The following is a 72,089-nucleotide window of genomic DNA, read 5'->3' as shown; positions in this document are numbered from 1 at the left end:
GTGTACGCAATACACATCATATATACAATACAGATTATACATGCATATGCGTATAGATATATGTGCATAAACATTTATAGATATACATATTTACTCATACATACAAATCTGGATGAAAATATTGTGTGCATCTATATACACATTGATATAATTCTGGTCTTTATTGGCAATGGTGGCAATAGTGAAGAAACTACCCACTCAAGTCTGTAACTGGCTTATAATTTACAGCCTTAGAGAGTTTCAGAAATAAGTATATTACCCACATACATAATATTACCCGTGGACACACATGTTTTTTGCCTCTAGCTTTTCGTGTCAGAGTCATATCTTATGTATTTTTTAATTGGGTAATAACGTTTTGTCAGTAATTGACTACAAGATCCATACCTATTGAATTAAATAAAGCTTGAAAAAGCTGGGCTTTCTCAGCTGGAGCTCAGGGCAAGGACACAAAGATTCTCTCAGACGGGCAAACAGCCATCATTTAAATAAAATAGATTTTTGTCTTCAGTTCTCTGCTTACTCTGGAAGCTCGTTTGAGAAAATAAGGTGCCACTAAGAGCAAGATGTCAGGCTTGGAATAGCAGTATCGCCGTGGAGAGCAGGCAATACAATACGTGTACCAAGGCCAGCCTCAGCCCCCGCCCGGGCACTACGGACTTGGCAGATATCCGGAAAGGTTCGAGTGTAAGAAAGATGAAGGACCTTACTGAGACTACCGCCTTCCCTACCAGCAATCTCTTTCTTCCTTCTACTGGTCCCAGCTCCCCGGCAACTCCCGCGACGGGCGGCCCAGAGAAAGGGCTCTCGGAGCCAAGCCACCTGGAGTCCAGAAGGGGTATCACGGGGAGGATTAGAACAGAATGAATAGGAGACTGTTTAGCTCAACTAACTAATCTTTGAAAATGGCATTGAGGCTTCCCGAAAGGGAATGCCATCAGACATAGGGATGAGAATCTGGAGGGCACAGAGATTCTCCCAGGACTAGAGTCTATCCAGAAGCAAGCTGCTAAGAGGGAATTAGCGAGGGTGGGTGACAAGTATACCGATCGGGGAATTAGCTGAATTTGGAATTAGAACTCATTAGAATCCTACCCCCACTATTGACTGCCTTGGTGACCTTAAACAAGTCACGACTCCTAGAGCCTCGATTTTCCCAACTGTAAGCTAAAGGAGCCGGACTAGAAATGTCGAAAGTCCCTTTCCTACCCCTCTGTGATTTATTCCACTTGGGAGCTCCTAGGTGGCCTCTGAGTGTAGATGAGAAATATATTTAAAAGTCAATCACCCCTTTGCTCCCCTATAATAGCAGTGAGCTTTAGGATGAGAATTGATTGAGATAAGAAATAGGATGAGAAATTTTTAGAGATGCTAACCCTTCTGTCCCTGAAGACTTTTTCTGACAGGCCCCTGCTAGCACTTTCTCCTACTGGAATTTGCTGACCAGAACAGCAATAGTCTTTCTTAGGGGCCCATACTTGGCCCTAGTCCTTTCATATTTTCTTGGGGGAATATATTTGAGGAAGGGAGAAAAATAGGAAAGAAATCATTTTAGGTTCCTAGAGACTTCAAATTCTGATCCTCTCATTGATCCATTCTATGATCCTAGATTAATCAGTTCCCCACTTTGGATCTCAGGCTCTTTATAAGTAAAATGAGATTAGATGATCTTTAAGGTCCAATTCTAATATCTTATGTCATTTTATTCTGTGACTCGATATGTTTTTTGTTACTATGGACCTGTGAGAGAATTCTGGTTGGGGAAATTACCTCCCAGGTTGGAAACAACAGGTAAGTACCTTCATTGCATTCACACAATAGGTAAGAGGTGTGACTTACACCAAGTCTTCAAAAGTCCCAAAGCTCTTTAACCACACAAGCTGTATTTCAATTTATTGTGGCATTGTTGAGTCATGTCTGACTTTTCATGGCCCCATCTGGGATTTTCTTGGCAGATGTTGGAGTGTTTTCTCATTTCCTTCTCTAGCTCATTTTATAGATGAAGAAACTAAGGCAAACAGGGTTAAAGTGACTTGCCCAGGGTCACACTGCTAGTGTTTGAGGTCACATTTGAACTCAAGTCTTCCAGAATCCAGGTCCAGTACTCTATCCACTACACCACCTAGCTGCCTTTTTCAATTTGTTACTTTTTTAAAAGTGATTTTAAGATTTTAGGCAGAGATGGTTTATTCCATTTACTTTATTTTCAATTCTTCTCTAGGTCCTAGGATCTTCAATAGGCCCTGGTACCCAGCAAATGATTCTCCCAGTCAGATTAGTCACATGAAGTCTGGTTGGCAGCCCCAGAGGGAGAAAGAGCCCCTGAACTCAAAGTTTGGCCTTCCCTGAAGCAAATCCCTGTTGAATTGTGGTCTGGCTGTAGTTTGAGAATCAAGAGAAATTTCATCCCACAAGAAACTGACTGCCAAGAATGTTAATTTAAAATTTTTTTCTCAGTCATTTAAAACCCCCTTTTCTTGAAAGGTTTCAGAAACTAAACTTTAAGAAGACAAAAGAACAAAAGAATAAAACATTTCAGATATTATAATAGATTTGAGAAAAGGTGAAAAGAAAAGATGAGGGGTAACTACAGCCTCAGTTTCTTTATCTATAAAGCAAAGAAACAACTTCCAACTCTGAATCCTGTGATCCTATGAAAGTGAAATCCAGCACTAATTAGGAGTTAGTACAGCTAGGTTCTGAGAAATTAGAAACACTAGAGAATGCAGCCAATCCCTATTAACCTAAGATTTTGGTCATGCTTCCAGCCATTTGGAGAAAATATGCCTCCAAGTCTCTATCCCTCAGGCCCATCTTTCTTTGTATTTCCAGACTATATTATAATTCATGCTTAGATAGCATGTTAAGGCTTGCAAAACACATTCTTTTACAATCTTTGGGTCAGGTGATGTCCATATTAACACCATCTTACAAATTTGGAAACCAAAACTCAAGAAAAAAAAGTAATTGGTCAAGAGCACAAAGCTCATAAGCATCAGCAACATTTTATCTTACATAGAAATAAATGCTAGCCTAGAGAGCTCCAAACTTTTCCAGCAGGACTCCTTTAAAAACTTGGCTTCCTTTTCACATCAGTTTTATTTTTGAATGTATTCAGTAAGCTATCATTTGTTTTTTGTTCTTTTGCTTTTTGAAAAAGGATGCGAATGAGAGAAGGGAGAGAGGTAGCAAAACTACCAGACATATCTACTGAGATTAACATTATATTCAATATGTAATACCTGCATTGCCTCACCCAGCCTCTGCAAAGGGGAAAATTCTATTTTAACTTCAACTCATTTCTTCCCACTTTATAGTAGTTGTAATTTTAGTTTGTTTTATGAGAAAATACAGGACAACAAAAGGGAAGTAACATTTAATAAAGCTTCTGAGCAAATGTGCATTTTATTCATCACAACAGCATCTGCATAATTTGAAAAATGTCTTGCACACATATATATATATATATAAGCATTAATTCAATTTACAGAAAGAATGTTTACTACACCAAATCATAATCCGTATGTTTTTGACATGAAATATGGATCAGATGACAATTTCTAATGTGTATATATTCAATAATCCTGCAGCCGACAGGGGTCTGTAATGCCAGATAATGATCCAGGTCCTAATTATTATTATTAGATACATAATGTAATAATTATTATAATAAATAATAAATCTAAGATGACACAAAGCTCAGAGGGATAGCTAACACACTATGTAGCATAACCAAGATGCCAAATATATTTAAATAGATAGGTAGACATACTTTATATATGTATATATATATACAGATTAGAATATTTGAGGTAATTAATAAAATGAAATTTAATATGAATAAATGTAAAGTCTTACATTCGATTTTTTTTTTAAATCTGCTTCACAGGCACACAATAGAAAGGACCCAACTAGATATCAGTTTATATGAAAAAATCTATGGCTTTCAGTAACTTTCATCCTAGAAGTTAAATAAAAGTCAATTGTGATTTGATTGCCTAAAAAGTGAATGAAATTTCAAGGCTTTATTAAGAGAGTCATAATGCCCAATCATTTCCCAGCCCCAATCTGGTCAAACCACATATGGACTATTGTGTTTGATTCTTTATGCTTATTTTTGGAGAGAGTATTAATAAGTTGGAGAGCATTCTGAGAAAAATTTGAAATCATACAATATGTAGAAGATATCAAGGAACTGGGCTTGTTGAATTCAAAGAAAAGACTTAGATGTGGGGAAGTAGAGAGGTGGGAGAGTGAGGAAACATAATATCTATCGGAAGAGAGATTAGACTTGTTTCACTTGTCCCTAGAGGGAAGAACTAAGTGTAATTGGTGGGAGCTGCAAAGAGGCAAGTTTAAGATTCATATAATGTGAGTAAATTTTGTTGGAACTGGACTCAGAAACATCTGAGTTCAAATTTTACCACAAATATTGGCTAGTGGTATGACTGGACAAGTTATTTAACCCTTCTCAATCTAAGTTTCTTTACCTGTAAAATCTAATAATAGTATCTACCTCGAAAGGTTGCTGTGAGAATCAGTTGATTTATCCTTGAAGTGCTATGTAAGTGCTGGCATAATGATAATAAAAAATAATAATGATTATGATCTAAAATGTCACGGCTTGCACCAGGAGGTAGTCATTTCCCCTCACTTAAGAACTTGAGCAAAGGCTTAATGCATACAGTATGCATTGTAAAAGAGATCCCTTTCTCAGCTATAGACCAGACTAGTTGGTCATTGAGATACCTTCTAATCTTGAAACTCTGTGATTTGGGGATCCAATAGTTTCTTTTTTATATTTCTTTTTTGTTTGATTGACATGACAGTCTGTGCCAAGGGGTGTTTGTATCATATTATAAATTTTTCTCTCTTCCCTCGTCCTCCTCCCCTAGACAGCAATTAATCCAGTATATGTTAAACACGTAAAATTCTTCTAAACATATTTCCACATTTATCATGCTACACAAGAAAAATCAGATCAAAAGGGAAAAAAGAAAAAAAATTTTAAAAGAAAAAAGCAAGCAAGCCAACAACAAAGGTGAAAATACTATCTACATTCAGTCCTCATAGTCCTCTTTCTGCATGCAGATAGTTCTCTCCATCACAAATTTATTGAAATTGCCTTGAATCACCACATTGTTGAAAAGAGCCAAGTCCATCACAGTTGATCATTATATAATCTTGTGGTTGCTCTGTACAATATTCTCGTGGTTCTAGTCCCTTCATTTAGCATCAGGTCATGTCCCAGGCCTTTCTGAAATCATCCTGCTGATAATTTCTTATAGAACAATAATATTCCATTACATTCATAAACTATCACTTATTTAGCCATTCCCCATCTGATGGTCTGGATAATGATTTTTACCCCCCTGCATAGGGGTGAGGGGAGGGAGGAGTGGAAAAGAGAGTGGAGACAGTTCCATAAGGTTATAAATAACAATTCCATAAGTTTATAAATAAGGCACTTTTTCAAATGGGTTTTACTAAAACCCCTCAAAACCTCTTAACCTATGTGAGAATCAGGGACACACCTGAGCCCCTGCCAATGATGATCATTGCATTTCAGGGATAAATCTCTATATACTATTGCAGTGAACACTCTTTATTTTTAACTATGAACACACACTTTTGGTACTATTTCAAGGCAAGTTGAGTTTTGGTTGTGCCCATTAATGTGTCCAGCACTTTACTCTATCCTTTGATCTGTTAATGAAAAGTCCCTTAGATACTTGCCTGTCTTCATTACCCTACATGCTAATTGCCAGCCTTGCCTGGAACAGGCGGTGCTCCAAGGTTAGAGCTGGAGATGATGGATGGCTTTTGGCAGACAGGAACCAGATTACACAGTCAGAGTTCATTGGAAATTCAGCACAGCCAGTGTAGCTCCACCCAGCCCCCAGCCTAACTGAGAAGTAGCATTACTTTGTGAACAAAACTCACCTAGAGTGTAGAATCTAGGACAATATTTTCATCTGGTTTCTATAGTCTCCCCTTTGGTTTTTTTCATGGTATCTTTTTTATATGCACAATAAAGAGGTATTGTGTAGATTCAAAAACTAAAGATTCCATACTTTCTACGAATAACAGCACAGTCTCTAAAAGACCTTAGAGACCATTGTAGAAACATAGATTTAGAATTAGAAAGGACCTTTGAGAGCCTCTTATCAGATCCCCCCCCCCCCATTTCATAGATAAAGATATCCAAGCACTAAAAAGGTCAAGTCAAGTCAATTGCCCAAGATCATGGAACAAATAAGGGCCAATACCTGAATTTAAACTCAGATCTCCCAGGTCCAAACCCAGAACTCTTTCCAAGACACTAGGTCACACATGATTTGAACCTGGGTCTTCTGACTACAGTTAAGGGATCTTTCCTCTGTACCATGTTTTTTGTGACAGTGGTGATATATAGATGGGAAACAGGGAGGATGACTACTGATTTAGTCAGTATAAATCATCCCTGGTATGATTACCTTCACCAATGTAGATATTTGCAGATTTAGAGAAGTTCTTCAGGTGCTGATAGAAAAATATTTATTTCTAAGCTCCCTTCTTGCTCTGAAGTCAATGATCCTATGTGTGGTTGGTTTTTACCCTGCAGAGGAAGAAGTGGAAAGGAAAGTGAAGACAAATCCATAAGGATATAAACAAGGCACATTTTCCTGATGATTTTGTCCACTAAAGCCCCTTAGTGGTGAGTTCTTCATACTCTGTACTTCATCACCATACCATATCACCATGCCCCTATGTGGATCCTTTTCAGTTCCCTTTCCTTTATTGTCTTTTCCCATTAGAATGTAAGCTCCTTGAAGACAGTGTCTTCTTTACTTGTATTTCTATTCCCAAATGCTACACTTGTATTTTTATCTGCCAAAAGTTAGCACAGTGCTTGGTCCATAGAAAGTGCTTAATAAATGGTATCTCTGTCTCTTTGCCTTGGTCTCTACCTCTTGGTCTCTGTCTCTATCCCTCTCTGGGGGTCTGTCTTTCTGTCTTTGTGGTGTTCTCTCTCTCTCTCTCTCTCTCTCTCTCTCTCTCTCTTCTTACCTGCTCCTTCCCTTCTCTCTCCACCAAGAAGTACAATTGCTTTCTCTGCCTTCAATACCAATCCACCTGTCCTACACTCAAATACTAGTTACCTCCATGATTACTACAACTTTCTAAATGGTTCCTCCCCTTCCACACCCCACTCATTCCAAAACAGTATACTACAGCAAAAGTCAATTTTAAGGTCATTACTTCTGTCATGTGACCTTAATGTGATCTACTATGATCCACTAGTCAAACAATGTAAACTTCTGATCTACTGCTTACAACATTCTCTACCAATTGGCTCCACCTTAATTTGAATCATATCTCAGACCAAACGTTCCATTCCAGTAAAGTAGCCTTTCTTTTGGACCTACTTCTCCATTGCCACCACATACAAAGAGAATCCTTTTTCTTATCTGTTATACAGCATTCCTCCCTTCATTTAAATTCACTGAATACAAAATCTGACTATTTCAAGAATCTGCCCATGAAATACACATTTAAAAAAAAATCTTCTGGTCCACTCATTTAATCCCTTCTCTTCAAGTCTATTATATTGATTGGATTCTAACTACTATAATAATAATTCATATATGTATATGTATATATATTATATATAAATATATTTATATTTATGCCATCCAAAGGAAGGCATGAGGGTATTGTGAGAGGCAATATGGCAACATTAATGAACTTTTAGCTGCCCTCAAAATCAAGAAGAAATGAGTTCAAGTCCTGCCTCTGAGAAGATACTGTGTGAACCTGGGAAGTCACTTAACTTCTCAGTGCCCTTAGGAAATTCCGAGACTATAAATTTCCTGTGTCAATCTTTGAATATGACTGGGTTTCTGGTCAGCATAACCTAGGTCCCTAATTAAGGGTCTCTAAGCAGCAGATAGAAGTGGTCCATTTTCCCAGCTACACAGGACTAGGTTCAAAGAATGTAATAAAATTTTCTCCAACTTGGAAAAATTCCCTAATCTTTCCCCCAATTAGGAATCAGATTACCTAATTTTTAATAATTAGCTTTATTTTATTGTACAAAAATCTGTCTCCCCCGTTTTCAAGGTCTAGTGTCAAAGCTGAGGAAGGCTACTAGTCCTGATTTTGGGGACAATTGTCATGCATTTTTAAATAAATTAATATGTTCAGAAGTTTGGGGGGGGGGGAGTACAAATTCCAGAGAAGGTGTCCACTTGCATTGGTAAGGTTGGTTTCCTTTTTTGGAAATACCCATAGCAATGAACTCTCAGATCATTTCTCTACACCTTTCAGGGATCCTCAAACTGTTAAAATAGGGGGCCAGTTCACTAGTGTTAGAGGGCCAGACTATAGTAAAAACAAAAATTTTGTTTTGTGGGCCTTTAAATAAAGAAACTTCATAGCTCTGGGTGAGGAAGATAAACTTCCTCAATTGTTGCATCTGGCCCGCGGGCCGTAGTTTGAGGACCCTTGCTAGGTTTACAAATCATTTTCCTCACAACTACCTACTTCAGGTAGGCAGTTCAAGTATTATTATTCCCATTTTACAGATGAGAAACTGAAGTTCAAAGAGGAAAAATAACTTGGATGCAATAATACAGCTAATAATTCAGAGAACTAGGACTCAGGTCATATTGAAATGAAAGTTCAGTGTTCTTTCCCTATATGTCAGTGTATATGTAGATAGATTCCTCATTACGTACATGTGATTAGCCTAAATAAACCAATGTTACTTAAATTTCCTAAAGATTTCTTGAATCTATTAACAGACTGCAACTTAAGCACCTGTCATCTATGGTGTTCAAATAAATACATGTGGAATAATAGAGAATTTTTCTTACCTGTTCATTCATTCAAAAAGTGAGTTCTCATCATGAACCTGTTATATGTATAGCAGAGTATTCTAAGCTAATGGAGATATTATTCACTTTAATGTATTTTTAGTGAACAAACCTTTATTTTCTATTCCTTTTAATCCTCCCCCAATTTAAAAGGAGAACTAAAGTTTAAATAAGCCACAATTTCTATTCTTATGGAGTTTACAGCCCAGTACAAAGTACGACTCTATAGTAAAGCCTTAATAAATATTTTATCTATCTATTTATCTATCCATCCATCCATCCATTTATCTACCTATTTATCTAGGCAACTAGGTGGCCTAGGCTAAGGTGGTGGCAAGTTAATCCATTATCTCAAAAACTATAGTAGCTGCATCAACTAAAACCTGAAATGCCTGATGTACTTCTCTATTCATCTTTATGACTTCTGACTCTTTTTTTCTTCTAGTTCTTATGTTAATTACAATCCTTCTCCCCTCATCTCTCTTCTATCCCTATTACTCCATTTATTTTTGTTCCACTGCTTTTCTGAAATCTGTTTTCCATGAGAGAGAAGAAAACTGCACCAGGAATCAGGAAACTTATTCCAGTAGATCAGTCACTGTCATTGTATAAACAAGTCACTTCTCTTTGGGCCTCTGGAAAAATGAGGTCTCTTTCGACTTTGACATTTTTTTATTTCATGAACACAAAATCAGAGATACATTGATACACCAGAGATTCCTATCTCAACCAACCTTATTCATATTGCTAAAAAAAAAAAAAAAAAAAAGTAAAATTTTTGACATCTGTTTAACTTGACATTTTCCTCCTTTTATAAAGCACCGACAGAAGATCAACAACCTGTTAAAAACAAAACCAGGTCCCTCTTTAATAATGTTTATAAAAAAGGCTAGAGATGGTAGCCCTTTCCCTCAACTGATGGCTTTTAAAACCTGAAAGTGTTTCCCCTCAAGGAAATTAACTCTTTGGTCTTACAGGAATTATCTTCAAAGCTGAAGAACCTGATTTAAGGATGGCAATTTCTTTTTTCAAAAGCTAATCATTTTCCCCAGACCCAGATGGTCGGTCTTTCACTTGCTGAGCAATCCAGCTTATTCCATGCAGCTGTTCCAATATGTGGCTGAAATCAAGATGTTGGAATTCATGCCGTATTCGGTCCTTTCATGCAAAAGCCAGAGGGGTTTGTAGCCCAGGCAAAAAACCGACAGGAGTCAAGCAGAGGTTGGACCACAGGTGCTTTGACTGGTAGGTCTGAGCAAGCAATTAGCTCCCACTTATTCCATTGTGGCCCTTTTAATGTTCCCAGGCTTTAAAACAGAAGTGTTCCAGATTGCATCCTCTGTCTTTTGAAGGACATCATCCTCTTAAGAGTGCATTAAGAAGTCAGGTATTTTCAACTCTGAGATCTCCTCTGAGACCATTTCCCCCTCTCTCCACTCCTAGTATTGTATTAACAAAGTCCCAACAACCATCTGGTTACTCAAGAAAACTGAATATATTTACAATGTATATTCATACTGATAGCTTGGATTGAATAGCATCTCTAACACCGGAATCAAGGAAAACTTTGCAGATATGTGGGAAACAGCAAGAGGCTTTACAGTAGAATTCTTCCAAAAAGCTCAAAGTCCTAACATCAAAGTTTTATAGCTGGAAAGAACCTCAAAGGTCATCTAATCAAAGTCACTCATTTTACAAAAAAACAAACAAACTAGGGTGCAGGAAAATTAAATAAAAGCACAGCTCCTAGTACACTGTAGGTATTTCATAAATACTTGTCAACTGACTTGCCTTATAGGTGCCTGAATAGACCTTATAGGTCACCTGAATAGGAAATAACAGAACAAAATTTGATATCCATTTCAAACCTAGATTAATAGAGAGTACAGTCCCAAGGGAGAACACATGAAATAACTTCCAAAGTTAGAAAAGGAGCCTCTTAAGCTAAGCAACCACTCTAAGCAAAACTCTCTGCAGAGTGAAGGCACTCTTATCCGGTTTGTCATTTTCAATTAACACTCAAATAAGAACCCAAGAGCAAATGCTTTCCCCAGCAAGGCACCAGGTTAAACTTAGTCATACCAATTAACTTTTTATCTCTTTGGCTTCTGACCTTGAATTAGGCAATGACGGCCAGTCTCTCTGTCTCTTCCTCTCTGTTTCTCCCTTCTTCTCTGTCTCTCTCTCTATCTCTCTGTTTCCCTCTCTGTCTCACTGTCGTTCTCTCCCTCTTTGTCTCTGTCTCTGTTTCTGTCTCTCCTCCTTCCTCTCTCCCTCTCCCCCTCTGTCTGTTTCTCTCCCTTCCTCCCTCCCCCATCCATCTGTCTCACTGTCTCTCTCTGTCTTTGTGAGTCTCTGTCTCTCTTCTTCCTCCATCTCATTATCTCTATCTTTCTCTTCCTCTTTGTCTTTCTGTTTCTCTCTCCCTTACTCTCTGTCCCTGACTCTGTCTGTCTGTGTCTATTTCTCTGTATCTCTGTGTCTGTCTGTCTCTATCTCTCTCTGTATCTCTGTGTTTGTCTCTGTCTCTGTAATTCTGTCTGTCTCTATCTCTGTATGTCTGTCTCTGTCTCTCTTCCTCTCCCTCCCTCTCTCTCTTTGTCTCGTTCTCTCTCTCTCTCCCCCCTAACTTTATGGCTGGTGCTCTAACTCACCACTTAGCTGCTCCCTGAGAGGGTTGTTTTAAGGATCAAAAGAGATTGTATTTGTAAAGTGCTTAGCACAGTACCTAGCACATGGTAGGTATTTAATAAATGTCTGATCGCTTTCTCCCTTCTCCCTTTAAATCCAGTCCTTTGGACGTGGAATCATTTTTTTGATATTGGCAGGCATGTCCTTACTGGGCTGTGGCTATAAAGTTTCTCTATGCTTTCTGTTTTCATTTCCACTGTAGTTCTTCCTCTAGTTCTAGTTAGAAGAGAGAACTCTGCTTTACTCTTGTAATTCAAAGTCAAAGGCTTTTTAGAAATGGTAACTCAGGGCAGCTAGATAGCAGATGTGGAATTAGGAAGACCTGAGTTCAAATGCAGCCTCAGACACTTGACCACTTATTAGCTGTGTGACCTTGGACAAGTCCCTTGATCCTTATTGTCTTGTCATAAAAGGGGGGCAGCTAGATGGTTCGATGAATAGAGCACCAGCCCCGGAGACAGAAGGACCTGAGCTCAAATCTGGTCTCAGACATTTAACACAGTACTAGCTGTGTGATCCTCAGCAAGTCACTTAACCCCAACTGCCTCTCAAAAACAAAACAAAACTCCTCATTTCCTACTTGGTTGTGCTCCCTTTGGATTTTTTTTTTTTTTTTTTTTTTTTTTTTTTTTTTTTTTTTTTTGGCCAGACCAGCCAAAGCCATTGCAGGAAGAGAATGGGAGGCTCTAATCATACATTCTTTAAAACCCAGAGAAGAGACCATTTTTAGTTCTGTAACTATTGTCCTCAGGTTGACTTGTCCTTTTGAACTAAATTTCTTCTTCAATGAGCTTAAGTCTTTATGGGCAACTTCAATCTAGTTTATGGTGAGACTTCCATGTACTTCTCCCATTTTAATCTCTTGAACCTATAACTGATCTAATTATCATTCATATAAAATCTACTAGCCAACAAAACAAGTGTTAAAACCCCGGTTTTTCAGGTCCAATATATTTTGACTCTCCCTTGTAGGTGAGTAATTAGGGAAAGACTGAAAGACAAAACTAAATCCATAGAACAAATCCATTGTCTTGCCTGTTCACCTGGAAACACATGTGACCTTTTCTAGGTAGATAAATCTAAGCTTTAACTCATAAGAAGTGTGGGTTTTAAAAGTAATCACTTTTAAAATTTGGAGTCCAGAGGTCCAAGTATCTTCTCTTTTAGCAAGACAGGACCCATCCAATTTCAGACTAAGAAAAAAGTCTTAATTGCTTTTCTTCCACAAGGGAGAATTCATTATTTCCCAGAGCCTGGGCTGTCAGTTGACCAGATTTCATTAAATCTCTACTATATGAAATGTGAGAAATACTCAAAAGATCAATAGAAGAAATTATAGAGAAAGAAGACTGGAAATGTAGGAAAATACCAGGTTGTGAAAGGCTAAACATAGGATATATTTGATTCTGAAAGCAATAAGGGATCATTAGAGTTTATTAAGTTAGGGAATGGTGGTGACATGGTCAGGCTTACTATATGGGAAAATCACTTTGGCACCTGGGAGAAATATGAGGTAGGGAAACCTTCCAAAAGTCTATTACAATAGTTCGGGCCTGAGGGGATGAAGGCCTGCACTAGAGTGGTAACAGTATCCAAAGAGAGAAGGAGGACATATAGGAGAGATGTTGAAACAATAATAGAAGTAATAGGATTTAACAATAGATGGAATATAGGGTGAGTAGAGAATATAAGTGGAATAGAGAACAACACCTGACTTAGAAGATGATGATGCATTGAAAGTAACAGGGAAGAAACACAGAAAATAAATTCATATGTTGGACTCTTTCTTCCAAATTCTGCACTTTTTTCCCTCCCCTGAATTAACCCTCCACAAAGTTTAAGCACAAATCCCATTGAGTTCAGACCACAATTGTATACTGATAACTTTAACTTTAAAAGGTATCCCTAGTCTTTCCATTATCAATCCTGCCTCAGTCCCTTGCTAATTTTCTGTGTGAAATGAAACTTATGGAGGTAGAGATATGCCTAGGGAAAGGTCAGGTTAAAAAGCATCCCTTTATGTTATATTTTCACATCACTTTGTTGAAAGCTTTCATGTTAGTCTATATATACTGTCCTATCTATAGGACTGGGTGTGGGCTGATATTGGCAAAGCTCCTTCTCTTAGTCTGTCCACTGAAAGCTTATCACGAGGAGACAAGAACACAGGAGACTTTATCACTAGGTGATGCTCACAATAGCCAAGTGCTAGTCTCTTTTGGGGCTGAAGCTGGCGACAAATACAAATGAAGAAATTCAGAAACAGACCTGCTAGACAGCATGACTGACCAGCTTTGGCCCAAAGGCAAAGATTATGACACTAGTTTGAGCCTCACCTCCCAAAGTTCAGTCCTTTGTACTTTATGTCACATGTTAAGAGGAGAAATCAAAATAGATCATTTCTAAAATATATAGAGAATTGACTCAAGTTTATAAGAATACAAGCCATTCTCCAATTAATAAATGGTCAAAGGATATGAACAGACAATTTTCAGGTGAAGAAATTAAAACCATTTCTAGTCACATGAAAAAAGTTCTAAATCACTATTGATCACAGAAATGCAAGTTAAGACAATTCTGAGGTACTACTACACACCTTTCAGATTGGCTAAAATGACAGGAAAAGATAATAATGAATGTTAGAGGAGATGTGGGAAAACTGGGATATATTGTTGATGGAGCTGTGAACTGATCCAACCATTTTGAAGAGCCATTTGGAGCTATGCCCGAAGAGCTATCAAACTTTGCATAGCTTTTGATCCAGCAGTGTCTCTGTCTACTGGATCTATATGTTCAAAGAGATCATAAAAAAAGGGAAAAGGACCCACATGTGCAAAAATGTTTATAGCAGCCTTTTGTATTAGCAAGGAACTGGAAATTGAATTAATGCCCATCAGTTGGAGAATAACTGAATAAATTATGGTATATGAATGTTATGAAATATTATTGTTCTATAAGAAATGATCAGCAGGATGGTTTCAGAAAGGCCTAGAGAGACTTATATGAAATGATGCTAAGTAAAGTAAACTAGAACCAAAAGAACACTTTAAAAATAAAATCAGAAATGAAACTTAAATTTGTGATATCAGTCTCAACAGGACCAATATAAAAAAAATCACAATTTCTACTTAGACCAATAGCAAACATTTAATACATATGCTGACTCTGATTTATAAAAACTAAAATGTTTTCTAAGATAGAGTTCTAAATATCTGGTCTGAGACACTTAGCTATGTGACCCTGGGCAAGTCACATTACTCTGTCAATAATAACTTTAATTTTTATAGCATTTAAACATTTTCAAAAAGCATTTCTTGCAACTAGTATAGTAGGAAGTATTATGAGTATTATTATTACCATTTATGGATTCAATTCAATTTTTTATGTATCAAGCATTGTAACCTAAAAAATCTCTGATTTCAAGAATCTTGCATTCTACATAGAGAAGTAAATACAAATATGCAGAAAATAAATGCAAAATCATAGGGATAGGGGGAAAGGATTGGGAGTATTTAAAAAAAAAAAAGGCCTGGAGTAAAATTTGGCTGAGCCATAAAAGGAATTAGAGATTATAAAAAGCAGAGGCAAGGAAGAAAAGCCTACTTGGCAAAGGAAAATAGGCTGGGCAAAAGCAGAGAGGTGACAGATGGAATTTTATGTGCCAAACAGCAAATCGTCCATTTTAGAAGGACCATAGAGTCAATGATGCAATGTAAAATTAATCTTAAAAGGTAATGTGGAGTCAGATTGTGAATGGTTTAAATGATCCTAGTGAAAATGAATAAGCTGAAGTCCTGATAAACTTATCCAATATACCCCAGAATGGAATGGAATGGAAAATGAGAAAACTCTACTGTATAGGAATTGTCTTGATTTTCCAGTGAGATAGACAAATGGATTTTCTTTGCCCACAAGAAGCAATAATAGAATCACTTAATATCAGAGATATATGTGACATTAACAATCATTTCATCTAACCCCCTCATAGAACCCCCTTCCTGCCAATTAACTCAATGAGATCACATAGAAGTTTGTTAGAAGAAGCACCTCCCAGGAAACAGACATGCAGTTTAGTCCTTCGCTGGGGACCTCTGACTGGTTCCCTGGGAATGAGGTTGTCTTTTTGTAAAAATAAAAAGTTTTATTCAGGGACTTTTTTTTGCATCAACTGAATTTGTTACAGGATTCCTTCTCATTCCTCACCCCCAGATAGCTATTCCATTTAACAAATAAACATTTTTTAATGAAGAAATTTAAAATGAAGAAAAAGAAGGGAAAATCTGCTAAGCTGACCAATATATTAAAAAAAAAAAAAGTTGAAAATAAATGCAATATATCAATCTGTGGACCTCTCATTTCCTTTTTTTTTTTTCTTGAGGCACTTGGGGTTGAATGGTGCAAGGATAGAGTACCAATCCTCTTCCTAGCAAGTCACTTAACTTTTTTTTTTTAGGCAAGTCACTTAACCTCAATTGCCTCAGGAAAAAAATGAGTTCATTCTTCTTCCCTTTTATTTTATCCTTTTTGTTTCCTCACACTTTTTCCTCCCTGAATTTAGAGATCGCAGTGAAGCCAGGTGAGAAGATGGAGAAAGAAATTTCTTTCTCCTCATTCTAGTCTATCTTCCACCTCCCTTTCCCCAGGATCAATAGGATCTAAAATGGGGACTTGAAGAAACTTATAATGAGGGGTTTTGTTTGCTGAACAGAGCTTGAGAGAGGAGTTCTCAGGGTTCCCATCCTGGCTACTTTATTCTGCCCTTTGTAATTTTTTCTGAGCACAGATCAGAAACTAGCAAACATAAAAATGGACTCCCTGAGAGTTGACTTGGGAATAATATTGAGTTTAAGAGATCCTCAGTTTTGGCAAGAGTTCCTGGGCAACCCTCATGACATTTTAATGTCAATTTTATTAACATAAAGATATGCTATGAAGGAAGTTGGAATGCCCATATGAACAAGGTTACATGTTGATTTTATTAGTAGAATACTTTCTTCCCTTACAACACTCTCTTACTGGATGCCATCAAACAAAAAGTCAGCCAAAGAGATGATCAAGAGAAGAAAGGCCTAAATCAATTAAGTTTCCCCAGCTTTGGTTTTACAACTTTAGCTTATCAGAAGCCATTATTCTCCAAGTAGTAAGTCCCCAAATAGAGGGCAGCTAGGTAATGAAACAATTAGAATTTGGGCCCTGGAATGAGGAAAACTTGTCTTCCTGAATTAAAATCTGGCCTCAGATACTTGTTAGGTATGTGTCCCTGGACAAGTCACTTAACCCCGTTTGCCTCAGTTTCATCACCTGTAAAGTAAGCTGAAGAAGGAAATTGTCAACCATTCCAGTACCTTTGCCAAGAAAACCCAAATGGAATCACAAAGAGTAAAACATGACTAAAAAACTGAACAACAGAAAAAGAGACTAGAGCCTATCATAGAACATTTATATATACTCCACAATCTTTCCAAAGCATTTCCATTGAACATCATCATGAATCTCCCAGAAAAGAATCTCTCTCTTTCATCTGGAGAATTGTACCACTGGCACTCAGTGCATGTCAGGCTCACTGGTTACCTGTTGTATTTGCTACTTCGATGGTTTATAAAATTTTAATAGTTTCATAAATTATCAAAATGTCTAAGCTTAGGGATTCATTTGGATTGCAGATAGGTAGTACATGGATAGCACACCATGCTTGGAGTCAGGAAACCCTGGCTTCAAATCTAACAATAATATGCTTACCTTCTATGTGACCCTGGGAAAATCATTTAATCTCTGCCTCAGTTTCTTCAAATGCCAAATGGAGATCATTACATTAGCACCTACTTCACCAGCTTGTTGTGAGGATTAAAAAAGATAAAGTACCTGCCATATTATAGGCTCTTAATAAATACTTCTTCTAATTGGGAAATAGCCAAGTAGTGCCATATGATGATAATGAAATACTATTATGCTATTTAAAATAATTAGCAGAATGCTTTAAGAAAAAATGGAAAGACATATGAACAGGTTCAAAGTGAAATAAGAATCAGGAGAACATTATACATAATAACTAATATTGTACAATGACTGTGCTATATTGTACAATTGTACAATGAATGACTTAGCTATTCTCAGTAGTACAATGATCTAAGACAATTCCAGAGAACTTATGATGAAAAATGCTATCCATCTCTTGAGAAAGAATTGATGGCATCTGAATACATAGCAAGGCACAGTTTTTCCACTTTCTTTCTCTTTGTTTCTTTTTTTTGGTTCAAGTTTTTTTCCACAAAATGACTAATATGGAATTGTTTTACATGAAATACATATGGAAATATATAATACCTATATTAAATTACTTATCATCTCAGAGAAGGAAGAATGGAAAGGAGAAAAGAAGAGAACTGAGAATTCAAAACAGAAATAAAAAGAATGTCAAACTTTTTTTACATGTAAATGGGGGGGAGGGGATAAAATATTATGTAAAAAACCCAAATACTTCTCTCCCCTCTCTTCTTTTCAAATGGGTACTTGGTCCCTAACATGCTTCTTCTTCTGTCATCAATTTGCTGCCCCAACATTTCTGGGGTTCCTAGAAGGGCATCTTCTGCCTCCTGCTATTTATCTCTCTAGTTAAAGTTGCCCCCCTCAGCTTTCCTTCAAGACCCAGCTCAAATGTCAGTCACTGAACAAAGCAATTCCTCTGGGCCAATACTTTGTACACAGTAGGCATTTAATAAAATGAGGGGCCATATGATGTTCTGAAAAGAACACTGGATCTGGAGGCAGAGGAACTAGATTCCACCCCTTACTTTGCTATTTACCAGGAGATCTTGGACAAATCACTTCTATTCCCTTTAGGCCTCAGTTTCCACACCCATAAAATGAGGGGATTTGGACTTGATGATCTGTCAAGTTCCTCCCAACTCTAAATCCTCTGAGCCTAAATGTCTGGCGGATGGAGTGAATGGATGGACAAAGCCAGAGGTTCAGTTTTGAAGAATATTAGCTGTTTCCTTTGTCCCAGGCTAATTACTCCACTCTAAGCCTCTCTTGTTCCTGATATTTCTTCTATTAGAAAGCTTAACAAATGCCCCAGCTGTAGCTTCAAAGCAGGAAGGATTGTGTGCCCTTAAGTATAGAACTTGGATGCTTATTGTGATTAAGTGCCATTCATGCCCAAATGAATAATTCTTAACTTGTGTGTAGGAACAGCTGTAGTTTGTCTTTTCAGTTTAAAGAGCTGTCTTTGGAAGCCAAGAAGGGAGTTCTGCTGTGGTTTCTTGAGACAGGAAACTCATACTGTGGACAATATTCTTAGTTAGGAACAAAGATTCCATGTCAATACCTAAAGGAAAACACAGATACTGTCCATTCCCCCTACTCCCTCCCTCAAAGACTCTACTCTCTCCCCCTTGGGCCCACTGCCAATGAATGAGCAATAAAAAGGCAAAGAAAAATCTGAAATCAGAAGCCAACTGTCTTCTTGCAAGGAAATGGGATCCTGAACAAATTGGATCCCACATATACATCTGAGAAAGCCAAGCCAAGTATCTTCTCATTTCAGATGCAGATTCCCAGTGAAGGAATTTTTCTGTCACCTATTGATTATTTAAAAGGAAGCCAGCTTCAGCCTGAATTCTCCCATTTCCATAGGATTTCCCTTTTATCTTATTGAATTCAATTCTGGTTACTAAATTTTAAGCACATAAACCAGCTGGGGAGTATTTATAAGTAACCAAGTTACTTACATGGTAAAAGGTATCCAAGACAAGGCATACAAGAATGGTTGCAGGAACCAGGGATGCTTAACCTTGAGGTGAAAAGACTTATAGGGATGGGTAAATATATGATTTTCATCTTTACTGATTTCAAGTTATCATGAGCATTTTATTTAGTCCCAAAGAACAGAAATGGAAATAATGGATAGAAGTGACAGAAAGGACACTCTAAACTTCATGGACAGAACATTTTCTAACTGCTGACAATTAATTAGAGTACTAAGATAGGTGTAGTGTTGTTTATCAACTCACTTTCCAAAAAGGTAGGAGACATTTTTTTAGTTTAAACTGCATTATTAACATTTTCTCTAAGGACAATCAACAAAACAAAAAATCAAGCCCTAATTTATAGCATCTGCTATTTCTGAATTGTAAATGCTCCCACTGAGAATATAATAATTCCATTTTAGCTGGTTGTCTGCTAGCCGGCAACAAATCTACTGGGGCTCAGGGGTTCAGCCAAACTCTTTCTGTAGAGGACCATCAAAATTATGGAGTTTGGCTACTAAATAATGGGACATGAGGGGTGTTGGACCTCAAAAGTATATTGAGGTTATGAGCCAGTGTCATAGGTTGTTTACCATCTCCAAATCAAGAGGCAAAGATTTTATTATGATAGATAATAGTGGCCTAAATCTAGATGGGTTTTTTAGCAATTAACAAGGGGAAAGACAAGAGCTAAGTTCCCTAGCAGAACTCATAATTAACCAGAGGGGTTAATTAATTATTAAGCAGAAAGATGCCATTGAAGGATAGCAAGTTCCTAAAAAACCCTAGACTCCATGAGGCTAAATTACTTTAAAAAAAAAAAAAAAAAAAAAAAAGGCGTTTAGCAAGAAGATTACATCATTGACTGGCAAGCTAAATTCTTAAAGAAGTTTAGCCAGGGATTTATAATAGAAGTAGGTCTTTTATAGGGGAAATATAACTTCAGGAGTTGACAACATCAAACTTGGTTTTCTGATTGGATACAGTAACCATGGAGTTATGATGGTTTTCCTCAATGCTAGGTATTACAAGGAACAAAAGGCCTACTTAAGGAAAAAAAAAAAAAAAAAAAGATCCACTTATAGAGATAATTCTATTGCACAATAAGCATCAGATTGCTTACTGTCTTGGGGAGAGAACAGGGAGTAGGCAAGGGAGAAAAATTTGAAACAGAAGGTATTGAAAAGGTGAATGTTGAGAACTATCTTTGCATGTATTTGGAAAAAATAAAATACTATTTAAGAGAGAAAGAGAAGGAGGGAGGGAGAGAGAGGAGGAAGGGAGGGACAGGGAGGGAAAACGGAGGGAGGGAGAGAGAAAGGGAGAGAGAGAAAGAATTCTATCAGTGCTTCTGCCTACTTGCCTCAGGGAGTAATTTGGACAGTAAAATTCAGGATCTCTCGTGGCAATTAAATAGAGGTAATTGCAAAAAGAATTTTTGTCTGGTAGACATTAGACTAGAGGGCCTTCCAACTCTCCACTTTTGTGTAGGTGACAAAGTAAACAGGCTCCAGGACTTAGAGTCAGGAAGACAAGTTCAAATCCATCTATAGACACTTACTAGTGTTATGCTGAGCAAGATACTTAACCTCTGTCTGTCTTAGTTTCCTCACCTATAAAACGGGGGTCACAAAAGTACCTATCTCCCAGGGTTGTTGTGAGGATCAAGTATAATAATATTTGTAAAGTGCTTTGTAAACTTTGAAGTTCTATATAAATGCGAGTTACTTATTACATTAGCTAAAATGAGTAGGGAGATAAGAGGACTACTGGAAGGGCAACTGGGGCTTTGTGGGGCTGAATCCAGGACAATTTGTTTTGCAGAGGTTACAGTCTATGAAGCAAACAATGAGATTTATCATTAAAGAAATATGCTCAAAAGTTCTTTTCTTGTGTATTTCATTTTTCTTTCCCAAGTTTTAATGTAGAAAAGCTCTTTAATGATTTGGTTTCACTTGCTAGTCTTAACCCACATTCTTTGTAGTACCTGGGATTATATAAACACATTTATTCCAAGGTTAATTTACTGTAACTGCTACATTTCTGAACAAATGTATTTGAAGGTAGTGTTACCCTTTGTAACATGAGCAGCATAGCTGAAAGAAAAAATGTAAATATAAGACTAAAAGTCTACCTTCCTATAAAAGATTATCTCCCACCCGATTGAAGGTGTCTTCAATCTCTTCTTGTTCCCTCCCCTTCATGTGGGGCCCGCATGCATTTCAGATGTGAATGAAGGCAAACTAACATTCAGAAAAGGCAATAATAATAATTAGTTTACTTTCACATAGTGCTTACTCTGTGCCAGGCACTGTACTATACACTTTGTAATTGTTAGATCATTTGGTCCTCACAATAACCATGAAAGGCTATTATTATCTTCATTTTACAGATGAGGAAATTGAGGCAAACAGAGCTTAAATGTCTTGCTCAGGTTCACACAGAAAGTAGCTGAGGCTATATCTGAACTCAAATCTTCTTGACTTCAGGCCCAATACTCTATGCATTGTCCCACCCTGAAATTTTCATTAGTCATTGAAAAGCGATACTAAGTAAAATCATCCACCCCAGACTTGAATAATTAGCCAGAAGTCTAAAGATAACAGGAAAGGGTTGCTTTTAAAAAAAGTTGTTGCCTTAAAAAACAAAATGAGTGCCATTGTGACCAGAGATCAACACATGGCCTTTATGACTTTGGATCTGACCACAGCAAGAATGAAGGGATGCCTGGAAAAAGCCTCAGCATAGTCAGAAAGTCCAGGAATGAAGCTTTGGAAGCCCTAAGGAGAAGCCATGGAGCTCCAGTTACTAGGGAGATATTTCAGTGCTCAGACTAAGATATCTTAGGCTCAGCTAAGAGATCTTCAACATTCTGGGATGTCAGAGAGGGCCTTGAAGATCTAATCCCCAAACCACAAATATAGGGAGGAAAGATAAAGGGGTTAAACTTCAGGATATGGAAGTCAGCACAAAAACCCCAGACAAACCCAAGCAAGGCAGGTCATTCCAAACAAAGAGCCAGAATGCCAGAATAGAGAAAGGGGTATATATGAGGGATGTTGCAAAGGTAATATCAACAGGACTTGATAACAGATTGAATATGGTGGATAAAAAAAATTAGGAATCAAAGATGATACTTAGGTTGTGAACCTGGGTGTTAGTGAGGATAATGGTAGCCCTCAAAGGTAATTGGAAAGAGGGGAAGTTTGGAGGACAAGGAAATGATCAATTTTGTTTTGGATTTGCTGAGTTTAGAATGCCTTTGGGATGTCCAATTTATCCAATAGACTGTTGGAGATACAAAATTGTAGGTCAGCAGAGATGTTAGGGCTAGATATAGATCTGAGAATCATCAGCATTGAGATGCTAATGGAATCCATGAGAGATGATAAGATCACCAAGTGACAGAGCATAAAGGGAGAAGGGAAGTGAGTCAAGGACAGTCTTGTCAGATACTCAAAATTGGAGGGTATGGCCTGGTTGAAGATTTAGCAAAAGAGTCTGAGAAGGTAGAAGAATTAGGAAAGAATAATGTCACAAAAATTTTGAGAAAAGAAAGCATCAAGACAAAAGGGGTGACTTAAATGAACTAATGCTGAGCGAAACAAACAGAACCAAGACAACATTGTACATATCAACAATGAGCTTGTGTAATGATCAACTATGACAGATTTGGTTCTTCTCAGTGATTCAGTGATCCAAGGCAGTCCCAATAAACTTTGGATGGAAAATGCCATCTGCATCCAGAGAGAGAACTATGGAGACTGAATGTAAATCAACATATGCTATGTTCACTTTTTTTTTTCTTCTGTTTTTTTCCCCCACATAGTTTTTTCCTTTTATTCCAATTTTTCTCTCCCAACATAATTCATAAGGAAATACAGTTTTTAAAAATGTACATGTATAACCAAAAAATGTTTTTTACATGTAAGTAGGGAAAATAACAATTAAAAAAAAAGAAAAAAGAAAGAAAAAGAAGGTGATCAACAATGTTGAAGGTTACAAGGAGGGCAAGAAGGATAAAGACTTGAAAAAAGGTCATTAGGCTCAAGCCTAATTAATTAATTAAGAGATCCTTAGTAACTTTGAAGAAAGCCTGATTGTAGGGAGATAAGCAGAGTGTGAAGAAAGAACTTGAAGGCATCTCTTATAGATGGCCTTCTCAAGAAGTTTAGCTCCAAAAGGAAGAATATGAGACAATAGTTAGTAAGGAATGAGTGGATGGATGGATCAGTCAAGTGAGGGTCTTTTGAGCATGAGGGAGACATGGGCATGTTTGTGAGCAGTAAGAAAGCAATCAAAAGACAAGGAGAGATTAGAGATTAAAGGGGGAAATGGGAGAAGAAGAAGCTTTCCTCAAATGATCTCAATACTTTCAGTAAAATATAAAGCAAGGTTCTCAGCTGAGGGAATAGGGGTTATGGAGGAGCCAGGAAAAGCTTCAGTGGGGATGAAAAGGTTTGAAAGAATCACTTCAGAGAATGAGATGATGAGGTAGTTTAGGAGGTGGCAAAAAGGTTGCTTTGCAGCAGTGAAGATCCAGTTAAAGGAGGATAATACTAGGGAAGAAATAGATAAAATCTAAACAAACTTGATCCTGAGAGTTTTGAAAATAAGAGGAGGAGGTTAAAGAAAAGAAATAGAACCTAAAGGGGCTGCCTTATTTTGCCTCAGACAATTGAAGAATGACTGAACAAAATGTGGTCTCTGACTATAATGGATTATCATTATACAGTAAGAAATGACAAAAGATTTACTAATTGATAAATGGTCAAAGGATATGAACAGGTTGTTTTCAAAGGCAGAAATTCAAGATACCAACAATAATATGAAAAAAATACTCTAAATTGCTAATAATTAGAGAAATGCAAATTAAAGCAATTTTTAGATTCTATATTGTGCCTATAAGAGTGGTAAGGATAATAAAAATAATGACAAATGTTGAAGGATCTGTGGGAAAATAAGCATTCTTAAAAAAAGCAACTTTGGTGTATGATCAAAAAGTTACTAGAATGGGCATAACCTTTTTGGTAGCTATTGATTTATTTCTTCCACATGTACAAAATAATTTAGAAAATGTGCAATATTAAAGCTTTTTATTTTCAAAACATATGCATTGATAATTTTTCAACATTAAAACTCTTAGAAAACCTTGTGTTCCAATTTTCCCCCCTTCCCCCTACCCTCTCCCTTGGATGGCAAGTAATCCAATATATGTTAAACATGATAAAGATATATGTTAAATACAATATATGCATACATACTTATACAATTAATTTGCAGCACAAAAAAAATCAAATCAAAAAGAAAAAATGAGAAAGAAAATAAAATGCAAGCAAACAACAACAAAAAGAGTGAAAATGCTATGTTGTGATCTACACTCAGTTCCTACAGTCCTCTCTCTGGGTGTAGATGGTTTTCTTCATCACAAGATCATTGGAACAGATCTGAATCATCTCAATGTTGAGAAGAGCCATGTCCATCAGAATTGATCATCATATAATCTTGCCATTGCTGTATACAATGAAATCCTGGTTCTGCTTATTTCACTTAGCATCAGCTCATGTAAGTCTCTCTAGGCCTCTCTGAAGTCATCATGCTGATTGTCTCTTATAGAACAATAATATTCTATAACATTTATATATTACAACTTATTCAACCATTCTCTAATTGATGGGCATCCACTCAGTTTCCAGTTTCTTTTTTCAATCTGTCGCCCATGAAAAAAGTTATTTCTTCTTTCTTTGAAAGCATTCAACAAGTTATATAATAAGAAAAAAGTAAATTTACAAATAAACTCACTCCATTATATATTTGAAAGGAATAACACGTTATACATAATAGATTTGCAGCTTCACATGCAATGTTTTCAAAAATTATACTAAATAATGGCATGCTTGTTCTATATTCCATAAATTTAAAATAATATATATATTTTTTTTTTAAAAAAAAGAGAATTCGTTATCAGGTCTTTTTACAAAATCACAGAATAAGAGTAGAAACAAACCTCAGTGGTCATTACAATCTACATGTCAAGTAGCCATTCAGCTCTGCTTGAAGACCTACAAGAACCTCTCAATATAGCCCATTCCACTTTGGACAATTTTAATTATTAGGAAGTAGTTCTTTTATTTATTTTTAAAATAATTTATTTATTTATGTATTTATTACAAAATATATGCTTGGTAATTTTTTCAACATTGACCCTTGAAAAACCTTTTGTTCCAAAATTTTCCCACCTTCCTCCCAGCCCCTGCCCTAGCTGGAAGATAGTGCAATATATGTTAAATATGTTGAAATACATGTTAAATCCAATATATGTATACAAATTTATACAATTATCTTGCTGCCCAAGAAAAATCAGATCAAGAAGGACGGAAAAGAAAAACTGAGAAAGAAAACAAAATACAAGCAAATAACAACAGAAAGAGTGAGAATGCTATGTTGTGTTCCACACTCTGTTCCCACAGTTCTCTCTCTGGGTGTAGATGGCTCTCTTCATTACTAAACAAGAAGAACTGGTTTGAATAGTTTTCAGTTTCTTCATGGGGATAATCTTTTGACAAAGCTATATAACTAGTAGACCTATATCCCTTAAAGAAATCAAAGAAAAAGATTTCTGCATGCAAAAATATTTATAGCAATTCCTTTCATGGCAACAAAAAAATGAAAATTAAGAGGATATCCTTCTATTGGGAAACATTGATTTAAAAAAAATGTATCATAAGGAATTATGAAATAGTTTTCAAAGAAGCTGAGAAGAATTTTATGAACTGTTGCAGATTGAGGTAAGCAAAATTAGAAAGACAATTTATACAATGATGATATTGTATTAAAAACACTTTGAGAGACTTTAGAATTTTGATAAATGTATGATAAATCATGAATCTAAAAGAATTAAGATAAAACATGCCCCTGACTTCCTGAAAAGTGATGAACTAAAATGAAGAGTCACATTTTTCAAAAAGGCTAATATTGAACTATGCAAGTTCATCAACTGTACAAGAAGTTGTGCTTTTTTTCCTTTAACTTGCTCAGTGGGGCTGTGGAGGGGCTGTTTGAAAGGACAGATTGAAAAAAAAAAAGGATATTTATACTATGATAAGACCTTGCTTATTTCAATATGATTTACTGCTGTTTATTTGGTATTGCTCCAAATTAAACTCTAGCTCTAAAAATGATGAAAAGAGTAATCTCAGAGAATTCTGTATTGTGTGAGTTGGCACAGAATGGAATGACTACAAACAGGAATACAATTCAAAATGAAATTTTGAAAAACTTAAGAACTGTGATTAATGCCATGACGAAGCATACTACTCACCTCCTAATGGGGAAGTTATGGACACAAGGTATGGACACTTTTGTACATGACTGCTGCATGAATTCATCTTGCTTGACATATATATTTGTTTATAATAATTTTCCCCTTACTCTCATTTTGAAGTGAGATGGGGTGGGGGGGTAGGGGGATGCCAAAGAAAAGGGGTCCACTGAAACATTTTAATGCCAAGAAGAAAATGAAACAAAATCAGAGGAAGCAGAGATAAGCAGGAAAGTTTAAAAGTAACATGCAGAATTTATTATATATGCTTTTTTCAACTATAGAAAGCAATGTGAAATGGAGATTCATGGCTTTATAGAATCGTCTTTTGGTGTTCTATTGTATGTATGTAAATGCTCTTTTTCTTGTTTAAATCTAAAATAAAATTGTTTTAAAAACAGAAGAAATTAAGAGGGGAAAGAAGCAAATAACCAGGCAAAACAAAATGCACCTGCTGAAGAACATAGTACAGTCAAGCATTTATTAAGTGCATGCTAGGAATAGAACATCTGGCCTGGATTTGGGAGAGCTGAATTCAAATTTGACTTCAGCACTTACTAGCTTTGACATTTATACTGTTTGCTTTACAGTTTCCCTTTTTGTAAAACTGGAATACTAATACTACCTACTTCCCAAAGGTTAATGTGAGGATAATAATTATAAAGAGCCTAGCACTGTGCCTGGCACATATAAATATTTATGACATGCCAGGCACTGTGCTAAGCCCAGGGGTACAGCAGCAGAAGACACCCACTGTCTTCAAGGAGAAAGTCTAATGTGGAAGGACAACATGAAAAAAATTCTGTGTAATATATAGATACATTATATATAATATTTAATTATATGTTAAGATTAGAAATGATCAACAGGAGTGATGCTATCCCAAACTGAACTCATCTTTTCCATTCTGCTATCAATTCACCCTTTTTTATCAATGGGACAATCACCCATTCCTACATCCTTTGCCTATGCTGTATCCTTTATTCAAAACTTAGCCATCCTTCATAACCCACTTTATGTTTCCTCTCTGCTCTTCCAAGAAATTTTCCCCAATTTTAGGCCCAAGGTAATATTTGGGTTCTCCAACTCCTTATGGGGCTTATCGTTTGTACCATTCATTTAATATTTATTTGTCATTTTTATACAAAAATATTATATCTCTGTGATTGGGCAGAGTATCACATTTGGAGTCTTTATTTCTTCTATGTAGATGATTCTCAAATCTAGATTTTCACTTATAACCTTTGCTCAAAGCCCCAGTCTGGTATTTATACCTACCTGTTGGATAGTTCCAACTAGATGTAGTACCACAAACTTAAAATGTCCAAAATTGAAATACTTCTATTTCCTGGTCAGACTATGTTCAGCTCTGGGTAATACATTTTGTGAAAGACATAAACAAACTGAGGACAATCAGAATGGTGAAGGTCTTGAAGCCACATTATCCAAACAAGAAGTAGTTGAAGGAGCCAAGGGTGTTTAGCTTGTAGAAGAGAAGATTTAGGGGCACCATGACATGTGTCTTCACAAGCCTTCAAGTAGAAGCTATATGATCACAGAGTTTGTAAAGTATATTTCAGTGAGTTTGGTTTTGATTCCTGAAAAAATCCTAAAATACATAATTAAAGAAGAAATTGATAAATATTTATTTTCCTATTTTATATTACTTTTCAATTGACAACCATTTGTTTTCTTTTCTACCTCCTGATTTAAAAGAAGGGAAAAAAAACCTCTTGTAACAATTATGTATAGACAAGCAATAGCAATTCCTAACTTGTTCATGTTCAAAAGCAAATTATACCTTGTTTTACATCTTGAATCTTTCTATTGGGAGTGGGTAGCATAGATTATCATCAATCCTCTGGAATCATAATTGGTTATTGCATTGATAGGATTCTTAAGGTTTTCAAAATTGTTTTTTTTTACAATTTTGTTATCATTGTATAAATTGTTCTTCTTATTCTTCCTTCTTCATTTTGTTCATACAATTCTTAGATTTCTCTGAATATGGGTTTGGCATTTTTAAAGGTATATTTGTTTAGTCACCCTCAACTTAGTGTTCAATTCTTTGTCACTATAAAACTAATGAATGCTCATAATGGAAAAGGAAAATTACCCAGTTTCATAAAAAATAGCTCATGTTATATTAACTTTCTTTTTTTTTTATAAAACTACTAAACTTTTAGACATATATATATATATATATAAGGCATATTAGCTAAGTATCTGATATTATTCATGTAAAGAAGTGGAGAAATAAGGCTTAGGAAATGATGCAATGATATGGATTCAGAATTGGTTAGATGAGTAAACTTAAAAACTAGTCATTGATGCTTCAATGTCACCATGAAAGGATGGAGTGCCAGAAATATGTATTTGGCCCTGTGCTATTTAACATTTTAATCGATGCCTTAGATTAACAGCATAACTAGTATGTTCATCCAATTTCTACATGATACAAAATTGGGAAGCATAGCTAACATATTGGGTGATAAAGTAAGGATTCAAAAAGATTTTAATAGGCTGGCACATAGGGCTGAATCTACTAAGATGGAATTCAATTTAAAAAAAAGTCTTATACTTGGATTTTTAAAAAAAATCTAATTCACAAGTATAAAATGATAGAAGCATGGTTAGAAAACAGTTTTTTGGTGAAAAGAATAGGGGATTTAGTGGAATTCAAGTTCAATCTGAGTCAGCAGTGTGACATGAGAGCTAAAAAATGCTATGTGCCATCTGGGACTGAATTAGGTTTCCAGGAATAAGGAAAAGTAGTGTCATTATGTTTAGCACATTAGGAGTATTGTGCCTGAAACCTAGCAGTTGATGAATAAATTGCTCATAATTGATTGAGTTCTGGGTACCATAGTTTAAGAAAGTTATTGATGAACTAGAGTAGGAATTCTTAACCTTATTTGTTTCATGTCTCCCTTTAACCACCTTGTGAAGTCTATGATATAATCATCAGAATAATATTTTTAAATGCATAAAATAAAAAACATAGCTTTGTTTTACAAAGCAAATCTATCATATTCAAATATTTACCAAAACATTTCTTTTAAAAAAATCCATAGACCCCTTTCTAGATCAAGGACTAGAGAATGCCCAGGAGAAAGCAACCAAAATAGTGAAGGGCTTTGGGTCCATGTCATATGAGGATGGGCTAAAAGAATTGAAGTAGAGAATCCTTAGGGGGATAATGATAGCTGTATTCATCCTAGAAGGGCTGTCAAGTGGAGGTTTATTTACAGTTTTTCTCCTAGAAGGAAGAATTAGGAGCAAAGTATGGAAGTTGCAAAAAAATATAATCATAATAACAATAATAACAACAACAACAACAGATTTAGACTTAATGTAAGGAAGAACTTTTTAGTAAATAGAAATGTACCAAAGTGAAGTGGGCTGCCCTCAGTGGTGGTTGGTTTTCCCCCTCTTTTAAGGTCTTTGAGCAATTTGCTTGATTACTTCTTGGATAAACTGTTGTGGGGATTCCTTCCTACTTGGACTAAATGGCCACAAGTTTCTTTTCAACTGTTAGATTATCTGATTCTGTAATCTCCTTAAAACCTCTCCTCTAAGATTTGTCTATTTCCACAGCACCATTTTCAGTCTCCCAACTCATAATCTTGAAGTTATTTTAGGCTCTTCTCTCTTCCTCGGTCCACAAAACACTTATTTGCCAAATCCTATTGTTTCTACAATCTAGTGTCTTCTCTTTGCTCTCCCTCAACTTAGTGTTCAATTCTTTGTCTGCAATCACCTGAAACTCAGACTTTCATCACTTCTCCTTTGGACTACTGCAACAATCCCCTAATTGTTCTTGCCTCTGATCTTCAAAATCTTCAAATTCATCTTTTTTTTTTTTTTTTTTGCTGAGGCAATTGGAGTTAAGTGGCTTGCCCAGGGTCACACAGCTAGGAAGTGTTAAGTGTCTGAGGTCATATTTGAACTCAGATCCTCCTGACTTCAGGGCTGGTTATCTAGCGCCACCTAATCAAATTCATCTTTTACACTACTGACTAAATAATCTTCCCAAAATATCACTATGGTGACAATTTGTTGTTCATTCATGTCCAACTCTTCATGACTCCATTTGAGGTTTTCTTAGCAAAGTAATTCAAGTGGTTTGACATTTCTTTCTCCAGCTCATTGTGCATTTGAGCAAACAGGCAAATAGGGTAAATGATTTGCCCAGGATCACACAGCTAGTATCTGAGGCTGGATTTGAACTCACTATTTTGGTTGCTTTCCCTTGGGCATTCTCTAGTCCTCAATCTAAAAAGGGTCTATGGATTTTTTTAAAGAAATATTTTGGTAAATATTTGAATATGATAGATTTCCTTTGTTTAAAAAAAACTATGTTTTTTATTTTATTTTATGCATTTAAAAATATTATTCTGATGATTATATTATAGACTAATTTCAGGCCCACTGCTTTTTCCATTAAACCACTTGGCTGCCTCTATATTCTAATCAAATTAGACTATTTGCTGTTTTATGTTCTTGTAATGCCTTCTTTCTTCTTTTTATTCCTTTTATTCCTTATGCTAATAATAACTCTTGTCTGAAAGAAACTGTCTTCCCCCACATCTCATCTCTTTCTATTGAAGTCCCTCCATTTCTTCAAGTTCCAACTTAGATGCCACCTCTTCCATTAAACCTTCCCCGACCATCACTATCTCCCTCCATCCCCAGGCCATATCTCTTTTGATTGTGATTTTTCTCCTCTTCAGTTTATCCTTGTGCTTTGCCTAATTATATAGGCAGTTATTTTTGTACTTGTCCTTTCCTACATTAGAGAGCAAGTATCTATCTTTGTATTCCCAGTGCCAATGCCAGTGCTTAAGCATATATGCTGAGATCAGGAAGGATTATTTTGGGAAAAGAAGGTGATATAAAAAGATCAAAGATAATGCAAACAAAAATTATATTTAAAAATGTTGACAAAGTATCATAGAATCTATGAAATATTTTTATGCATGTTTAAGTGAGATAAATCACATTGGAGAAATAAATCATGTTGGAGAATCAGATTTAACATGCCTAATGGTAAAATCTCCCCACTGTAATCCTTAGACATGTAAGAGTACTTCTATTATCTGTGCCCCTCCCACATTTGGAGTGAGTCAGAATTGAGGAAATCAATTCCCTAAGCACAAATAAAATCTGTCCTATATCTGCAACCCACCTCTTCCATTTCCCCAAAACAACATACACTGCCAATGCTTGGTTAGTGATCCCATTGCTATGCATAAATGTCCCTAACAGGATATTGAACAGCCAGTTTTAAATGACTGGTCTCCTGGGACAGAGAAGACCAGATCCCAGATGACAGGCCCATCTGACCTTTTTTCTTGATGAAGAGTCTGACAGAGCTGCAGACAAGTATGTACACACATCCTGGATAGTTTCATGCCCTGCAAATTCCCATCTCTCTGTGTGTCTGTCTGCCTTAGCTTTCCCGTGCAAGACCAGCACAAGTTGCTGGGCTTATCCCCCCTACTCTGGACAATGCTATAATAGGTGCTCAATAAATACTTGTTGATTGACATTGACTGGACAGTACTTTTGTACTGTGACAAAAGTAAATCTATTTTGCAAGACCATTTAAGGAATTTTCCATGTACAAGTGACTAATATTACTTGTCAATGTTATGAGAATAAGGATAATCTAAATAGATGCCTCTACTTTTCTCTAATATTTGAAAGTTCACTTTCGTTGACATATTGAAGCTTTTTCTTATTTAAAAATTTTAAAATTCTCAACTTAATAATTATCAATAAAAAATAAAAAGATAACATAAAATTGATTACTTACAATTTTTCAAGTAGGCATATTCATTTTACCAAAAAAAAAATCAGCAAAATCTCAACTGTGATCCCAATTAATCCCTTTTTCTTCTTTCATTATTATTATTAATTATAGAAGTGGTTCTGTGTCTTAATATAGTTCTCTTTTCTTTGTTCTGCAAGTTCCCATTAATTCTTCTTTATATCCTTCACATTTATATTTTTTTATAATTTGTTGTTGTGCTAATACCCTAAAGCCCATCACTGAATTGTTAAAATGTTATTTCACATAAATTGCAGGCAATCTAGAGGAATGGTTTAAGAAGAGGGATAGGACTGGAAAAATCATGATTCCTGCCTCCTATTAATTGACGTGTTCTGACATGTTACTTGACTGCTACCTACAGTTTTCTCATTTCTCATTAGTAAGGATAGTAGTATATCTTTAATAGGATATTCCTTGAGCTTTCCACTTACTCATTTCTTAGACTCAAAGAATGCCAAGGATATCTTCAATCAAGAGTGTACTAGAGCCAACTCAGGCTGGCCCCTGAAAACTGATTGTTAAAATTTCAGTTTGTATGTTTATTCCATTGAAATCAGCAAATGCTATAAATCAGGCTTTGTTTGGTGATTGTCTAAAATCTAGACTTTTAAAAATGGGGAAAATATGTCATAATGCAGATTAAACTTAAAAGTGTATCTTGCTATACATTTCTTCCCACAGAACCATAGTTGTTAAAACATTTACCAGCATACCACTGCTTCCAAGCCTCAGGTTTCCACAGGGATTTAATAAACCCAATCTTTGCTTCCCCCCACCCCAACTTCTCTTCCTCTACCAGTAATTTAGATTCGCTGTAGTAATATTACTAAGCTCACAGATATTTCTTTGGTAATCTCTATTCTTTAAGTGAGAGAGCCCTATGCAAAGAAGTCAGTCTTGTAGTGAGGAAGACCTAAATTAAATCCTGCCTCTGAACCACAATAGCTCTTGCCCCTGAGAACATCAAGTCCAATACCCATGAAATAGTAGCACAGGATTCAAAAATAAAATAATCATAAACACAATATTTGATTCTTAGCAATTAGCATTACTAAGCTCATGGAGCAGGTATAAACAACACTTGTTTATATTTCTAAAACTTGTGATTTATACATACATAAGGGAATCATCGTGGCTTATTGTAAAAAAAAAAACAAAAAAAACTTGGATTTGGTGTTCCAAGACCTGGTTTAAGCAAACTAGCTCTGTAAGTCACAGCTACTGTGCAGGTCTATTTTCTCCTTGTAAAATGACAGAGTTGGACTAAATGCTCTCTCAAGTCTCTTACAGTTCTATGAAGCTATTATATCATCACTTCTGGTCACAATACTGTCCAGAGTCTATTTCAAACAATTGATTTTTTTTTTTTTACTTACTAAACATCATGGTTACAAAAACATCAGTAGCCTAAACGTATTCCTCTTCCCTCTCATCTTTGTTGATGTCCCCGTCTCTCTTTTCTTCAATTTTGAAGAATGCCCATTAGGGTTAGGAAATTTTCCAAGGCACAAACCAGAACTGAGAACATAATGGTTTAGCTTCACCAAAGGACCAAGTGTCATTTCAAATAGTTGGTGACTATGCCAATACCTCAGATTTAAAAAAAAAAAAAAAAAAACAACATTGTGTGGTATGGGGCATTTTCATGCTGAGCTGAAAGGGCAACACAGAGATAATCCACTAAAAGTCCCACCAGAATACAGTTTGCACTCCATCATTCCTTACAGCACTGCTGGGACTTCTGCTCCCCGTATCTCTTAGATTAGCCCTTGGCTATTTTTACACTGCCCTTGCATTAAGAGAGGAAACACAGGATCAACAGCTCTGTGTAAAATCCCATGCAGGGTCTAGTGTGAAGATACAATTATCTGCATCTCCTAAGGCATTGGGAATCAGGAAAACAACTATTTTACTAATCTTAGCTTTTCCCTAGAGTCAGTTCATTTTGGTATGAGATATCATCATATCATGAATTGAAATTCATTTTCAATACATTCTTGTAAGGTAGGTAAATATAGGAACGATGCCTCCATTTAATCAAAGGTAAGGCAGGATTCTATCCTGAACTCTGCCTATCACACCAAGATGTTAGATTCAGAGCTAAAAGCTACCTTAGGAGTCATTTCCAATCTTCTTTATAATGTAAAAATGAGAAAATTAAAGCTGAGAAAAATTCCACCTCCAGAGCCCTTTCCTATCACAGCACCTCACCAAAGTGGTAGGGAAACTAAGGCCTGAAGTGAAGGGACTTTCTTAAAGCCTCTTGACACACATACATACATACTGCTCAGATGAAATGTTCTTCTCATTTACTCAAATCCCATCAGTTTGAATCTTACCTCCCAGCTAGAAATGATCTCTCTTACCTGGAAACTTCTATTGTGCTTTAATCATCCACAACATTTCTATGTTCATTTGATGATTTACAGTTCACATGAAAAGAGAAAACTCCACAAGAAAGAAGGCCAGATGTTTAAGGACAAGGACTCAATGTCATTTTTGCATATGCTTTACATAGTACTTTATATATAGTAGGATCCCCAATTAAAAGAAACTTTTTTATGATGGTGAAAAAGAATGGCTTCCTGGACAATGAAAAACCTTTTGTTGAAAATATCATTGGTACTTAATTGTCTTGGAAGATTTAGAATTATAAAGCTGCAAAGGATTTTGAAGATTTTTCTATTTCAACTTCCACATTTTATAGATAAGGAAACTGAGGTTAAGTGGTTTGACTTAGATCACACAGGTAGTAAGTAGCCCTGGCAACAGAAAAATTCAGTGCAACACTGTGAAATACATTCCAGATGTTTTATTCTCTGTTTACTAAATTATATAATTGCACTTCGCAGTCCAATTATCAAAAACAAAATTATTTTTAAAACAATTTCCCCCATGGATGAAAAGAACCAGAGTTCTGTAGATTCATAAAGTTGAATGTTCCCAATAACATTTTAACACCTTTAAAAAACTTTTTGTAGCCAATTATTTTATAAAATTTGACATCGAGTAAATAAGATGTTGAAACAATGTTTACAGTTTCCCCATGAAACCATACTTTTGTTGCTTAGATATTAATTTTGATTGGATGGTACATTTTTGATGAATGGTACATTTTTCCAATCTAGTTTTGGAAAGAGCCTATACATTTTCTTTTTAAAAGATTTTTATTCTCTTTTAAAAGTTTTCATATTACTTAAATTTCCCCTTATGTCCCTCCTGCTTCCTGCTCCCAGAGATCCTTTATAATAACTTATTAAAAAAAAATAGGAAGAGAAAAATTCTACAAAACTAATCAATACATTGAAAAACTATTGCATTATGTATAATATTCCATACCTGGAACTGTCCTCCCCCTTAAAACAAATGGAGATTTCTTATATCTCTTTTTTGAAGCCAACCTTGTTGTCATTTTGGCACACTCATTTTTCACTGTCTTGCGGTCATTATCATATTTTCATTGCTGTAATCATTGTATGGTTTTGTTTTCTTGGCTCTCCTTACTATACTTTGCATCAGTTCATGTAAGTCTTTTCATGCTTCTTTGTATTTTATTACAGCCATAACTTCTTATAGCACAACAACAATAACTTTTATGCTATAATATTTGGAAAATGAAGATTTGATCCCTACACTTCAGTTCTAAGATTTGAATACTGTATCTCACTTGACATGAGCTAGTAGAGTTAAGTGGGTGTGAAACACTGCCCTCTACTGGATGTATATGGAATTGGGCTAGCAGTGCCCAGAATCAAGAAGTTGATTTTAAATTTGGTACTCTGATTTCAGTTTATATGCAAAATGTAAGTCATGATAACATCAGTGAATAGGGTTCAGTTCTTATTCTTAAAAGAGCTAAATGCCATTTTGTCTAATGTAGTGTTTCCTATAAGAAAAGGAATTCTTATATTCCTACAAGAATAGGAAATGTAAAACATAAAACACTTCTAGATTTCTAGGATAAGTTAAATAGGGAAGAAAACTTTAAGAATACAAAGTCCTTATGTGAAGTCTTTCTGCTACATCTATAACAGAAGCTAGACTGAGAATTCTCCACCCAAACTTCAATTCTAAGCTCAAAATGATGTGCATGTTATGTATATATGCCTATATTAGTGTAGATTATTTTTAAACTTTTATTTCATTTCACTTAACATTTATTTTCTCTTCTTCTCATTTCCTCTCCTATTTGTAAAATAGGAAAAACAAAAATCAAAATCATGCAATATATATATATATATATATATATATATATATATATGTATTTACTTCAAGAAAAGTGCTCTCAAAGGATTTGAAAGTAATTCTCATTTCTCATAGTTACCTTGCAGCAGTGAGGTAGAAAACATAAATGCTATACTCATTTTACAGATGAAGAAACTGAGGCTCAAAAAGTAGAAGTGATTTTTCCAAGGAATTTGTGACATCATAAATACTAGACAGAAGGGGGTTCTTCGGCAACACAGATGCATCACAATCCCTCTATTGCCTCAGCAGATCTTAAGAAGTTGTTGTGGATGAAAGAAAAATTCACCAACTGTTGGCCGACCTCCTAACAATATATCTCTCCATCTAATGAGAATGGACTCATACTCAAAGCCTTTCCTATTTTATAGGAAATCTTGTGTTCCCCTGGCATGGCCCTGGCCACTCCTTGCCATGAGAAAACAAGATTTTAGTGGAAAATATATCTGAATATATTACATGTTATATACATATATATACATATTGTGGAGGAACCAAGTATGCCTTTATGTCATTTACTATCAAGTAAAAGTATGAAAGGTATGTATAAATATATACATGTGTGTAAACACATACATATATGTGTGTACATACATACACATATAGTCTGCTAGGTAAGTTTACACATACAGCTTTTTCACATTTTTTGTAAGATTTAGGACAACAACTTTTTCCTTTTGACAACCCTTAGGAAACCTGTTTTTGAGCACAGTCATTTCTGTCAGCTTAAACAGCAAGGCTGTCAGGTGGAGAGAGAGAGAGAGAGAATGTGTGAATGTTGAAAGAGACAGAGAAAGGCAGAGAGTATATATGAGAGTTGAGTGAAACAAGAAAAAGAGAGGGAGAGAGAGAAATAAATGAGAGAGAGAGAGAAGAGGGAGTGTGTGTGTGTGTGTGTGTGTGTGTGTGTGTGTTAGCAGTATATGCCTATATGTATGTATACATTCTCTAGAAATTGTCCTCTTTATCACTAAAACAGAATGAATGAATAATGAATTACTGACTGAGACATAGTAACCTTCATAATAGATGCTATGTGGTCTTATAGAACCAGAAGCAAATTTTATCAATGATTTTACACACTTTACCAAAGAAGCTACATGTGTTTTGATAACTGGATTCAAGGATGATACTAATGACTTACATTTATATTAACATTTCACAGTTTGTCTAGGTTTACAGATATATTAGTTTCTTGTACCTTCTTCAAACAAAGCCTTGTAACTACTAATGCTAAAATTGTGCTACATTTAATTTACTTCACTGACTTAAATAGTGTTTTTGCTGCCTTGGCCTAGCCTGTTTGGTTATTTTTACTTTCTGAGATGCTAGAGGTGCCAGACAGCCCTAGAGATGGCAGTAACAGGGTGGAGGGGATGTGTGCAGGCTCCATTCAGCCTCACTCCTGAGCCTAAAGCTATAAATTGTCAGGAAAGCTGGTGACGAAAGAGCTAGCAAGCAGAAGGCCAGCCAGATCTGCAGGACAGGAAGACTTTGTCATCTTTAGGTGTGTTCTCACCCAGTTCCCACTTCACTGATTTTTTATGGAACTCAGAACCAGGAAGGACTTAAATATTCTTTGGTTTCCAAGCTCCATCTTGCTTTCCTTGGTAATGTGTAGATTTGGACCTTTCAAATGATGACTTTATAGAGTGGGACAGACTCTTAATCTGTTCTGCACATTCCTGGCCTAATCTAGGCTGGTAAACTTCTCTTCATGGCAATTTTGAAGAGAAATCTTTCTAAAAGTTCATGAAGCTAAAAGCATAAAGACATAGTATAGTTCCATAGTGATACTTTATACAAGATTGCATTTTAATCCAGTAACACTATCAAATTTATTAAGTAGTAATGAATAAAATCTATATTTTGTCTTCCCATTCCATCTTTCTTTCCTTTTAATTTTCTTTAATCTGGAACTCAAGACATTCTAGGTGGGAGGTAAGAAAACAAAGGTGTCTAGCAAAAAAATGAAAGCAGACCCAGAGGTATTCATAACTGCTCAGTCATAGTAGATCTTGAATCCGGGGATCTCAGAATTTCATAATTTCTGTAAGTTTCCCAAGCCAACGTTTCCTTTCACATTTTCTTTCTACCCTTTATGAAAGAATTCTGGCAAGACCTAGGGCATTTCCATTTGAGGCACTGAACAATTTGAATAAACAAACCTGACATCTTTGTAGCTTGAACTGGCAGCACTGGCTGACCTCAAAGGAATAAAAGGTTCATAACTTGTCAAAAAGAAAGATAGTCTTATAAATCTTACAAAAATGGAAAAAGCCTTTTCTTTAGGATATAAAGTACAGTAGCCAGAAAAAGAGCGAGAGCAAGAAAAATAAGCAGCTTGTCTGTCAGTTCTCTGCGGTTGTATTTTGTGATGAGCTTTCGTCCCAACTGGATAGTTCCTGACATAGACTTAAATTCTTCATTCGCATCCAGGATAGTTCGAGAAGAATTTGCTGAAATGAAAACAAGATGCTATGCTCAATAGATATCATGAAAATGAACAAGGTTCTGGTTCTGCTGGCTAGGCTGCTGAGTATAGCACTGCACTAGAACTCCTGCTCACAGAGCTAAAACTAAGACTGACAAAAGCCAGGAATAAGACCATACAAAACCTGGGACCTTTCTCTCATACCTGGCTTATCTGCTGGTAGCTTTTACTTTAATTGGCTTGAGTCACATGGCAACTCCTACTGGAGGTCAAGATTCAAGGAATCACTAGACTACAACAGCAGAAAACTGATTCCTTTTCAGTTACATTTAGTTTTTGTTCTGAGGGAGAACAATAACTGTATCAGTGCTCTCCTGCAAAATACTGCTTGAATAGCTTTTCCAAAACGAACTACTGGCTAAATATATTCCAATCACTCCAGAATTCCATTGCTCTTTATGCAATGTACTTCAACTTGTGTTTCTCCTATCTTGTCTATTAAATCATAAACTTCTTGACAGCAAAAATCATGTTTTTTTTTTTTTCTATATTGCTCTATTATATCATTCAATATAGAGTTCACACTAAGAATGACACTGTCTGGTACCTGATTTATCATTTCAGAGCGTGATTCTGGGGACAAATTATAAGTGTGCCTATTACTTGGACTATTAAATGATGTGCTGGGAGAAAAAATAGAACTTAAAAAAGAGTAATTGAAAAGACTTTCCTTTTATAATTTTCTTGGGAGTGAAAAATCTGTTGCTATTCTGTATTGAAAATCAACTAAATGGTCTTTAACATCCCCTTCTAGAGTTTCTGATTTTCTTACTTTAAAAAGAATTTCTTAGTGAAATTCAAAATAGAAATACCAACAGTCTAGTCAGCAGTTCTTAAAAACCATATTACAATTTCTTTCATCATTTTTAAACCTCCCCAAAACCACAGACATCATGAGAAATTAGATGAAAACATATTTAAGAGCCTCAGATCAATAAAAATCTTAGACAACTGAGCTCCTGGGAAGGAATGAGTCTCCTGACCTTTGTTCCGGTCTTACCTAAAATCTGCATGGCTTCCTCACTCTGGCGAACCTGCTGGGACATCATTCTGCTAATGCCCATTAAGCTTTCTGTGATGCTACTGGAAGTCTGTGCGAGGGTCTCCTTAGTAGTTTTTCTAAAAAGAATATAAAAAATGTCATTGTTACAGTAAACTGGATTTCTGAAAGTAGGATTTAATATCTAAGAGCTCCAAGAAGACAGAAGCTACATCTTACCTAAACTTTTATGTTTTCTCCAGCAATGAATATATTTCCTTTAACAACTACTGGCTATTCTCTGAATAACAATAGTTTAGAGATCATCTAAATCAATGGTTCTTAAACTTCTGTTCTTAGCATCTTTATACTATTAAAAATTATTGAAGATCTATCCAGAGTTTTTTTTTTTTTTAAGGTGGATTATATTTATAGATGTTGACTATATTAGAAATAAAAACTAATTTTGAATTTGTAGACTCTCTGAGATTTCCCCCAGAATCTTCTGGACTACACTCTGAAAAGCATCAATTTAGACCAGTGGTGTCTAATTCAAACAGTAATGGATCCCTGCAGGTAGCATATTGCCTTAAAAAACTTCAAAGTAATAGTACCTATATTGTATAGTATTTTTTAAAAATTTTGTTAAAATACTTCTCAATTATATTTTAATCTGGTTCTGGTAACATTCTGGAGTTTTTAAGGATTTGTAGTCTTTCTGAGTTTGCTACTTTTGATGTATACTACTAAAACAGTACATGATAAAAGCCTTATATAAAAAGGTAATAAAAAGGATTATTACCTTTGCCTCATGTCACCTCCTTGAAGAAGTTCTGCTTTTTCTAAATTGTCAATTGCAATTTTACAAGCAAGATTTGCTTTCCTCCATGCAGTCTGATTGCTAGAATCAAAAAGATATATGAAGTCTTTAGTGATAATGAGCTGCCAAGTCTTTCAATGAATAGAAGAAAATCACGCAAGACAATGGTAGGAGCAGCCTGGTGTCCTTGCCCTCATCTCACTCTAAGCCCATTCACATGGGATCATTCTGTATCACTGCAGAGAAGAGCACAGAATCAGCATCTGAAGGCTTGTTCCTTTATTGTATCACATAACATGGAAAAAATGATGAGAGAAAAAAAATCCCAAAAATCCACCTGCCATCATATTTCATAATGTTAAGTTTTATATGAAACTCACATTATTGTGCTACCATCACTAGAGAACAAGATCGCAGGATTTAGAATGGGAAGGGCCAGAGACATAAAGAGTCTAATCACTTGCTTTTATAGTAGAAAAAGTCCTTGGACAAACAGCATTAATTGCTTTTTCAGATAATGGTGCAGCTTTCCAATGGTTTATCCACATTTTCTCATTCAAACCCCTTTTTGATCAAGAGTTTAAATCTCCAAAATTAATATCCTAATTTAAAGCTATAGTCTCTGAATATCAGAAAAATTAAATGCCTTATTTGAGAATCAAATTTGGGATTCTAACAATAAACTCAAACTAACTGGATTAACCATTATAATTTTACAAGAATTTATATTTAAAAGTGTTTGAAAATAAATATGGCTAAAAATATAATAGGTTCACATTTTAATAAAGCAACTACTCCATTATGACATCTTGTTTTTTTCTTTCTTCTATCATTTACTCAATTACATTTGCAAAGTGAAAGCATTTCCTATCAGTATGGGGATGAAAGAAACTCATGTGATATACAAACACAATTAAGTCATCACCTAATAACAAGAAAAAAAAGAAAAGGTAATTTTTATATAGTTTAGTATGTATCAGGTACTGTGCTAAGTGCTTTACAATTATTATCTATCTCATTAGATTCTCAGAACAACCCTGGGAGATAGGTTCTAATGTTATTCCCATTTTACAGAGAGGGAAACTGAGACAAGTGACTTGCCCAAGTCACACAGCTAGTAAGTAAGGTAGAATTTGAAATTAGGTCCTCCTATATCTTATCCACTGTGTTATCTAGGGGTCCCAACACATGGACAAAGCTGATCAGTGAATTAATCCAAAAGAACCAATATAGATGGAATATGTGAAAGTAACGATTTCACTAACCTGAGCATTTGCTTCTTGTGATTCTCAACTTCCTGGAGCAAAACTTGTTTCTCAGATTCTTTATCCTGTTCCTTAGCCATCTGCTCAAGTTCCTTTAGATGAAAATAACTGCGTGTGAAAATATTTTAAAGCTAATTCATTTGTTAAAAACACATAAAATATATCCCAGTTGTGGAGTTCAGAAAATATTGGACACTTCTGACAGCTGAGTTAAAAGCAGATATGTATAATGTACTTACTGAATATCAATCAATAAAATATAAAAGATAATTGGTGACATAAAGAGTTCACAATTTTATTCTATTTGTTGCTATCCCAAAAATTGAAAATTGTAATTTATCACTGTTTTTTTGAGAGTTCCCTCCTTCATCCTCAGCAGTGAGATCAACCAAATCATTTCCAATGGAGCAGTAATGAAATGAACCAGCTACACCCAGCAAAAGAACTCTGGGAGATGACTAAAACCCATTACATTGAATTCCCAATCCCAATATTTTTGCCCAACTGCATTTTTTATTTCCTTCACAAGCTAATTATACAATATTTCAGAGTCTGATTCTATTTGTACAGCAAAATAACGGTTTGGTCATGTATACTTATTGTGTATCTAATTTATATTTTAATATATTTAACATCTAGTGGTCATCCTGCCATCTGGGGGAGGGAGTGGGGGGTAAGAGGGGAAAAATTGGAACAAGAGGTTTGGCAATTGTTAATGCTGTAAAGTTACCCATACGTATAACCTGTAAATAAAAGGCTATTTAAAAAAAAAAAAAAAAAAAGAGAGAGAGAGAGAGAGTTCTCTCCTTAAGCTGGTGTATGACATATACAAATGAAAATGAATTAAAATGAATCGACAATGAATTGACAGTTTATTGGATAAAGAACTAGCTAGCAGAGTCCAACAAGACTTGGTTCAAGTCCCAACCTATTAGCCTGTCCTTTTAACATCGTGGCTGTAGGTTCTTGAAAAAGTCATTTTACTTCTTAAAGAATTCTGGGCAACTCTTTAAGACTAAAAGTTGTAAAGAAAGTGCCTGCTTACATTAACATGCAGAGTTTCCTTATCTTCAACTTCCTGAATTTATGGCTCCAGTCTTTTTTTTTTTTTTATTGTACAATTAGCTTGTGAAGGAAATCAAAAATGCAGGTGGGCATAAATATAGGGATTGGGAATTCAATGTAATGGTTTTTAGTCATCTCCCAGAGTTCTTTTTCTGGGCATAGCTAGTTCAGTTCATTACTGCTCCATTAGAAATGATTTGGTTGATCTCGTTGCTGAGGATGGCCTGGTCCATCAGAACTGGTCATCATATAGTATTGTTGTTGAAGTATATAATGATCTCCTGGTCCTGCTCATTTCACTCAGCATCAGTTCGTGTAAGTCTCTCCAGACCTTTCTGAAATTATCCTGTTGGTCATTTCTTACAGAACAGTAATATTCCATAATTTTCATATACCACAATTTATTCAGCCATTCTCCAACTGATGGACATCCATTCAGTTTCCAGTTTTTAGCCACTACAAAAAGGGCTGCCACAAACATTCGGGCACATACAGGTCCCTTTCCCTTCTTTATAATCTCTTTGGGATATAAGCCCAGTAGTAACACTGCTGGATCAAAGGGTATGCACAGTTTGATAACTTTTTGAGCATAGTTCCAAACTACTCTCCAAAATGGTTGGATTCGTTCACAACTCCACCAACAATGCATCAATGTCCCAGTTTTCCCACATCCCCTCCAACAATCATCTTTATTTTTTCCTGTCATCTTAGCCAATCTGACAGGTGTGTAGTGGTATCTTAGAGTTGTCTTAATTTGCATTTCTCTGATTAATAATGACTTGGATGGCTCCAGTCTTTATGCCTATCTTTAAGAGAATGCCACAAAACTAGTGTCGGGAATCTCTGGTCTAGAAAGTTTTGCATATATTATGTGCCATCAAAAATTCAATGAGAAGTGTATTTCCTTGTCACACATACTGAGTCGTTATGGCCCAAGTCACCTCTCTTCTGTTCACTTGAAAAAACCTTCAGATTCACTGTAACTATGGAAGTCAACATTCTAGTCACTTTAAAGAGTCAGAAGGGACCATCATCTCATTCTACCCCCTCATTTTATAAACAAAGAACTTGAGGCCTAGTAGGGGAAGTAACTTGCCCAAAGTCATATAGAAAGTTGGCAGTGGAATTCACATGGTCCAAAGGATGTTATCGTTATTATGCTAATTTATCTCTTTATGATATGTGAGATTTTTTTTGATCAATTTCCTAAACATTTGAATGTCTGAGTTGATATTGTATTGGCTCAGGAGTTACTTTCAAAACCTGACTTTCTTCTGCTTTTCTTCAACTAATGCTGAGGACTAAGCAAAGCAGGACAAAGAAGGAAAAAATTTAGCCATGAGGAATTGGGGAGCCTTCACTCTAAAAAATGAAGAGAAAAACCCCAGGGAAAGGAAAGGGAAAGGGTATAAAACAGACACAAACCATCTGACTTACAACAAATCAATGTGAGTTCTAACAAAGTTGATCATATAAGCTCTCTGGACCTCAGTTTTGTCACCCAATAAATGATAGATTTGTAATGGATGAACTCCAAACTCTCTTCATTCTAAATTCTCAGATTAAAAGGGCTACTGCTACACCAAGCTAATAAAAAGACATGAACCAAGCAGTATCACTTTTAAATGGGAACAGACTAGAGAACTTGAGGTAGTTCTGGGAAGAGAAGCCCACTTCCATTCACAAACATACAGATTCTCAAACACATAACAAATCAACAACATTTACTATACACAAAATACTATTCTTTATCATAGTAATTCTTTACTTTCATTTTTCTCAACTACTTCAAAAATCTTTGTTGCCAAGAAAATTCTGACACGGTTTATGTTTTGTTTTTTTGGGGGGGAGGGGAAAATGATTTGATATATAACATACCAAACATCCAACAAACAAGCCTTCTATCTATCTATCTATCTATATTCTAATTCTAAGCAAAAGTAGGTTAGTGATACCTGGGAATTAGTAGCACAAAATATAAAGAATGAAGGTGTCCAACTTGGTTTTGGAACAGGAGGGCTATTTCAGATGGCTGTATTTTTTACCTTATTTTTGTAGTAAGTCAATATAGAACTGAAATCACTTAGATCTTTGTTATATATATATATATATATATAAAGAGAGATTAACCATTTTAAACCTTCATCCCCATCCCAGCTGATCTCCAGAAAACAGCCACCTTCATTGTAACACACCAAGAGGCCCCTGGTTCAGTGGGTGCTCACCTGTATTCTGAGGCGTAAATGGTGAAACTTCTCCTTTACTTTGGCATTCAGTTCTGTAAGTGTGCTCAATGGTCCCGAACAATCCCGAATATCCTAAGAAACAGGGGAGATATGAGTGCTTTCTTCTCAATGAAGCATCTTCTGTTTCTTCATTTGTAAAATGAGCAGGCTGCTCTGCATCAGTAGTCCAGGTACCCACAGGGATTCCAAAGATCCTTTCAGGGGGGGCTTTGAGATTAAGACTATTTTCATAATACTAAGCTGTTTTCATTTCTAACACGGTATGCATAGGTAAATATAACTCACATAAAACCATTTTAAGAAGGAGGAACCTCAATCATTTTTTATGAGATAAAGAAATTCTGAGAACCAAAAGCAAAAGAATTGCTGGTGTCTACCTGGTTTTATTAATTTTCTTCTCTGAAATAAGATACTTCAAAATGTCATATTATTCCTAAAATGTAATATTTCAGGGAAAAGAAGAGAGAGACAAACTACTCTAATTTGACAAAGCTATTAGGCCCAAACAATTATTAAAATGCAAGCTACTTAATATATAGTACATACAAGTGTCTCCAGATTTATGAGCACTTTCTTCACAACATTATTATTGTCTTTATTTTTCAGATGAGGAAATTGAGACTCAAAACTCAGAAAAGTAAAGTGACTTTCCTGGACTAGTGACATAAATAACGGCTTTCAATCCTAAGCCCAATGCTTTTGCCACTACAAAATAAGACTCTTAAGTTTTTTGAAAGTGAAAGCAATTGGTGGAATGCAATAGAGTACACATCACAAAGAAATCGGTATTTTAAAAATGAATATTATAACTCCCTTAAATGGCACAACATAAAATACTAAAACTAAATAGCATATACAAAATCTTCATGAAAGTCAAAGAATCCACTGCAGTGTTTTAAATTTTATTACACCAAATAAAACAAGCATTACTATATATTTACCGTAGGGGAAAAAATACATTACACATGAAATTGCGAATACAGATAGCTTGCTTTTCCCTTGAATATGTATTAACTTCAACATATAATTTTCAAATCTGTCTTGCTTATGTTTCTTACTGGTCTGCTTTTTAATTCTCTTCTATTTCAACAGACCTCTCTTCTTTCTTTCCTTTTTTCTTCAATCCTAATGCTAACCCAACCCTACTCAAAATCCCTTGCAACTCATTCTATCACCAACAAAACAATTGGGGAGTGGAAAAAAACGAAACCTTATAACAAAATTGATTACAATATTGTACAGAAGCTTCAAAGGGTATATTTCAAATTTATTTGACAATTTTTTTTCTTGTGATTTTTTTCCCCTTTTGTTCTGATTTTTCTTGCACAACATGACAAATATGGAAATGTGTTTAAAGAACTGTATATATTTAATCTATATCAGATTGCTTGCTGTCTTGGGGTAGAGGAAGGTAATGGAGAATGGAAGAAAAGTTTGGAACAAAAAATCTTACCAAAAAATGAATACTGGAAATTATCTTAAATGTATTTGGAAAAATAAAATACTATGGAAGAAAATAAATAAATGATCAGAAATATTGCCAAATATAATTATGAGAACCACACTTATCAGATTTTGAATCAACAGTCCTGAACTCAAATGTATTGTCCCATTAAAAATTGGAGAAAAAAAAAAGCCAGTTACAGTTAATAATTTTTTGATTCAGAAGATATAGTCACCATACTTAGAAGTTTATAAATGATAAAACTGAGCAATAGAGTGGCTATAGGAAAAGTGATGAAAAGCATTTAGTTTCTTCATATGTGCTCACAAAGTCTGCAAATGTATTAGAAAATTATTCCTTTTCTAAAAAGTCAAAATCGATGCTGCTGCTGAGGATAACAAAGAGATGTATGGTGAGCATAATACAAATAATAACAGAATATAGCTAGCATTTATATAGTGCTTATTATATGCTAAGCACTGTACAAAGTACTTTACAAATATTGTCTCATTTGATCTTCACAACTATCTTGGGAGATAGCTATTATTATTAACTCTATTTTACAGAAGAGGAAAGTGACTTGGCTGTACTTGCCCAAGATCACACAGCTATTAAGTGTTTGAAGCTAGATTTGAATTCAGATCTTCCTGAATTCATGTCCAAAGCTCTAAACACTACACTATAAGTAAGGTATACCACTAATCAATGTGATCTGCAAGCAAGAAATGGTATGAAAAGACAAGATTCAAATACATGCATCACTGGAAACAAAGGAAGTGGGTCTGCAAAAGAGCAACTGCAAGAGATGGACAGCTCTAGTACTGCACTGATCAGTAAGTAAACAAGAATTTTATAATCACTAGGAACTAGGAACTGCACACTAAGGACACAAAAAAAGCTCTCTAAAATATACAAGTGACCTCGGTTCATCCTATGTTTTCCAGCAGATTGTTTACCCTTCACCATTCTTACTCTCTTATTTATCTATCATCAATCTTTCCTTGTATTTTGGATATTTTCATACTGTCTACATACATATTGTCTTCTTACTGTCTCCCTCATTTTCAAAAAACCCATTACTTGATCCATCCATTTCTGCCAGTTCTCATTCTCTATCTCTTCTTTCTTTTGTGGCTAAACTTTTAAAAAACATTATTATTATAACTTTTTATTGACAGTACATATATGCATGGGTAATTCTTTACATTATCCCTTGCACTCACTTCTGTTCCAACTTTTCCCTTCCCTCCCTCAACCCCCTCCCCTGGATGGTAGACAGTCTTATACATGTTAAATATGTTATAGTATATCTTAGATACAATATAAGTGTGCAGAACCAAACAGTTCTCTTGTTGCACAGGAAGAATTGGATTCAAAATGTAAAAATAACCTGGGAAGAAAAACAAAAATGCAAACAATTCACACTCATTTCCCAGTGTTCCTTTTCTGGGTGTAGCTGATTCTGTCCATCATTGACCAACTGGAACTGAATTGGATCTTCTCTTTGTTGAAGAAATCCACTTCCATCAGAATACATCCTCATACAGTATTGTTGTTGAAGTATATAATGATCTCCTGGTTCTGCTCATTTCACTCAGCATCAGTTCATGTAAGTCTTTTCAAGCCTCTCTGATTCATCCTGCTGATCATTTCTTACAGGACAATAATATTCCATAACATTCATATACCACAATTTACCCAACCATTCTGGGCATCCAATCATTTTCCAGTTTCTAGCCACTACAAAAAGGGCTGTGTGGCTAAATTTTTGAGAAAACTGTTTACAACTGGTGTCTCTGAGTCCTTTCCACTCACAGTCTGGTTTTCAATATCATCATTAAATTCTCCAAAGTTACTAATGATCTCTTAATTGTCAGATGTAATGATCTTTTCTCAATCCTCATGCTATCTGATCTCTGAACAGCCTTTCACAGTTCAATTACTCTCTTCTCTTGGATACTTCTCTCTAGATATCTGTGACACTATTCTTTGCAGATTCTTACCTGAATTGTCAGGCCTTTTCTCTGATGCATCTTCATCTAGTTCACTCTCACTAACTGGCTTTCCTCCAAGTCTCAGTCCTGGGTCCTCTTCCCTGTGGTATTTCACTAGGTAATCTAATGAGGTGAATCCCACAGATTCAATTCTCATCTCTAAACTGATGATTATCTGACCTATTCATCTACCCCTAATCTCTCTCCTAACCTCCAAGCTTACATCTCCAATTGCCTATTGGATAAATTAGTTGTTCCACAGACATCTTAAACTTAACATATGCAAAATTGAACCCATTAGCTTTGTTTCAAATCTCACTGGCTTCCAAACTTATTGTCAAAGCTATCAGCATCATCTCAGGCATTCAGACTTGAAACCTAGGTATCATCCTCAACTGCCATCATCCTGATCACCTCCTGCCTGGTTGGTTTTTCAGGTTAGTCTCCCTGTTTCAAGTCTCTCCATACGACCGATCAAGCTTCCACTTAACTATTGAACTGGTCTTCCTTAAATGTAGGTTTGACCATATCACTCCCCATTCAATAAAGTATGGTGACTACCTGTGAACAAATGTCAAATAGCCTAGCTCTTTTCTACCTTTAAAGTATTCTTACATCTTACTCCCTCTCATATACTCTACTAGGCTCTTTGCTATTCTTTAAACAAGAAGGTTAAACTCACCTTCTAACTTCAAGCATTTCCACTGGCTGTCCCCCAAACTGATTCTATCCTCATTTCTCTCTCCTGACTTCCATCAAATCTCAGCTCATGTCCTACTTTCAAAAAGAATCCCTTCTGAGTCTTACTCAATCTTAGCACCTATTCTAGGAGATTATCTCCAGTTTACCCAGTATGTATCTTGTTTAACAATCATTTGCATGTTATCTCCTCCATCAAACCCTGAACTTGAGACCAAGAATATTTTACCCTCTTTCTTTGTATTCCCAGCCTTAGCAAAGTGTCTGGTACATAATTTGCAAGAGGGTAGAGTAGCTGCCCCACTGGGGACTTAACTAGCCAGTTCCAGCTAGGTTACAAAGCTTGCTCCTTCTTTCTTTCCTTTCTTATTTCCTTCCTTCTCTTTTTCTTTCCTTCCTTTCCCCCCTTTCTCTCCCATCTCTCACTCTATCCACATAAGGAATCATACTCTTACCTGTGGGAGTTCTGCCCAAAGGAATATAAATTTTGATGGCTGAACCCTAAAAAGAAATCTTGGAATTTACAAGTTAAGAGTTCTTTTTTATAGACCATGCCTTAAACCCAAATCACTCAGGCTTTCACTGATTGGCCAAAAATGGGATCCAGCCTCCCTTGGTCATGGTTTGGATTCTAATCCAAAGTAAGTACCTTATTAGGAAAGACTCTAAGAGTTAGGGGAACTTAAAGGTGGCTCATGAGCATCATATACCAGAGTAAGTATAAATAGCACTTGTTTCTGCTTTGGCTAAAAACCTTGAGTGTCCCCTCCCCCAATGATTTTATTTATTTATTTTTTGACTAGTTAAAAAAGGCCTTTCTTTGCCTCATTTATACCCAAGCTTAAGTAGGCATTATCTCAAACAAAATAATACCTGGGAAAGACCTTAGCTAAAAAGGGTTAAGGCCTTTCACCCCATATCCTGGGTCATTTCTAACTTGTTCTGATCTATATATTGCCATTGGATCCAAATAGCTCCAGAAGAGAGAGTGAAGCTGGTGACTTTGCAAAGCAAAGTTAAATCCAATTTCACTTAAATCCAATTCACTTGGAATCATCACTCTCCTACTTGATGTGATGATCCTCTTCCAGAATAAAACAACCATAAGTTACCACTCTCATTTCTTACCTGAATTGCAATGGTTTCACACCTGGTTTCAATGCCTCTTGTCTCTTATCAATGCAATCCATCCCCCACAAAGCTGCCAAAGCAATTTTCCTAAAGTGCAGTCAGACCCCCGTCTGTCCGCCTTTCCCACTCCTTGACAATCTTCAGTGACTCCCTATTACCTCCAGCACTAAATGTTTGGCAGTTAAGACTTCACAACCTGGCCCTTTCCTACCTTTCCAGTTTTCTCTCTTCCATGTATTCTATAATACAATTACACTGGCCTACTTACTCCTCCCAAAATATAGTCACTTTCTGTCTCCATGTCTTCCCGTTATTTCTGGAATGCTCCTCCTCCTCCCTTTTGAAATCCTTTATGTCTTGTAAGATGACGCTCAAAAGCCACCTTTAAGTTCCCCTAACTCTTAGCGTCTTTCCCAACAAGGTACTTTCCTTCTTCCATACTTCCCGTAGATACCTATTTTTTTTAACCTATTGCCTCCTCCGTGAGTATGATGCCCCTAGAGGGCAGCGACGGTTTCTGTGTTTTGTTTTTTTGTCTCCCGGCACACCAGATACATGCTTGCTTATTCGATGACTGATTTTGTCTTTGCAGCACAAGGCATGGCGGGCTGAATAAACATCTGTGATCAGTAAGACCTACAACCCTCGGGCCGAGAGCGAGCGCCAGAGCTGGATCGGAATCCTGGCCACTCCAGGTGAGCGATCGTGAGCAGAACCCTTAGACTCCCTGAGCGCAACTGTAAAATGTAGGACGCTTGTTCCAAGATCCTTTTAGTTCTATCTCTATCTCGTCTCCATACATCCAAGAGAAAGAACAAACTGAAGTTAGAAGGGAGAAAAAAAATAGGTGGGGAAGTGGGGCGGGGCATGAAAGACCAATAGAAATACAGATGAAGGGGAACCGAAGGCGAGGTCCAATGGGAAGCGGGAAAAGGTTGTGGCAGCCCAATGAAAACGAAGGAGGGGCTGAAACCAATGGAAGGGGGAGGAGGAACTGCACCAATGAAAGGGGAAGGGGCGAGAGAGACCAATGAAAATGGAGGTGGGAGATGCAGGGGGAAACAACAGAAACATTGGAGCAAAGCGGGATGGAAGCCAACGGAAGGGGGAAGGGAAGGGAAGGCGCGAGAAACCCAGGGCCGAGGTGGGAGGGCTGGGGGTGGGGAAGGCTGGTGCGCTCCGCCTTGGGCCTATACGAGAGGAGGAGGCCGAGTATTTTCAGAGTTATAGTGAGAGGGAAGGGTTGTTCGGGCAGGGTCCCGCTACCTGGATAAACGCTTTAACTTCCAAGTCGAATATGACAATCTCTTGGTTACACATCCGGACGTGGACATCCAGGGTAGTCGCCATCTTGGAGACCGACTACGGGCCTCCGTAGAGACCAAATCAAATTGCGTTTCCTTATTTACGCGTTCTCCCGACGCTGTTGCAGTGCCGTCTACAGGCAGCTCCCGGAAGACTCGGAGGACGATTGGAACTAGGAGGGACCTTTGATACTCCGGAGCCTTACTCCGTTTTGAGATGAGGAGGCTGAGGACATATACTCAGTACGTAGCAGAGCTGGCGTTAGAAACCAAGAACTCGTGTCTTCTGACTTTAAATCATCCCGGTTTAACCACAAGCATTTAAGTGCCTACTGTGTGCCTAACCACAAGCATTTAAGTGCCTACTGTGTGCCTAACCACAAGCATTTAAGTGCCTACTGTGTGCCTAGCCACAAGCATTTAAGTGCCTACTGTGTGCCTAACCACAAGCATTTAAGTGCCTACTGTGTGCCTAGCACTGCGGGATACAACGCCAAAAAATCCCCGCCCTCTCAGTTTACATCCTGTAGTGGTGGTTAACAAGTAGCCAATTAAGTAAACACAAAGTGATTTAAAGCAATTTAGAAAGTTGGAGAAGGTTAATTCCCGAGCCCGTTCTGGTGGGAAGTGAGACCCAGGCTACGCTTTTCAGAAAGACAGGGATTCCGAGAGGAAGAGGTGAGAAAGGAGCGCAGATATTGGGGGCCACCTCTGCAGCGGTCAGAAGGAGTGGGGGTGATTGGAATATCTTGCCCAGGGACCTTCCAGCTAGCAGGCGAGTTTGCCTGGATTAGAGGGTGTGGAGCAATATGAAGCGAGCCTGTCAGGAGACAGATTATGTTGGGCTTTCCATGAACTTTACATTTTATACAATATAGGGATAAAATAGGGAGCAATCGGGAACAGTGGAAGATTTCTGAGTAGATTTCACCCAGAAAAATAAAAATCCTAAATATCCAATAATATATAATATTTTATATTATAATATAATATATATAATATATAATATTATAATATAATATATAATATTTTTGGATAAATATCCAAAAATCCAAATATCCAAATGCATAAATCTGGGAGGTCCTCAGATTTCTGGCCCAAACAGAAATGATGGCACAGAATGGATAGGAGAGATGTTGGAGCAGTAATATCAAGCACTGGACTGGATGAAGAGATTGAGGGAGAGGGAAGAAACAAGATTGACTTAAGATAGTGAATCTTAGTAAAGGGAAGGATGGTGGTACTTTCAACAGAAATAAGGATCGGAAGAGGAATGAGTTCTAAAAATAAGATGATTCCGTTTTGCATAGTTTGAATTTGAAACATATATAGGACATCTACCCCTGGATGTCCTATATATGTTTCAAAATCTTATGGCCAGTCCTATTGTCTCATTTTAAACTTAAAATGAGACATTAGGACTGGCCATAAGATTTTAGAGTGATTTATATAGAGATATCACCAAAAGAGTGTATTTATCAAGAGGGCCAGGACAGAGACTCTTGATGGGAATGCCCATGATTGTTAGGAGGTAATGACTCAGCAATAGAGATTTTGGAAGAAGTGGTTAGACAGGAAGAGAACAGTATCATGGAAGTCTAGTGAAGAGATGGCAAGAAGAGGTCTTATAGAGTCAAAAGCAAAGTAGTCAAAGAAAGTATAAGGACTAAGAAAGAGTCATTAGAATTAGCAGTTGAATCCTTGGTTACCTTGGAGGTAGCATTTTGAGTCAAATGGTGGAATCGGGAGCCAAAGAGTAAGGGATTAAGAAATTGATTTGAGGTGAGGCTATTAAGATAAAGAGTATAAATAACTTTTTTTCTAGAAGGAATAGCTGCTGGACAATAGTTTGATAGTTTGGCAGAATCAAGTCAAAAGTTTTTTTTTTGTTTGTTTGTTTGTTTTGTTTTGTTTTGTTTTGTTTTTTTTAATGATGAGGAAGATCTAGGCTTATAATTGTGGAAACTTCAACCTCTTTTCAAAGGGGATGATGCTAAGGTTTGGATAATGTCTGTCGGCTCACATGATCCTCACAATCTTATGAGCTAATTTTTATAAGTATCACCTGCATTTTACAGGTGAGAAAACTGAGACTCAGAAATTCCCAAAGAGCACAAAACAAAGAAATGTCAATGGCAGGATTTGAATCATATGTTCTTGAGTTGTTAGGATAGTTGACAAGCAGTGAGGCATAAGAAATGTTTTATTTCCCCTTTATAGTTTAGGAAATTGAGGCAAACAGGTGAAGTGATTTGCCCAGGGTCACACAGCTAGTAAGTGTCTGAGACCAAATTTGAACTCAACTTCCTAACTCCAGGCCTAGCATTCTATCCATTGGGTCACTCAATTGCTTCTTCTGTTGTTGTTTGTCCTTTGTTCTCAGAGTCCGTGACATTAGGGAGGTGAAAAGTTTCAGAAGAGGCACAGTGATACTTATGTACACATGTTGTAGTGGGCAAGAAGTTTAGTTCAGGGAAAAGGATTCTGTGTTTAGAGTTAAGAGGATCTAGGTTTAATTTGGAAACTGTGACCTTGGTCAAATTAGGGGTAAAACTCAATTATCTTTAAAATCCTTTCCTCTTCTATTTCTTTGATCCAATATCTTAAGAGTCAGAATTCCTGAGGATTCCAATATTTATTAGCTATGAAATCTTGAGGAGGTTTTGGGATTAAAGCTGGAAGAGACTTAGAAATAATCCAGTGTAACTTTCATTTTATAGATGAGTAAACTGAGTCCAGGATTAGAGAAATTTCTTTCCCAAAGTCACATGAGCCTTAATAATATATTATTATATTAATTAATATAATATATAATTTATATTATATATAATATGTAATTATTTATATTATATAGAATATATTATATTAATAATAGAGCCTTAATATGAAGCCCAAAACCTCTTTTTCTACACCAGGCAGTCTACTCATTTAACTTCTCTGATCCAAAGTTTCCTCATCTGCAAAATGGAGACAATGATAATTATGAGACATATCTTAGGATTGTTATGAAGAAAATGTTTTAAAAATAGCATTTAGATATAAAATTATAATTCCTTTCAAAGAACATGTAAGGAGAACAGCAACCTGTAAGGAGAATCCCTTCAGAATTTCTGGGAAAAGATTGCTAGTTTAAGTGTTGAAACTCTGGTATGGTTACCAAGCATATATGAAAGTTGAAAAGAATTTAGTCACTTTATTCCAACCAAATATCTAGTAGTTCTAGGAGAATTTCCACTGAGAAGGAATGAAAAGGCTAAGAAAGAAATATTTTGATATAAGTAGCTCTTTTCTGTGCTGGCTGGATGCAACTGTGGTCCCAACTAATAAAAGAAAGAAAGAAAAGAAAAGAAAAAAAGAGTTGAAATAGCCATAGGCACCTCTGTATAACAAAAGAGTACTTTGAGAAGAAACTCAAGAAATCAGTAACAGCTTTAGTCTTTGGCAGTAATTCTGTGGAGAAGTAATAGCTCAGTTGTGACAGCAACAACCCTTGGGAAAACAGCATTTGATAGCTGCAAAGGCAGGATTCAGTCCTAAGACTATGAATTTTTCCTGGAGTATTCTCTTTACCACCAAAGGCATAATAGTTTTTGTTTCTGGAGGAGTAGGGGGACACTTTCTCTTATTTACTTTGCTATTATATCTTTTTTTCCTGAGGCAATTGGGGTTAAGTGACTTGCCCAGGGTCACAAAAGTGACCCTTAACAAAAAATGTCAAGTGTCTGAGATCACATTTGAACTCATATCCTCCTAACTTCAGGGCTGGTCCTCTATCCACTGCACCACCTAGCTGCCCTGCTATTATGTCTTAATTAAAGACTCTGCTATTTAATCAATAGATCCTTATCTATTAATAGGAATCTAGGGAATAGAACTTGGTATAACCAACATTCCAAACAAAACACCCTGCATTCTGTGGGTAGTGATCTGTGTTGAATAATAAAATGCTTTTTTTTTTTCTTTTAGAGATGTTTCATGAAGTTGAGACTGACTATGGCAGCAATAGTATTCTCCCCATCATTAAGGCAAGTACTTCCCCCCCCCCTTTAATGACCTTGCATATATTTATCTCCATATATATTGAATTCTCTCATTAGATTGTAAACTTCTTGAAAGCTGAGTCTGTTCTAACAGCATCTAGCACAGTACCTTGCACAGGGTAGATATTTAATAATTCTATTGAATCTAATTGAACATAGTTTATTAACATTAGTTTTAATAAACTATTTGTGCTAAATATTATTCTTCCTTTAAAAATGGCTGAGGTTCAATAACTTACTGAAAGCCAAAGGAATGGGATCTGGGAGATGATTCAGAGAATATAGAACTATTATTATGTAGAATTTACATACCATGGTTACACTGATGACTTTTTGATGTCTGTTGTTTGAGAAGCCATAGACTTTCTAAAGCATTGAAAAGTAGCCTTTTGGATCCTGAAAGAGAAACCAAACAAGAAAAGATACACTCTAATTAACATAATATATTTGCTAAAACAAGAAGCAGCATAAGATACTGGTTAGGGACCTGGCCATTAATAATGTAAGATTATAAAATCATAAAGATTTGCCTTCAGGTCACATATCTATTTGGTGGCTCTTGGTAAATCATCTAATATTTCAGGACCCAAGACAATTCTCTTAAAATTAAAATTGCAAAAGTACTGATCTTCATTGTCACTAGTTCCAATTAAAAATTGTCATGCAGAAATCATTTCTAGCACTTAACAAAATGTTTATTGACTTTTGTCAATCCATCCATGTGAAAAGCCTGTATTCCAACTATTCTAAGAGAATGGTTCACAAATAGTATCCTTGGCTTAATTAGAACCCTAAGTAGAACAAGGAGAGAAACACTAGATTTGGAGTTAGAAGATCTGAGTTTGAATATGGGCTCTGCTACTACTACTGCTGGACCATGGGTAAGTCCTTTCTTCTCTCAGGACATCAGTTTTTTCATCTGAAAAATAAGGGGGTTGAATTCATTAGGTGAGTTGGCCACAAGAACTACTATAAACTAAAAGACCCAGGATCTTATTTCCAGCAAGTTTTGCAGCTGTATATGTAGATTAGAACATGTTTGCCTCACACAACTGAGGCAAGCAACAGTTATTTAAAGAGAAAAGGGGTAAAGGGATTCAGAGTATGTCTCTACTCTCTTGGTTACTAGGAAGAATGAAGTATTCTGTCTAAAGATGAAAGAGCATCAGCATTTAAAAAGAAAAAGTATCTGAAGAGCTAGGGCATTGAAAGAATTTAAGAAGGAAGAGAGAGAATAGAAGGACCAGAAAACATTTGTAGAAATTAGGAATACATAGGAGAATCTTCCTGAAAAAGAATGGAACTGGAACCTCTGAAGGGGGAAGTAATTATTTCTCTTCTAAGAAATAATGATGTGAAACCACAGATGCTATCAGGTGAAATATCATCTATTAAGGCATCAATTTGAATAGATAATCCAAGACAGTTCTAAAATATTCATAGTGAAAAATGCTATCTACCTCCCAAGAAAGAACTAATAAGCTCTGAGTGCAAATTGAAGCATAATTGTTTTTCTTTCTTTTTTGTAAGATAGCCAATATAGAAATATGCTTTGCATCACTTCATATATGTAATTGATGTCATATTGCTGTCCCTTTCAATGGGAGGAGGAGGGTGTGGAAGGAGGAAGAGAATTTGGAACTAAGTTTTTTTAAATGAAAATTGAAAATTAATGGATTTTTAAAAAAAAATTTAATAAAGGAGGAACTTATGGCCAAAGAAAAACTAGCATTATGAAATGCAAAAAAGATAATTTTGATTACATTAAATTAAAAAGGTTTTTCACACAAAAAAAATTCCAATGCAGCCAAGATTAGAAGGGAAACAAAAAAACTGGGGGAAAAATTTTATAGCCAATGTTTCTGATAAAGGCCTTATTTCTAAAATATATAGAGAACTGATTCAAACTTAAAAAATACAAATCATTCTTCAGATGATAAATGGTCAAAGGATATGAGCAATTTTTAAATAAAGAAATTAAAGTTATTTCTAGTTATGTGAAAAAAAGATTTTTTAAATCACTGTTGATTAGAGAAATATAAATTAAAACAACTCTGAGATATCACCTCACACCTCTCAGATTGACTAGGATGTTAGAACATGTTTGTCTTTCTGTCTGAGGCAAGCAACAGTTATTTAAACACAAAGTTTGGGCTGGACTCCCATTTGAGAAAAGGGATAAAGGGATTCAGAGTATAATGATAAATGTTGGAGGGGACACTAATACATTGTTGGTGGAGTTGTGAAATGACCTAACCATTTTGGAGAGCAATTTGGAATTATGCTCAAAGGGCTATAAAATTGGGCACACCGTATCCCAAAGATATAATAAAAAAGAGAAAAGGACCCATACGTGCAAAAATGTTTATAGCAGCTCTTTTTGTAGTGGCAAGGAATTGGAAATTTAATGATGTCCATCCATTAGTTGGGGAATAGCTGAATAAGGAATGGTATATGAAGGTATTGGAATATTATTGTCTTATAAGAAATGATAAGCAGACTGATTTCAGAAAATCCTGGAAAGGCCTACATGAACTGATGCTAAGTGAAGTGAGTAGAACCAGAAGATCATTGTAAACTGTAACAAAATTATGTGATGATCAACTATGATGGACTTGGCTCTTCTCAACAATTTAGATGATTCAAAGCAATTCCAATGGATTTAGGATGGACAATGGTAGTCCCATTCAGAGAGGGAATTATGAAGATTGAGGATTGAGGCATAGTGTTTTCACCTTTCTTTTGTTTTTGTTTCCTTTTTCTTTTCCTTTTTTTTTTTTTTTTAAAGAAATTGGTATTAAGTGATTTGCCCAGGCTCACACAACTAATCAGTGTTAAGTGTATGATGCCAAATTTGAATTCAGGTCATCTTGACTTCAGGGCCTAGACTCTAGCTGCCCTCTTGTTTGTTTGTTTTTTCTTTCTTGTGATTTCCCCCCTTTTTGATCTGGTTTTTCTGACACAAGTGTATGACAAGTGAAAAGATATGTTTGATTGAATTGCATGTATTTGACCTGTATCAGATTGCTTGCTGTCTTGGGGAGAGGAAGGAAAAGAAGGGAATTAGGAGAGGCATTTGGAGCACAAGGTCTTACAGAGGTGACTATTAGAAATTATTTTTGCATACATTTGGAAAAATAAAATACTATTAAAAAAGAGTTTCAATAAAAGATTAGTCATCATGGTTGGTACTTATAGGGTGTACTAAAGCAGCTATTCACTGATTTGATAATAGAAATCTGATGTCTTCCTGACTAATGTCTATCTGTGTATATCTGGGATATGACAGGAAACTTCCCAGGATTTATCAAATTTGATGATTGTCACTCATTTCTCATGATTCATATAAGCACAAATGATACTCCTAGAAGGAATATAAGTATTCCTAAGAATTATTAAATCTTGGGCAAGAAACTGAAGATTATGGGAATATGGGTAATTTCATTACTACTGACGATCAAAGGCAAAGGGTTAAATAAAGAATATACCTAAAAAGATTTCACAAGGACCTGTGGAGAATTGGCTGTTGCCATCACTAATCAGGAAACAAACCTTTCAGCTTAGGATCTGAGGGATAAGAAAGGAGAATACATTAAACTCATAAGAGTACATAGGCTAGTATCACAAGGATATTCACTTCAAGGTGAAAATCAACAACACATCTTAATAAATTCAAAGAATCATTTTGTCAAAAGATGGTAATCCAATAAACTCATTCAGATTACCCTTTGAAGGTCAGAAAATTGCTGATAAGCATATTCTAAATGAGTATGGAGGAAGATGTAATAGAAATTTATCAGTAAAAAATTGGGAGTCATGCAGCAATTTAAATCTTCTGGTAGTTTGGCATTGTTTTTTCTTTTCCCTCAATCCTCTTTTAATTTTTAAGTAATACTTCTTTTGTGATATGGTGTTTGGGGTTAAATTGAAATTGGCACTCTATTTTAGGGAGTATACCTTACATAATCTGTATTTTGAATTCTAATGCTCATTATATATTACTATTTGTTTTCATTGGGCTGAACTCTTATGATCAACCCAATCCCCTTTTTACTTCCCTTTGATATTTTTTTATAATAATTATATGTACATACATGCCACATTCACTAAGATTGTGCATTGCAGTATGCCAGACTTTTATATTGACTCTAAAGTTCTAATGTGTCATTGCTTCACTGCTGAACTATAACTTTCTTTTTTTAATAATACTTTTTATTTTCAAAATACATGCAAAGATAGTTTTCAATATTCACCCCTGCAAAACCTTGTGCTCAGATATTTCTCCCTTCCTTCCCTCCCATTTCCCTCTCCTAGACAGCAAGTAATCCAATATATGTTAAACATTGCACTATAACTTTCAGTGGGTAATGGAATTTTTTGAGAGCACTGAACGGTGGGAAAATGATGTTTTCTTCATTAAGAGCTGTTTTTTTTTTAACATAATTAATGACCATAATAATAGTAAGCCAGAAGAAGAAACTGGACTGGAAAGAGAGCTGTTAGGTCATATTATAATCATGATCAATTCCAGAAGGAAAAACCATTTTACGATTTTAAATATTGTCAGAAAAATCTAGAGAAGTTACTAATTGCCTATAAGCAATTAATAAAGTATTGATGAAGAGATGTACATAGTAGATAACTACTATTCTTTAATTTTATTGTACTTTTTGACCTGGGACATGGGTTTTGAATGGACATAATCTCTACCAGCTTCATTACAATAAAATATTTGTAAAAACTAAGAAAGAAATATAGCCTAAGTATTTATTTAGCATTTACTATGTATCAGGGACTATATTAAGCAATAGGAATAAAAGTAAAAGCAAAAAGAAAGACAATCCCTGCTTTTAAGTATCTTACCTGCTAATGGAGGAAGACAATACATAAGATGGACTGAAAAAGTGGGGAGAGGCAGAAGGTACTCATGATTAAAAGAAAAAGTCTAGAGAGTCAGGAATTGAATCAGGTTAAAGGTGAACATAACTAGCATGGGTAACTACTACTAAAATAGAAGTTCTATCATGGAAAGTTGATTTCAAGAGAAGTAGATTTGGAAAGTTAAGATGGATTTTGGATTTCTGGGCCACTGATTTAAAATTATAGGAATGATAGTCTCTTGATCAGAGATTGAAGACTTGTGGAGAAAATATTTTATGACTTCTGTTCTTAGGATTCTAAGTGAGAAAAAGACTTGGAAACTCTAAATCTTGCTTTGATGTTTACTGTGTCCTCTACCTAACTATTAAAAGGAAACTCAGGGCAATTAGGTAGCACAGTGGATGGAGCCCTGGCCCTCCTAGAGTCAGGAGAATCTGAATTTAAATCAGGCCTCAGACATTTAACACTTAGTACTTTTGTGATTCTGGGCAAATCATTTAACCCCATAAAGGGAAATTCACTGGTAGAGATTCATGAGTTATAATATTAAAAGAGCAGGTCTATAAAAGGCCTTGAACCTAAGAGTAGTTGTCCCACTATGAATCTAAACTTTGTGACTTGGGGAGAAGAATAACCCAGAAAGAATATTATAGCCCAGGAAGCTGGAAGAATGCAATTCTATAGATTAAAAAAACCTAGTTTTGATAAAGAGAATATCTAGAGAGTTGTTTAAACAAACCCATGTTGATGTATAAGGAATTTGTTACTTAATATTTTAAAAAGACATGTACAGAGGATGGAAACAAAGACAAGTCACATGATGAATTTTTAAAAAATATGGTGTAGTACTGAAATACAGTAGAGTTACCTACTTTGGTAACTCCTTTGGTTCTAAATTACCACGTTAAATCTAGTAGAAATTACTCTTGAAAAAACCTTAAACCAAGTATAGTACAATACCTTTAAAGAGTTGTAATTGGAAAGACTGTAGGATAGCTTTAAAAAAAAAAAAAAGGAAGTCTATATTTAAGAATGGATAGATTTGAGGGTGGTTGAGTTATTGAAAAGACTGAAAATATTGCTTTTCCCTAAATCTCTGTCTCTGTCTCTCTCTTTCCCCCCTTTCCTCTCTCTCTCCTTTTTCCTCTGTCCCTTCCTTCCTTCCTCCTTCTTTTCCTCTCTGTCTCCTGCCTCTATCTCTTTCTCTCTGTTTGGGTCTCTCTATCTCTCTTGCCCCCTCTTTTCTGTTCCCTTCCCTTCTCCCACTCTCTTGCTTTCTTCTCTCTCATAACTTTCTCCTTTCTCCTCTCACTTTTCTATAGATTCTTTCTCTCTCCTTTTCCTCCTCAAACAGGTATGCATAAAGACTTCATTATAATGTGTTGCATGCTTAAAAATGAATTGAAGCTGGCAAAGAATACTGAAAACATAGAAATAGGTTCATTTTTTAAAGCAGTGCTAGAGGAAAGAGGACTGGAATGTTACTAAAGATTAATAGGATAAAGATAAAAGACAGGAAAAATGCACACCTGCTCAATTTCTATTTTACTTCATATTTTTATTTCAAGGAGAATAATCTTATAACTGCAAACAACAGACTAAAATGGCTCATAAGGAACTTAGATAGTAACCAAGTGGTCCTAGATAAGTTTATTTCATCAGGTCCAGAAAAAGGGTATACCAAGATACTGAAAAAACTTGGGTGAATATTATTTCTGAGCTATAGTCAATGATGTTTGAAAGATCATGGAGAATGGGAAAGATGCCAAAAGACCAGAGAAGAGCAAATGTCTCACTTTTTCAACAAAAAGAAAAGAATGGATTTTGCCAAGTACAGGCTGGTAAGGTTGATCTTTATTCCTGCCAGAATTCTATATTGTATTATTAAAGAGATGGATGCTGAATTCTAGAAAAGGAAGCAGTGATCATAAAGAACTAGTCTGGTTTCATCAAGAATAAATCATTCCAAGGTACTCTTATTTTCTTTTTGGATGTGATTGCTAGCCTGCTGAATCAAGGAAATGCTATAAATATAGAGTCATAGATCTAGAAATTAAAGAGACCTTAGAGACCATCTAGTCCAACCTTCTCATTTTATAGATGAAGAAACAGAGGACCAGAGAGGTTGTGATTTGCCTGAAATTACGAACAGGAAGAGGCAAAGTAAGGATTTCAACTCAGGGCTTCTGGCTCTAGTTCAATACTCTTTTCACTGTACCACACTTTCCCTTGATTTATATTTTGTCTCATTTGCCTATTTACTAGGTGCTAGATGAAACTTCAGAGTTGTTTTGATCTGCATTTATCTTATTATAAAAGATTTTAAGCAAATTTTTACATGGTTAATAGTTATAACCACTTATCTTATAGGATAAGGCTTAGGAAACGGCTTAGTCTTATATATTTCTGTTGATTCCTTATATACCTTGGATTTCAGCTATTAGAGTTTTTTGATGAAAAGATTTTTCCCCTCCAATCTATGTTTTCCTTTTTTATCTTACCTACTCCTTCTGAAAAAGGTTTTCAATTTTCTGTAACCAGAATTCTCTGTTTTATGTTATATTATCCTTTCCCCTATGTTTGGTTAATTCCTCCCAGCCTTAACAATAAAGCTGATTTCTGCCTCTTCTAACTTTTAAAAAAAAAAAAATGTGATTTTTTGTAATTTTTGAACTTTTGAACTGATGTGAATATATGGCATAAGAAGGTGGTCTAAATCTAATTTCTGGAAAATCACTTTCTGGTTCTCCAAGTTCTTTATCAGATAGGAAATTCTTTACATTCTCTATGTCCTTCAATTTATTGAATACTGAAATAAGTTCAGTTCTTCAGCTATATTTTAGCAAAACACTGGACAAGATACAGAAATAAGCGTTGAACCATAATACAATTAAGGGAATCTGGAATTTGTTGAAAGACAAGATAAAGATATCCCTAAATAGTAATCATTAATGACATAGAAATACATTCATCAAACAAAACTAAAAGGGATAGCTTATGTATTTGGATAATATAAACCAAAAAGAGCCCAACAGACTAACAGTGTTAGCACACTGTAGTTAACGCTGTGGATAGAATCTAATAAAATAAAATTTAATAGTGAAGAGATGACCCCGAAACCCTAAAAATCCTTAAATAAGAAAATCTCCTTCAACTCTGCCTTGGTGAAGGACCCTGCCCCAGAAGGACAAACAGTTTCATCCTTGTTATCTGGGTGGGGTAGCCTCAGTCCTGAAACTCAATGAATTCAATTCAAATTCCAGCTCAAGCTGAAACCCAGTGATGAGCCAACTTGGGACTCCACCCACAAGTTCCCTTCAGCTAAAGCTCCCATTATAAAAAAGCCAAACTAAAACCCTCTCTTTCCAGAAGTTCCAAACATTCCATGCTAGGCTATGCCATGTATGCCAAGGAAACTTCTGCCCGCTAGAATAATATTCTCTTCCAGTGTTACCCTCTCTTTATCCTCATCTATTTCCTTAACCAGACTTTATGTCTTTATGTCAGGATTTCTATGTCTTTATGTCAGGATTTCTAACCTTACTTCCAATCCCCATAATAAACCTCTTTTATCAATCTAGGTTTTTGGGTCTGTAAATTCTTTTACGAGGAACCTCCACCTGCCAGAAGGATTCCCCAAAACTCCCTACTCTTATGCCTAATCCCAAGAGGTAGCAGGGGAGCCAAACCTCTCCATTTGGTTCCCTGAACCCCGAACCTGCTACTAGACTTTATCATTTAACTTCCTGACCTCAGAAACCCTAATCTCATTTTGGTTCCCTAAATCTAAACCTTATCAATAGGAATAAATGTAAAGATTTATATTTAGGTTAAAAAAAAAACCACTCAACTTTCTAAGTGCAAAATGAGGAAATATGGCCAAATATTGTTAACCTAAAAATAATCTGGTGGTTTTAACAAATTGTAAAGCTTTTATTGGACCTTAAACTTAATGAGTCACGAGTGTGAATGCAATGTTAAATTGCACTAAGAGACAGTGGAGAGAGACAGACTAGAGAGAGAGAGAGAGAGACAGACAGACAAACAGACAGAGACAGACAGACAGAGAGAGAGACTGACATTAAAGGATTAGGGAGATGATAGTCCTAATGTATTAGGCCTTGGATAGACCATTATCTGTAGTATTCAGTGTTCAGTTCTGAGTACCACATTTCAGGAGAAACTTGATCAATTGGAAGGAGTCCAGATGAAAGCAATCAGAATAGTGAAGAAAGTTCTCAACATTATACCATCTGAGAAGCAGCTGAAAGAATTGTAGATTTTTAACCTGGAAAATAGAAGACTTAAAAAATTCTTAATTTTTTGTGTGTCTTGGAATCCATCAGACAGTCTGGTGAAGCTTATGGACACTTTCTCGGAATGTTTTTAAACCCAGAAAATAGATAGGATTGTAAAGAAAATCAATTATATTGAAATAGTTACCAATGTCAATATCTTTATATCTCTAAATATATTTTAAAGTTCATAAACTCCAAGCTAAGAACCCATGACTTAGAGAGAACATGATAGCTATCTTAAAGTATTTGGAATCTCAGCTTATAGAAGAGATGTTAAACTTGTTCTGCTTGGCCCCACAGGGCAAAACTAGTAGCCATTTCATGTAAGTTGCAGAAACAGATTTTTGTTTGATGTAAGGAAATGCATTTTAACACCTAAAGCTGTGTCAGAGGAGGCTGGGCTACAGAAGGTAGTGAGTTCTCCTTCACAAGAAAGCTTTAAATAAAAAAGGTTTGACTGGTTGAGCAGGTTCTAGAGGGGATTTTTGCTGAGCTTCCGTCTTTCATTTCCGAGATCTTTATGACTAGATCTTTAAGGTTCCTTTAAGCTCTAAAGTCTATGGTTATTATATTTGCTACCCAAATAGCTATAGCCTATGAACTGACAAGAGGAACTTGTTCCTCCCCTTTCCCCCACAAGCACCTAATCTAATTAATATAGCCAATATACCAGTGCTTAAAGCTTTGGATAGGAGGCTTGCCTCCATCAAGGTGGTTATATGTACACTTGAGTTGCAGACATTGCATATAGTGTATTACCTGGGACATTTACCATAGTAGTTTGTGATGTGGACAAGATAGCAATACCTAGTTCGAAATAAACACGTGACATTCACAATGGCCATTCCCTTTGGAAAAAGATATATTTATTTACGGGAAGAGGTTACAAACAAAATGAAGAGGCAAAATAGGCACTCTCAGAAGTGGCAAATATGAAATAAGAGTTGGGAGAGCATATAGTTAGCAAGGAAAAAGACAAATTTCCCAGGGGAACTCACAGTTAACCAGAAAAAAGGAAATATTCCATGAAGTGAGAATAAACCATTAACTGGCAAGTTAGATTGATGAGAGTGAGCTAGAGTAAGAAGAAAGGCACCATTAGATAGAAGGCACTATGACGAAGTGAAAGAGAGAGAGAGAGAATACCTCATAGCCAGCTTAGTCCTGAAGAGAATTTATCAAAGATCTTTATCATAAGCAGATCTTCTATAGGGGAAAAATAGCCTTGGGGGGTTTTCAGGGAGACCAGAAAAGTAAAGGCTTGAAATCAAGAAGGATGGGTCAGGAACCATATGACAACTCAGAGAGGGGTCAGGAGCCAGATGTACTTGCCTAAAGATATGCTCATCAATAATTCAAAAGATTTTTTGAAGATATCCAGAGGTTGGGGGGATAGACAATGGGAGTTAATAAAGAGTTTCTTCCTAGATTGTCTGGGAATTATCTGATAATAGCTTTTTTTCTTACAGGAGAAGAGAGTTAATTACATTAGTTGGTACATGGCATTTTTTCCCTCTGACAAATGATTAATGCTTAGTTATGCCTAGGACTACTTGTAGTTGAATCAAAAACAAATCTTCAGAACTACAAGAGACTATGTATATTCCAGAGGATGCAGTAGAAGGAAGACCTGGGCTCAAAACTTGGTTCCACAATTTACTATCTGTGTGATCTTGGAAGTCTTTAATAGGATGAGGATTAGTGAGTCACTTCTAACCCTGAATTCTATGATCCTTCATTTTACAGATGACTTCTAGAGATGTCTAATTACTTGCTCATGGTTACACAACCTAATAAATGTTATTGTGGGAGTTTTACCACAAATTGCTAAATCCAAGTTCACTGCATTTTCTACTATATCATACTAATGCTTTTAAGTGAGCCTTGAGCAGTTAGTTAAGAAAACAACATAACTTGTATATTTATTCTAAGAAATTCTAATAACTTTTAATAATGATTATAAGTATTCAAAGAAGCAGAAAGAAAAAGAAGCTAGTACATTTCTCTTCACAGAGATAGTACTCAGGAAACATCTTTTTTAGGTCTAGTTATATTCATTTTTCCTTTCTCGTGAAATTTCAGAAAAGGACAACTTAAATGTTCACATGTAACTATTTAACTCTTCCAGCACTACTCAGAAGACCTTGATTCAAGTGCTTGAACTGCCACTTATGCTCTGAACTGGGTCAAGTCCTTTAATTCTTCTAAGGATCTTATTTTCTCTTCTGTAATGCAAGGCCTTGGACTAGATCAGGAATTCTTCACATGGGATCCATGGATTAGTTTATTTAAAAATTTTTAAAAACTACTTCAGTGTTATTGGTTTACCTTGAAAACAATACACACACACACACACACACGTATCTATATATATGGATCCAGAGGCTTCATAAAACTGCCAGAAGGATCTATCAGATACAAAAACCTTAAGAACCCCTGGACTAGATCTTGGTCCCTTCCAGATCTTACTTTATAAACCTGTGATTTGCCCCCTCAAAATTTATCTAGCTACCTTAAAAATCATTCATTTTGAACTGACATTAGACTTCAATACCCAGATTCTGACTCCATCCTTTACCAGAAACTATTCCCTAGTTTGGTCCTTTCTGGAATTTTCTTCCTGAGAACAAATAATTTTGACTTTAACTGTTTTCTGTGTAAAACCTGTTAGCTCTTAACAAAGTCCTGAATTAATTCATAACTCTGAAGAGTGTGGTGTTTCCCAAACTCAGTTTTTCTTTCTTTTTTTTTTTTTTTAAATCCTAATCTTTTTGGTAGGCATACTGTGAGTTACAAATGAAAAAGTACAGTTACATACTGCAATATGTGTTAGAAGCAAATGGATAGCAGCAATAATCCAATGAACAGGTTGTTTTTTATTAAAAGAATATACAACTATGGCATCCCTGAATCCTAAACCGTAAAACAGTGTCGTCACATAGAAAGTGCTTAATAAATGATGATGGACTTGCCTAAAATCTCTAGAAGGTTGAAGCCATTATGTACATTTCTATTTGCAGTATTCCTATTAAGTACAGTCCTGGAGCAGCTCCAAGCAACATCCACTTTGCTGAATTTTTCAAATCCTCTTTTTTTAGGCCTGAGGAGTCAAAGAAATTAAGTTTTGAGACTTCTTCCTGGGCATCTTGGATACAAGGGAAACAAGCTCCCAAAATACTTAAGAGATTAGGATGGGATGGGAAAGGAGAGACAGTCATCTCCAACTATCTTAAGGAAGGATCATCAAGTCAAGTGGGATTATACTAGTTCTGCTTGGCCCCATAAAAAGATTTCATCTGGCCAGAAAGAAAAACATCCTGACAATCAAATTTATATAAAAATAAAATGGGCTTTGGGTGAAAAGTAGAAAGGTGGATTTCTTCAGAAGTTAAATATTAAGGTCAAAACTTATCAGATCAATTGTAAAGGGTGTCTACTTGGAGGAAGCTGAAACTTAGATGCCTACCAAGGTCCCTTTTCAATGCTGAGATTCTAAGAGTCTTAAAATAATGTAAGGGCTAACATAAAGATTCATAAAAGAAAAATTAAATATACTACACTGTATTATAAATTAGGACAAAATTGTTCAACCTTTTGAAATTGCTCATGGGCATACATACATATATATATATACATATAATTCTATATATATACTATAGACACATATATACATATGGATGTGTGTATTATGTGTATTACATATTCTATTTATCCTGGATTTTCTAATTGAAGGATGAAGAAAGAAGCCAAACATTGCCAAGAGATGGTCACAGTGTTCAATACTTGAGTTCCTGCACCCAAGTCCTTTTTCAGCGCCTTACTATGCCTTCCTATAGCATGAAGGTGAGCCTGGGTTCTTGGGGCTATAGCAACAGATTGTAACTCTGGGGCAGAATCGAGCAGTCTGGAAAAGTTTCAGGTATGGACCTATGTTTGTTGTTTGAAGACCAATCCAGCTAAGTCTGGAGAAGCTCTTATTAGAGGTCTGACCCAAATGATGAATTCTTTTGGCCATAGTAACCCACAAAAGTGTTTAATTTTGAAGTCCACTTTACTTTGTACATGATTCCAATAGCTATCTATCTATCTATCTATCTTATCTAATCTATCTACACACACACACATATATGTATTGTCTTAAGAGATGTGTCAGTAAATAGTAGCAAAGTAGCATGGGAAGAAGGGGCAGGAGAAGTGAAAAGGGAAGGAAACACACATGAGGCAAACTCAGTTCAAAACCTTTTCTTTCCATCTTTTTATTTTAAATTACAAAGGACGTTGCATACACTGACGAGTCTGTATCTGACTAGAAGTGCAGAGGGGCTGGAAAGTGACAGTAAACAAAGTCAAAATTTGAGTTGTGTCTTTTTTTCTCTTAAAAGAAAAAAAAAAAAACCCACACAACTATTAACCAACATTTAAATAGAATAACTTTAAAAACAGCTCATGCGTTAACAAGGTAAAATTCTTTCTAAACAAGAGAGACAAGACTGATTCCAATAAAAAGTTTCTTAGCTCCAGTTGGAAAAGAACTACAGAATATTTGACAACATTACAAACAGGACTCCAAGCAACTATGCAAAAGAGATGGCCACAGTGTATGAACAAATGCTTGGAATTCTTGACCTTCCCTCCCTCTCTCCCCGTCAACCGCAGCTTCTAGGTTCTGTCAGCATTAGAGTTCACTGTTGACCACAAATCCTAACCTACAGGTCAACTCTCTTATAGTGGGAGCCACCATCCTAGGGAAGAAGAATCAGAAACCAGGCAGTGGAATACAGTGCCATGAGAATGTTTTCCAAAAGCAGATACAGTACACACACATATATATACATCTATGCTTTTTGGTTCTTCAAAAAACAGTGGTTAGAGAAGGAGGGACCAGATGAGATCATCAGTCACACTGCCATCCAACCCAAAAATCATTTTTCCTGTGTGTTTTACACTGTTACACTGTTATGGAAGAGGCAAACCCGGTTTACCCAAACTTGGCACATCAAGATATTCAACTTGAATATTCTCTGTTAGTCACCAACACTCTGACCCTATAATACCAATTAAAAGTAGTTTTAAAGAGCTACCTGTCCTTCTCTCAATAAAAGTGGGAATTTGGCATGATAATTCAATTTATAATTCCTAAGTCTTTCTGTAATTCTAGTCAGTTTGAGCAGTGGGACTTGTTTCAACACAATCACCATTTGCTCTATGGAAGCCTGTGACATTCAGTAGTACATTTTCATCATCTTTATCCCATACTTTTTTTTCCTTTCAAATGAAAAATATTCCTGTAATTGACATTCATAGTTACATATCATATTTAAGATATTAAAAAAGGATGGAGTCTTCTCAAAATCATAATGCCCTTAGTAAGATTACAAAGAATCCACAATTGTTGTGGCACTGTGTTTGAAACTATTTGTCATGATCCTTGGGAAGAACAAAAGTAGCAAACTGCATTTCTGTGCAAAGTTATGAAAATGGCCTCAGTTCCCCATGAAACTAATTTTTTTTTGACAAAAACTCTATTAAGAGGATAACTGAAACCATCTCCTTTAACACTGAAGGCATAATTCAATTAATTCTCAAAATTCAAGTTTCAAGACTAGAGTGATACTAACATTTGTGTTACATAATTAGGCAAAGCTTCAACAGAACTTAGGAAGACTATTAACAAGAATGGGAACATAATATTACTTTGTTTGTTAGTTCCTGCTGAAGGCCACTTGAATTCATTTCAGAAAGTTGTTAACTCAAAGCAGCTAAAATCTTCATGTTAAAAAGATTTATGGAATAAAGAAAAGCACATCCATCTTGCCATTTTGGTGAATAAACTAACAGCTTTATTAATGAAGGCAAACATCAGATAATTGTATGAATATTATATATATATATATATATATAAAAAGAAATCCAAACTGACAGCATTGTATTTCAAAAGTACTATACTTCTGTTTCTTTAAAAGAGACTTGTCATCTGTTTTAGAAACAAACAGAAACTGGTACTCTTCTCCTAAAAAAATTTGTGGAAAAATGAAAGTAAGTAAATTTCAAGCTGATGAGTTGAACATACCTTTCTTTAAATGCAGACTATTTGCTAATAAGCAAAAAAAGTCAAGCATCAGAAAGAAGTTGTATGATAAATTCATGAAAGTCAGAGAAAAAGGACGTAGTGGAATTATTGTTAACCCTCTCCCCTCATACTCAAAAGACCATTCAAAATTGGTCTTCCATACAAATATAAAATAACTACAAAGAGAGAGGGGAATTTGAAACCAGACCCATCTGAAATCCTTCATGATGCTTTTTTATTACAGTTCTGATTCTCTTTCCAAAAAGGTCAAAGAGTAAAAGACTTAGGGAGTAGAAGGGGATGAAGACATTTAGTTCTAAAGGTACAAGTAAGGCACAATATAAAGCCACATCATAATCTGTCATGAAGGATATAGGAAAGGACAAGAATCATACATGGTACGGTAAAACAAGCAATCATATCGATTGAAAAAGTGTGGCACCCAATTTAAAACTTTGACAAGATCTTAACAAGAGCAGTTGGACAGCATGCTTTAATATGGAAACAAACTCTATAAAGAATCCAGTGTATCTGAAACAAGGTTTTTTGTTTTTTTTTGTTTTTTGTTTTTTAAATCATAGTAGTACTAGAATTGAAGTGTATAAATTGCTTTTGAATGATGGGATTATTTGAAGTGAATATTCACAATGCCTCCACTTA

The 72,089-nt window shown here is 35.7% G+C and overlaps 1 protein-coding gene across 1 annotated transcript; it reads right to left on the bottom strand.

Moving 5' to 3' along the window:
- Window positions 1-38,477: 38,477 nt before the first annotated feature.
- Window positions 38,478-52,225, bottom strand: BNIP1 (BCL2 interacting protein 1). The gene is made up of 6 exons (XM_003756832.4): window positions 52,103-52,225; window positions 45,548-45,640; window positions 42,258-42,349; window positions 40,975-41,073; window positions 40,194-40,312; window positions 38,478-39,158 (listed from the first exon to the last, which is right to left on the bottom strand). The coding sequence occupies exons 1-6, from the start codon at window positions 52,184-52,186 to the stop codon at window positions 38,962-38,964; spliced, it is 684 nt and encodes a 227-aa protein (XP_003756880.1). The 5' UTR covers window positions 52,187-52,225; the 3' UTR covers window positions 38,478-38,961.
- Window positions 52,226-72,089: the final 19,864 nt, after the last annotated feature.

This window comes from Sarcophilus harrisii, chromosome 2 (assembly GCF_902635505.1).
Source record: "Sarcophilus harrisii chromosome 2, mSarHar1.11, whole genome shotgun sequence".
Lineage (NCBI taxonomy): Eukaryota > Metazoa > Chordata > Mammalia > Dasyuromorphia > Dasyuridae > Sarcophilus > Sarcophilus harrisii.
Note: the sequence above shows the minus strand (reverse complement) of the source record. Positions and strands in the feature narration are given on the sequence as shown.

Excerpts from the sequence above, each read along its gene's own strand:
- BNIP1 (XM_003756832.4), bottom strand. The coding sequence starts at position 52,186 with ATGGCGACTACCCTGGATGTCCACGTCCGGATGTGTAACCAAGAGATT. Across the intron at positions 45,641-52,102 it reads AAGTTAAAGCGTTTATCCAG|GATATTCGGGATTGTTCGGG; the intron begins GTAGCGGGACCC and ends CCTGTTTCTTAG. Across the intron at positions 40,313-40,974 it reads GGAGGTGACATGAGGCAAAG|AAAAACTACTAAGGAGACCC; the intron begins GTAATAATCCTT and ends TATTCTTTTTAG.